General features: G+C 41.7%; 1 protein-coding gene across 2 annotated transcripts; it reads right to left on the bottom strand.

Annotated features, from left to right (window-relative positions):
* Window positions 1-10,443: 10,443 nt before the first annotated feature.
* Window positions 10,444-54,680, bottom strand: LOC139370687 (vesicle-associated membrane protein-associated protein B-like). Of its 2 annotated transcripts, none has more exons than XM_071110312.1 (6): window positions 54,415-54,680; window positions 47,374-47,526; window positions 16,400-16,503; window positions 15,293-15,373; window positions 14,198-14,380; window positions 10,444-13,652 (listed from the first exon to the last, which is right to left on the bottom strand). In XM_071110312.1, exons 1-6 carry the CDS (start codon window positions 54,470-54,472, stop codon window positions 13,497-13,499), a joined length of 735 nt encoding a protein of 244 aa, XP_070966413.1. In that variant the 5' UTR covers window positions 54,473-54,680; the 3' UTR covers window positions 10,444-13,496. The 2 variants fall into 2 exon arrangements, with proteins under 2 accessions (XP_070966413.1, XP_070966412.1); XM_071110311.1 differs by lacking the exon at window positions 54,415-54,680 and adding an exon at window positions 51,011-51,224 and having other exon boundaries at window positions 10,456-13,652.
* Window positions 54,681-72,089: the final 17,409 nt, after the last annotated feature.

Below are 72,089 nucleotides of genomic sequence, written 5' to 3' on the forward strand. Positions count from 1 at the left end.
GTAAATAAACAGGATGCATTTTTTTGAATATTTTTATTCTGTACAGGCTTCCTTCTTTTCACTCAATTAGGTTAGTATTGTTGAGTAACTACAATGTTGTTGATCCATCCTCAGTTTTCTCCTATCACAGCCATTAAACTATTGACATTTCAGCTTTTAATTTTGTATTAATTTGTAGACATTTTGAAAAACATAATTCCACTTTGACATTATGGGGTATTGTGTCTATGCCAGTGACAAAACATCTCAATTTAATACATTTAAAAAAATCAGGCAGTAACTCAACAAAATGGGGAAAAAGTCAAGGGGTGTGAATACTTTCTGAAGGCACTGTATTAATTGGTGGATGCCCATCATCCATTTCGTATGATCTGTTACGAATTTGGAATATATATGATGTGATACCAATTAAATTAGTTGTGGCTAAATGTAGCTTGATGGCTAGGTGGCTAATGATAAAGTTAGCTAGATGGCTAACGTTAGCTAAGCTAGGGGTTAAGGTTAGGGTTAGCTAACATGCTAAGTAGTTGTAAAGTTGCTAATTAGCTAAAATTGTCCATGATGAGATTTGAACATGCAACCTTTGGGTTGCTAGATGTTTGCATTATACACCCACCTCACTAAAATGCTTGCCTCAAGTAACCTTTTGTCTTGTGTAACCTACCAAACGTAATACATCATTCTAATTTGAGTGTCCAGGATTTACGTTTACTATGTTACGTCTAATCTATGAGACCAGGATGCCATCCTTGCAAGTTAAAAGGCCATACAATTTAAATTCTGTAAAAAGGCACGGCATTTCATAAACTTTAATGTGGGAAAGTTTATATGCTTCAGTTTTCTGGCATATGACTGGTTTCACATTTCTCTCCAGCGATTTTAAGGTTAAATAGATATAAAAGTTACATTTAAATGTGCATTATTCAACTGATTACTCATTTATCAAGCTCTAATTAAGTTATAAATTACAGTGCATGGAGAATGTTGTTATCTCAATCAGAAAAAATCTAGTAGATGCTTTTTCCACTTGGAACCAGTAGGTTCGCTAGACCTTATTCATGGTTTCCTCACAGGTAAATGTGGTTGAATTATTAGTTAAGTCAAGGTCAGAATACAGCGTATCTCTAGATACTTCTGCAACACCTTCATTTATTTGATCTCCACCCCAAACGAATAACTGGTGAATAGCAGGCTATTCTCATGCTTAACTTTAAGGTCAGAATACGGGTAGAGAAAAGTGCATAAAAAGGGAAGTACTGTATGTTCCATTTACGCACACTTAACTCGGGTCGGAATTCCACCAATAATGCAGTATATTTTCTAACAAACAAAGCACAAAAAAACAAGACCAATATTGACCAATACCTTCAAAGCACAAGCAACAGACATTCCAATCAACTTCAGGTTGTGCAAATCAGGAACTGGATATCATGGAGGAAACGCAAACTTGCGTCTTGTCAACAGGTGTTGACAAGAAGAAAATTGATTCTCATTGGTCCTGATCTAATGTGTCCATTTTTGATAGGAGGAAAACCAGACATGACCAGTGCACTAATTAGACCCTAGTTCAGAATGCTTTTATACATTTTCCTCACAATGTTGGAGTGCCCACAAGCGTACTGCTGCCCAATATCCTCCAATATAACACTGGTGAACTCATTGTAGAGAGAAGACATACAAACCATATTTATTGTCATTGATTTACTAATTTTGATATTAAAAAGGAAGATATTGCTGTAATTATTGCATACGCGTGTCTGTTTTTATCTTTTATGTACAGTCTGTCCTTGGAGCTTCTTTCTCTTTTTAAATATTTGCACTAGATGTGTTATATTGATTAACCATTGAACTGCATGATAAATCATTTATATCATGATACATTAATGCCAAACTTTCAAAAGAAAAAAATTAAATAAATAATGAAATTAATAATTCGTCATAAATAATGATTTTGAAATGAGTCATAATCATTATTAATCATGTTTAATTTTCATGTCATATTCAATTATTAATCCTTAAGATAAAATAGTCACCTCAGTACTACAGTAAAGGTGGGATTCTTCCATTAAAGAAGCTTTCCAAACAGTGGTCCAAGTTTGACTGCCCAGTTACTGGATAGGAGTGCTGCTATTTGAGAACTAACTGTCATATGGCTCATACATTAGGCATTGCTATGCATCTCCAACTTTTGGAGCATAACTCAGAGTAAAACACAGAGCAATATCTATTTTGATGCATTTGATTAGAATGCTCACAGTTAAGCCGGCCATTAACACAATGTACCCTCCTCAGCAGAAGTGGGAAATTGTGTAACTGCAGAGAGAATGAAGGACCATGTTGAGGATGAATTAAGGCACTTCCTGTTTCCACAGGAAGCTGAACCTCAATACAGGGCATCCCCATAAGGTTGGTTGTTTGCAAGGACGTTTAGCTAGCTCAATCGCAGTCAACAGGTTATGTGAGGGCTGTTGGTAATGCTTGTCTATGAAAGAAAAGCCTTGTTCTCTATGGGACCAAGTTTCCACTGTGAAGAGTCAAATTCACATGTTCAGATATAGGCTTGCGTTCATCGGGAGGGTCTGTTGAACAATCCCATGGGTGAATTTTGTTTCTAGCCTCAACCTTTCTGCGGTTGTCACTCAAAAGCACATAACAGGCTTCAAGTGAGGTCTACCTTTCAGCCATGTAGTGGGGGGAGGGGTACATTCATTAATTGTTCATTGGACTAAGGTTAGAGTTATGGCTAGGGTTGAGGCCCTAATCCTAACTTCATGTCCATATTCCAGCTCAATACTAAACCTAGCCTTAACCCTAACCCTAGCTTCATATCAACTCCAAGCTCAATCCTAACTCTAACCATGACCCTAAACGTAACCTTTGCTTCGCTTCATCTCCATATCTTGGTTCAACCCTTCTGCCGATGTCACTCAAAATAACATTAACTCTAGGTCAGGCTTCAAGTTAGGCCTACCTTTCTGCCATGTAGTGGGGGGAGGGGTACATTAATTTATTATTAATTGGATTAAGGTTAGGGTTGAGGCTAGAGGTCGACCGATTAATCGGAATGGCCGATTTAATTAAGGCCGATTTCAAGTTTTCATAACAATCGGAAATCGGTATTTTTGGGTGCCGATTTTGCAGATTTTTTTTATACCTTTATTTAATCTTTATTTAACTAGGCAAGTCAGTTAAACACACATTCTTATTTTCAATGACGGCCTAGGAACGGTGGGTCAACTGCCTTGTTCAGGGGCAGAATGACAGATTTTCACCTTGTCAGCTCGGGGGATCCACTCTTGCAACCTTACAGTTAACTAGTCCATCTCTCTAACCACCTGCCTCTCATTGCACTCCACGAGGAGCCTGCCTGTTACGCAAATGCAGTAGAAGACAAGGTAAGTTGCTAGCTAGCATTAAATTTATCTTATAAAAAACAATCAATCAATCATAATCACTAGTTATAACTGGTTATAACTCAACACATGGTTGATGATATAACTAGTTTATCTAGTGTGTCCTGCGTTGCATATAATCGATGCAACGCTGGGGGATGATTTAACAAAAGCGCATTTGCGAAAGAAGCACAATCGTTGGACGACTGTACCTAACCATAAACACCAATGCCTTTCTTAAAATCAATACACAGAAGTATATATTTTTAAACCTGTATATTTAGCTAAAATAAATCCAGGTTAGCAGGCAATATTAACCAGTTGAAATTGTGTCACTTCTCTTGCTTTCATTGCACGCAGAGTCAGGGTATATGCAACAGTTTGGGCAGCCTGGCTCATTGCGAACTAATTTGCCAGAATTTTACGTAATTATGTCATAACATTGAAGGTTGTGCAATGTAACAAGAATATTTAGACTTAGGGATGCCACCCGTTAGATAAAATACCGAACGGTTCCGTATTTCACTGAAATAATAAACAACCATATTAATGACCAAAGGCTCGTATTTCTGTGTGCTATGTTATAATTAAGTCTATGATTTGATAGAGCAGTCTGACTGAGCGATGGTAGGCAGCAGCAGGCTCGTAAGCATTCATTCAAACTGCACTTTCGTGCGTTTTGCCAGCAGCTCTTCGCAAGCACAGCGCTGTTTATGACTTCAAGCCTATCAGCCTAATGGCTGGTGTAACCGATGTGAAATGGCTAGCTAGTTAGCGGGATGCGCACTAATATCGTTTCAAACGTCACTCGCTCTTAGACTTGGAGTAGTTATTCCCCTTGCTCTGCAAGGACCGCGGCTTTTGTGGAGCGATGGGTAACGCTGCTTCAAGTGTGGCTGTTGTCGATGTGTTCTTGGATCGAGCCCAGGTAGGGGCGAGGAGAGGGACGGAAGCTATACTGTTACACTGGCAATACTATAGTGCCTATAAGAACATCCAATAGTCAAAGGTATATGAAATACAAATGGTATAGAGAGAAATAGTCCTATAAATACTATATTAACTACAACCTAAAACCTCTTACATTGGAATATTGAAGTCTCGTGTTAAAAGGAATCACCAACTTTCATATGTTCTCATGTTGAGCAAGGAACTCAAACGTTAGCTTTTTTTTACATGGCACATATTGCACTTTTACTTCTCCAACACTTTATTTTTGCATTATTTAAACCAAATTGAACATGTTTCATTATTTATTTGAGGCTAAATTGATTTTCATTGATTTATTAAGTTAAAATAAGTGTTCATTCAGTATTGTTAAAAAATTGTCCGATTAGTCGGTATCTGCTTTTTTTGGTCCTCCAATAATCGGTATCGGAGTTGAAAAATCATAATCAGACGACCTCTAGTTGAGGCCCTAACCCTAACTTCATGTCCACTCCAAGCTCAACTCTAACCTTAACTCTAGCTTCATGTCCCCATCCCAGCACAACCCAAAACCTAGCCTCTAGCCTCAACCCCAACTCTAGCTTCATGTCCACTCCCAGCTCAACCCAAAACCTAGCCCCAACCCTAGTTTCATATCAACTCCTGGCTCAACCCTTACCCTCACTTCATCTCAACATCTTGGCTTAACCCTAACCATAACCCTAACCCTGTCTTTCTGTCTGAGTTCATATGTCTGTCTGTCGAGAGATAGGACAGAGAGAGACAGAAGAGAGAGAGGGAGGGAGGGAGAATAGGGTGTCCTGTCTGTGATTCCTTTCTCTATTGGCTCCCGAGCGGCGCAGCGGTCTAAGGCACTGCAACTCAGTGCTTGAGGCGTTACTACAGACACCCTGGTTTGATTCCAAACTGTATCACAACAGGCCGTGATTGAGAGTGCCATAGGGCGCGGCACACAATTGGCCCAGCATTGTCTGGGTTTGGCCGATATAGATCGCCATTGTAAAAAATAATTTGTTCTTAACTGACTTGCCTACAGTAGTTAAAAAGGTTAAATATATCAAATAAACAATATTTCCATATTGTGATGCTAATCTTCCCCCATTGAATGCAATGTATTCACTTAGGCATCAACCCTGTGACACTTACATTTTCCCATTGACTGCAATGTATTGACAGACACGTCAACCGTGACATCTTTTCCTATTGACATAAGCAACAACACTGTGATACTCATCTTCCACCCATTGAATGCAATGTACTCACTTAGGCATCAACCCTGTGACACTCATCTTTTCTGAAAATGAACATTGACGGTCAGAGGCCGGGTGCTCTACAATCATCCTACTCCAACTATTGACAGGGATAATGTGGCATTTCTTATTTGTCAGTATGAATGAATGGATAAAATTAGTGGGTCCTGCCTTGATGAATATATTAGCTATAGTCTTAAATTATTATTTGGAATGAACTGATAGTTAAAGCACTCATTGTCCGGGAATGACATGCTAGCTAGTATCTGCACCTGCTAGCTAGCAGCATATCTACTTGTTGTAACTAGTTAGCTATCTAGCTACATTACTAAGGTTTCTGTGTTCGAAATTGGGAGTAAATGTACAGCTATCATTGATGGTATCATGTTTCTATAACTAGATAGATTACAACAACAAAAAATATTTACTTGACAGCAGTTTGTTGGACAGAGATCTCTCTCCAGCTGTCTACTAAGTTATCTTAGTTGCGGAGAACGTGATCAGCAGAGATGGATAGTACATAGGTTTTGATTGCTTCACAGTTTACTACTCTGCGATGTTTGCATTTCCAGCTAGCGAACATAAAAGTACGTTTATTATTATTTTTTTTGCCAACAAACGGAAATGTGTTCAGAAGAAATACATATACACAATATGAAAAAAAACAGCTCCTCCCTTAACAGAGATCAATCATCTTGAAAACTAAAGCAGATAGCTTGCTACAGCCCACGCCGCCTATTAGACTGTCTGAATGAGAAAGACTATACACCATAGAGAATGCACTATGTTCCTATTAATTTAACTATGGGTCAGACGAACTCTAAATAATTGTTTGCAAAACGTTCCTCTCTCCGAACTTAATGTTGAAAATCTTCAATTCTTCTCACTATTCGCCTCTATTCATATAATTTATAGATACTGTGACGATTATCATTTTGGTTGGTAGTTGACCTGTCCATTTATATTATTGTTAAGTCAGCATTAGAATAATAAAATAGGACGACTGTAGCTGTTCTGTGAAAGAACGGACAAAAGATGGTAGCTGGCTCCGCTGGTGCAGAAAAAGTCGAAGAGGAGAAAAGAGGCATATAAGGTACTTCCAAAGGCAACATACTGTTCTGATTAACTCCCGTCAGAATAGTGATGGTGGCTGCTAGCCCCATGAGGTAATCTTTCAGGTTTGAGCAAGTGTACTCCAGTCTTGGATTGAGAATCTAACGAAAAACCGAGAGAGGGCGGGATAGAGAAAAGATGACTGATATTTATCAGAACACGAATGTGCAGGATCTGTCATTAAATGGACTCTAAAGCCTCCTAAATCCATGTTCCACCACTGGGCCAATAACAACAAATGGATCCACCCTGGTTGTGTACGGGTTTGGCTGAGTGGAGGGTGGTGATGTTTGAGGAAGGGCAGAAGAGGGGGGGAACGAACGCTTTTTCATCAATCTGTTTGCGGTTTCTGTTGCACGTCATAAAAACAGAGCGGCGGGCAAGGGCAAATTACGGGCCAAACTGTTTGCAATCAAGGCAGTGGCTCGTTAAAGGCATCATTAAACATATATATATTTTTTTTAAACAACATTTTTTAACAGATTCCCATTTGGTGAAACAGCGGCGCCCCGAATGCTTCCAGGTACATGTGTCATTGTGTCCAATGTTGGCTGCAGAGTTTGTTGAGAGGTTGATTTAGGATGAAAGCTTAGCAAAACCAGAACTCCATTGTGATGCCATTGTAACTGTCAAACTGATGCGCAATGTCATCTAAAAATGTGTTCAGACATTCAATTATCTGGAGAGGTTCACCAACTGTGGGAAAGTTTGGATTCTGAAGTGGGGTCTCAGATAAGTCTCATACTTTCTGCATTACTACAGGAAAAGAATGCTCCTTAAAATAAGTGGAAAAAAGACAAGCAAAACAATGCTGAGAAGGTTTTCTTTCAGCAAAACAGGGTTTCCAAACCTCAACCATTTCAGTGGGTTTGTCTTACTAATGCCCTCGTAAGAGAATACTTCATCCCGTCTTTTGATTGTAGACTACTGAGAAAAATGTGCAACAAGGGCCAACAATACTGAAATTGTTTTTGTAGCATCTCACCTCATATTCATTATGGTTGGCAGCCTTTAATCCTCTATATGCAGCAGAGGCCATACATTAACCCTTACAACAAAGCCAAAGTAGTGAAAAGCTTTACGTCACTGTTTGCATCAATGACTTCCTCTCTCACACTTTCAAGCTCAGTTAAAAAATAAAATCCAATTATTTTTGTGCGTATATGAGCTACAGCTTCCCATAAAAATATGTATGTTAGCTTCTCTGGCTCGGAGAATGCATTCCTATTATAAAATGTAAACTCCTTTCCTCGTTGAAACAAATGAAGAAAGTGCAGTGTTCGACCACAGAGCTGCTGCACTAGGCGTACTCTACTCGTCTCATTGGTTGCCAGGAGCAGGGTCTTGTATATCATGACCTAATGTTCATCTGGAAAAATGGAAGAGAAACCCTCAGTAAGTTACTCTCAACAAATCTATTACGTCCCACTAGTCAACAAGCCAGTACTGTTGTCTCTGATTGAGAAACAAGATCAACCTTTGTGGATTGAAGGACCCCTAAAATAGCAATCTATTGTGAGGGCTCTGTTACTGTTAATGTTACTGGAGAAAGCTTCAGCACAAAGAACTTAACATGGTCTTTACTTGACCATATTTACAGGTTGAAATGGGTTGTATGTATGCAATCTGTTTCTTTGTCAAAATATTTCTGCCTTGAGGGCCGTTCAAAATGTTCACGGTTAAGCTTACAGGTCTGCAAGGAAAAACAAATAAAAGCTGAACATATGCTAGTTTATTTGTTGCTCAAGCTGTCGGAAGCAGGATTATCTTCTCCATGAATTTGAGCAAAAGTTAAACAATAGTCCGTTCTTTGCCAACACTAATTATGGTATACAGTTAACACCAAGAAACTTATTTGATGGGGAATAAGTGTGCTTGATGCAGAGTTGAGAGATAGTGAGTCAGTTTAAATGCACATGAATCATTCGATATTATACCAATAGTCCTGTAAACACTACTCTGATTTACTTAATCGGTGAGGTCAAAATCAAAGTAAGAATAACAGCTGGTTTTCTGAGCAATCTTTTGAATTATTAAGACATGTAAATGGCTTAATCGGAATTCCAGAGGTGTATTTAATCTGTGCATGTGCCAGCACCGGTAGTGTAAGCCTTCTTCTTATGTGCGAGCGAAGTGAGTTTTGAAACATTTTAAGTATGCATCTTAGAAATAGTTTTCGCATACAAACTTTATATGTCCAAACTCAGAATCATATAGGCTTCGCAAAAAAAAAAAACGTAAGTAGAATGTTTATTTTAATTGCCGATTTTCAGCTATTATTTCATCAGACGGATTTCAGATGTATCCATATAAACAGGATTATTAGTGAATTGGTTGTTCTTGCAAAGCATGTAAACATTTTAAACAAACTTATCATAAATCTGACTATCCATGTAATCTTGTTGAAGTCACAACCCTCGAGGGGGAGGATAACCATTAAACTGGAGCACAAGTGGATACAGTCCTGATCTGCAACACACCTCATTGTCTCATCCTACAGAGGATACATTTTCTTGGAGGACAGTTACATCTGTATAACCTTAATCTTTCTTGTTTGAATATAAATAAATATAAATTGCATCAGCAAGCTACCTAGAGTTTTGCTTAGGGGTTTCGACATTAGCACAACCTAATTTGGGATTGAGATAATTCAGGCCTAAAAGGCAATTTAGCCATTGACGGGCACTTTCTGGGAACCACTCCGTCAGTCTGCCAGCATTCAAATAGCCATGCTGTACACTGCAACTTACCCAATCAAGGGCCAAAACTCTGAACATCTGTGGTCACGGTGGGTAAAAACCGTCTGTAGTGTTTCATCCACCAGACTAGCATAAGGTCAGAGTCTGTGAGGACAATTATTGGAAACCATCCATTTCCTCCTAAATCTCTATGACAAGTATTCTGGTGTAAATTCCTCCTTTAAGTGTATATAAACATTTCAATGGAAAATTGTCACATCAACCCCGTGGCAATGCTAAGGGGTATTTCTGATTCCCGCTTTCAGGTACATCGCATGCGGTCGATTATCATTATCACAGTTGAGAACATTCCTTTGTGATTTTTCTTAGAAATTACACAATTCCCAAGCTGAATAGAAACACTTAAATTAATAAGGGGTAATTTCAACAACGGTGTCTCCAGATGTACCTAAACCCCACCAACTTAAACTCCACAGTTGCTACAGACTCCAGGTGCACCTCAGAGGACGTCCTGAGAGCACACTTCACTGAACTCATGCTTAACTACCGAAAGCTCAAGTGCTGACAGAAAGTTTGCAGGGTGTTAAAGATACAATATGAATAAAACAACTTCTTATTCAACACCACACTTTAAAGGCCAAGTGGTCATTAATTACCAGAAGGAAACCTTATTTTCAAAGTAAAAAATAAATGAACCGCAGCCAAATAAAGCAAAAATGAACAAGCTCACTAATGTAGCCATAGATATCAGTGGTGATGTATTGGCTGTGAGGGGAATGCTAATTTCAGATGCTGACATTTCCCCCTCTCAAATATTTAAGAAATTATTTGACTGGGAAAGTGGTGTCTTCCAACTGTCCTCCTTCTGACACAGGGATGAGCTTGACACCAAACACCAGAAACATTTGAACTGACTTGTGACAACCTAATGTGTTAGCTAGATGAAACCTGTCAACAGGGCTGAATTGTACTCATCTTCCTCAGTCAGATGGAGTATGGGCCGGATGGCTCGTTGAACAAAGTGGAAATAACTTCACACAATTTGGTAGAGGGTTTATTCATTGAATTTATTAAGATGCTACATAGTCCAACAAGGTTGGTTTTTATACACCATAGACTACTTGACTAGGAATATGCATTTTTCTTAGATATTTATATACATACAAAACAGTTGCCTGACTGTTTACATCGATCACGGTGATGGTCAGATACTCCAGGACAGGTCAATTGTAGTGTTTCCACAACTCCTGGGATGGTAGCCTGGTTAACGCGTGACTCACGTGACTACACAGCGAGCTGTGACTCACGGTCAGGAAGACTTAGCTCAGGCCTGTTCTGCCCTCTCCCTAAGCAGCAAGTTATCCTTCACTCCGCTCACACGTAGATAGATACAGTAGGTTACACTCTCTCGCTTTCCTCAACTCTATACCTCCATCTGCAAGTTATCCATTCTTTAATCCATAATAGGCAACAGTGAGATGAAATAAATTGAGTGTATGACATGAATCCTGTTAAGGACAAAACGTTTAAATAGTAAAGAATGGTCCCTTCAGGATATAGCTTTTGTGTGCTTTCATTTTTTGTGTGAGTTAAACGCAGTGAGTTGGCTAACTAACAAAACAGTTACATTGATAGATACTGGGAAAAAGCATTCTTGAGAATATAGTGCATTCAAATTAACATGACTTCAGTGCAGTGATGGGTATAACAGTTCAATGAGAAACAAATAAACAAGCATCAAAACCTATTGATGATGACTGTAGTGGGGCTGATGAAGACAATGACCATATAGTTGGAGAAGTGTTCTTTAAGAGTTAAGTGGACTGTCACAGCACGGTGAACAGACAGCATAAACCATTCAAATGATGACTCACATACATTTGCCTGACAAGATCAACAAATGTATGGGCTTGGAGTAGGAAAAAACCAGACAAAACAAAAAAGAAGAAACAGACCAATATCCCTGACATACGACTCACAGGCCTAAATCTGACAGCAGTATTGCACATTACTTTTGGTTTAGACCTCACCAAAACTAATTCACTTCTACATGCACCTTTTCTCCCATTTCGTCACTTCCTTCCTGCCATAGAATAACTTACCAATAGCGGTCACAAGGCAAAAGGCTTACATCCAGTAACCCAGTCCCAACCGACCCGGAGTTCATTTAGCTGCATTATTTTTTAAATAATGCCTCAATCCCTACAAAAAACAACAACTTTCAAATCATAAAAACGCTACAAAAAAACAACAATAATAATAATAATAATAATCTGAAGATTGAGTTGTGCAAACCTACAGCTGAAAAGAAACATCACAATGATAAAAGCAATTCAATTAAATAAAAATGTCCCAAAAAAGTAATAATCTTTTATGGACGCATGCAATCAAGAATCTACTTCCAACTTGGGTATTTGCAATCAAAGGGGAGGGGTAATGTTCTCACTTGGACAAACATAAGGGGGAGGCGGGGGGGTTGCTGTATCGATTAAGGGTATTCCCCAATCACCGGTCTATGCAAAGCCTGATTGGAGGAGTCAGTTTGGTTGACAATAGCCCTGTGTGTATTGGTTTTATTGGTTTACAAGGATCCCCATTAGCTTTTGCCAAAGCAGCAGCTATTCCTCTTTGCCAGAAGCCGAAGGCATACTCAGTGTAAAGAATCGATAGTAACCCTCTAGTAAAGTTATGCAAGGTGCGCAGCACTCTTTTTGGCTCACCTCCTGTAGAAAATGATTGACAGAGATGCTTCAGAAATAGGTGGGGTTACCTACTTTCTGAAGCATCTCTGTCAATCATTTTCTACAGGAGGTGAGCCAAAAAGAGTGCTGCGCACCTTGCATCACTTTACTAGAGGGTTACTATCGATTCTTTACACAGAGTATGCCTCTGGCCTCTGGGAAAAATAAACAATATGTGAAAAGGACATTCACACAACGCAAACTGACTCAACTGCACCCACCGGTGTTTAGAAAATCCTTTGCTTTGAATTACTATCAATATCTAGGTTTCCATCCAATTGGCGACAGATAATCATGCGAATATTCTAAAATCGGCATAAAAAAAATTATGCTAATTTTCCCACCAGAGATGTTTCCATCAAATTGACGGATAAAAGGCTGTGCTGATGACATAGGGCACATAAAAATAACTTTTGCAGTTAAATTCCCCATGTACCGAATATACTGTACATATATATATTTTTTAATAGGTTTCCATCGCATTTTCAAATCTACTGATGGTTTTGTCACAAAAACTGTTGCGTTACATAGCCTAGCGAATGTGCCCACTCTGGTCTTGGCACGTGCAGTCTAGCCAAAATCTTGCAGATACAGTGTGGGTAAAGCTTACTACATGATGAGATTATTATGGACAAAAGAGCAAGATTATTTTTGTCATACGGCAGCCAAGCATCGATGATCATGTCACCAGAATAAGACCCCCTCTATTTATTGGAAAGGAGCATCAAGCTCATCACCTTGCACTTTCACCACCCTGTGAAGTTCATCATAACTTATTTCATCTGTAGCCTAATAAACTGAATGCTTTCCCGAGTCATAGTCGGAGGACCACATACTAGATCGAGTGACTCCAAGTTTACTTCGAAATGATGGTTATTATATCAATATTTGTGCATAAAGGCATCTCCACCACCTTCTCACTGACACAAAAAGATCCCACCTTGTCTAGTGTATTTTGGTTTGTCGACATTTGGAAAGTTTACCGACAAATTTGCTGTTTCCATCCGGCTTGTTGTGACACTTATCCAACGTACTTTACTCGCATTAAAAAAGTTGGATGGAAACCTGGTTAATGATCTGCATTTTTCTTCCTCCTACTCGTCATCTTGTATCGGTGGTGCAAGTATTTGGGAGGAAGGCCAGAATGATTATGCTTTTTTAACTCTCTCGTTGGTTTGTTCATAACATGATGGATTTTTTTTTTGTATCTCCTTTTTTTATTAGTACATAAGTGAACGATTTCAAAACTTCCCCATTGATATGGCATTTCTGAATACCAAAAATCCCAAATCCGTCATTTGTTTCAATCCCCCGAAAGCATGCAGTTGGCCGTCTCTCGCTTGCCACTCGCTCTTACAAGACCAACTTGCCGATAATGACTCCGACCACGAAGAAGAGCACGATGAGGGCCACCGTGCGCAGGCTCAGCCCCTCCTCTTTCACCATGGAGTGGGAGGAGTGCTGGGAGGACATCATGCTGCTCTTCCTCATCCGCAGGCCATCGTCTTCCTGGAAAGGGGGGGCAGAGAGAGAGGAAAAGAGCGAGAGGGGGACAGATATGGGGAGGTGGGGGTAGAGGTAGATATGGAGAAAGATAAAAAAATATATAGAAAGAGAGAAAGAGGGGGGGAATGACCATCAGTATTATCCTCATCCTAAATCGTCACCAAAGCCCCTTTGGACTCCGCCAAGCGCCAGCTTTTAACACACTTCATTTCCCAACAGCGGGTGGGGGTCTCTGTTAGTTTAATCTGAGCCCCGGGACGGGAGCTGCCAAGAGCCATTCCGCCTCTGGCACTACTTAAAGGGGGAGGTGGCGGGCGCCGGGAAGTGGGTTGCTTCTGAGTCAGACTCGTCGCCTTTCCTCTTTAAAGAGGCAATCTGGGATTGATTCATACATTTTTAACTCTTAAATTATTGATACATAGCCATTGATGGAGTCATTGCATCCATATCCCGGTCAGTGAATTTGATAGGGGTTACTTATCCAGCCACATCCCAAATGGCAACCTTTTCCCTACAAAGGGGGGCATTTGGGACACAGCATAACTTACCCTGATCTGTTTATTCTCTTCCCGTAGCCGCTGTGCCTCCATCTGCAACCTCTTACACTCCTCCATGATCTTCTTCACCTCGCCATCGTCCAGGGTGGAGCTCATGGACTTCATGGACAGTGTGGATGACTCCGACTTAAGCAGGTTGGACGACATCATCTTGTTGGCGTCCAAGTCATGGTGCTGTGGGTGGAGGGGTAGGAGGGTTTAAGTTTATTTGAACATCTCGGTACATATGCAGAAACATACTTAAGATGTGATGTCATACAATTGGGAATCAATATGGAGAAGGTGAATGTTACAAACTGCATTTGGTAACTTCTTCAGCTGCAGGCCCGGCTGGTAGTGATTACAGTCATGACGTACACACGCACACAGGGAGGCAGGTGCACACAAGCGCACATAGAGGGAGCACGCACGGGCACCCACCCACCCACACACACACACACAATCCCCAAATCCACCCGGGGAGCTTCCAAAAAGAGATACATGGCTGGGAGCAGCAACGTTGTGCCACATAGTTTGGAGTGAAAATGGTAACCAGCTTTTGTATCTCGCTGTTCATAATTCACAAAAAAAAAAACAGCCCAAGCACATTTTCCCCTTCATTTTGTTTATGGGGATTATATTTTCTGCTCATCCCGGGAGGAAATTATCTCCTAAGAGCCGAGTGTGGTTTGCAGAGTAATCAGAACAATAATAAACTGTGTGTGACAAGTGAGTGGCCCAGGGAACTATGGCTATGGCTGGGGCTTGGCAAGGGGAGCTCTGCCTCTTCTCCACGGCACATTGTCCCGATGACAGGCCGACAGGGATTTTCTCCACTCGACCTAATCACCAGTTGTACAGGCGTGTAATGGCTGAGATGGAGAGAAAAATAAGTGTATGTGAGAGGCGGAAGAGGAAAGAGAGGATGACAGAAGGAGATGAGAACAGAGAGGAGCACTGAAAGAGGGAAGGAGAAAAGAGGGAGAAGCAATAAAGAGAAAGACCGAGGGAGGGAGATAGGAAGACAAAGAGAGACAAGTACATATAGAAACAATGCAAGAGAGAAGAAGACGGAGAGGGCGAGGTGAGAGAGACTATGGAACCCACCGTTTTCTCGTTCTCCGCTGGAAGCTCAAAGACACACCTCAGCTTGGAGTCCATCAGCTCCTCTGGCTTTGCCTCCTTCCACTGCAGACAGACATGGTGGAGAGAGACAGAGAGAAAATGGGGGTTAGAGTAGGGAGAGGTACAGCTGGGCCTGAGGTAGTGCCTGAAAAAGCATCTCCCCGTCTGCACCAACTGCCATATCCACAGGCCACAAATAAGAGAAACATGGAGGGAGAGAGAGACCACAGCCAAGACTTGTCAGCAATGGCAAGGGAAACCACACTGGACAGTGGTTTACCGGCAGTGAGATTTGTTTCCCATTGTTCTCCTCCACTTGTGTGAAGTGTTTATCTAACCTTTCTGTTCTGTCACAATCAAGAGGGCTTGACAAAAGCGTCGGCTTGATTTCAGGCTCGGTGGTGTCTAGTTTCTCACCATTCCTGTGTGTGTTTCTTAATCGCAATATGAAACCAAATTCTCAAGAGTCCTGTCACTGCAGAGAAAGCCCACAAGAGATTGATTAGGCCTACTACTGCATGCAAACAAGACTGAAAGACAGACAGATATTGTGTGAGAGAGAACAAGACCACACACAAAGCGGTGACAGTAAATATTGCATGCACTGTTTGTATGGTTTGTTGCTAGGTCTGGCCAAATGAAACTAGTTCAGACAGGACAAATCGTTCGGTTGAGGGTAAAAAATCGTTTGAATGGTAAAAAAATAAAAAATCTCACTTAAAAGGAATGTTTCCAGGCTGTGGGCCTAGGGTCACTGATCCGCTATCAATTCTTTGTCCTTATCTTCTTCAGGGTGTGACCTTAGAACCCAGATATCAGCCTAGCCCTATGGGGTGTGTGTGTGTGTGTGTGTGTGTGTCAGGTATGCACAATATATCAGTCATATTGGTGTCAGCAGATAATTGTCAGGTATGCACAATATATTCGTTATATCGGTAGAAAATGATCAGGTATGGATGATATATCAGCCATAAGAGCGTATGTGGTCAGATCTGTTATTATTATCAGCCCAGATTTTCATATTGGTGCATCTCTTCTCTAGTATGTGTGTGTGTGCGTGTGTGAGGACGGGTGATGGGACACACTCACCACTCCCTCCATGTCCGTCATTTCGGGGGGAGCCAACATGGACTGCACCATGAACTTGTGTTTGCTTTTCTCGTTGGGATCGTAGTCGAAAGGCTGCAGCATCACTGGAATACAGGGCACAGCAGAAAGACACAATTACATTAACACAATTGTGTTCATTAGGTACCAAATGGAAGAAAACAGACAAAAAGGGGGGGACTGCCTGGACCTATCCATTAAACACATATTTTGTTTAGAATTTTAAAACTTTTTCCTATGGTGTGCCCTAATGAAGACAACCTTCTGTAGGTCTATGAGTATTCGGGCAACAGAACGCCACTTTAGCTGAGTAGTGCGCATGTATGGAGCGATTTCAGTGCCAACAGAAATTGTATTTCAATTCCATAATTTTCATTTGTATTAGGATATTGAATTTGTAATGCACAAATTGAATTCATAAATGTTGCATTCAGTTTTAAAATTCAATCGAATATTTAAATTCCATATTTATATATTCAGTTTCAATATTCTATTGTCTGTGTATCAAGTTTACAAACGATCATGTTAAAACACTGACAGTCGGTGCCGTTTAAGATGAGGGATTTTTTTTCTTATTTCTAATACAGCAAATTGGATGACTATCATTCATATTCAATCCACACAGCTCAATGTAACGTCGATAGGTTACATGATACTTGACTCTAATTTGCCCTATACACATCATTAGGTTGCTACAATCTAGCCTACAAATGAAAGTTCATAATAAACAGCTCGAGAGCCAAACATTTGAGTAATCAAGGTGACAATGACACATTCAATACCGCCTTGCACACTATTGCCTGCATCTAGCTGATCTGGGGTGTAATCATTAGGCCAAACAGTTGCAAAAACTAAAACAAGTTTTTATTTAATTTTTTAAAGTTTCTATTCAACAAATTCAGATAGGTTCCTCACCATTTGCTTACAGTGACGAAACGTTTTGCAACAGAATCGGGGGAATGAATACACTCGCACACAGTTCACTTTCATAAGAGCCACATACAACAGCATCATCACTTTTGATCTTTGTATAATTCCTTCCCGCATCTACACAATCTCCTCCTCTCACTTTTTCCCTTCACTTGTGGACTTCAGTGCATGACACAACAGCTGTCTGTGACCAGGAACAAAAACCTCTCCAAGCCAAACTTTCATTCCATAACTACTACACAGCCTACATTATTTTCACCAGGGTTTTTTGTTCCGTTACACTGTTCCGACCAGCAAAATAAAGTTCTGAATCGGTTTGAACCCCGCAAAAATAACGATTTATATCGTTCCTTTGCGTTCCTTTTTAAAACTCTTAAATATACAGTATATATTTTTAATTTAGCGCGACATTAAATTACTTCACCAATCAGTGCAGATTGAGCAGCTTGCTAAGGAGCAGACAAGCTTTTAACATACAGTGGGGCAAAAAAATGATTTAGTCAGCCACCAATTGTGCAAGTTCTCCCACTTAAAAAGATGAGGCCTGTAATTTTCATCATAGGTACACTTCAACTATGACAGACAAAATGAGAGAAAAAAATCCAGAAAATCACATTGTAGGATTTGTAATGAATTTATTTACAAATTATGGTGGAAAATAAGTATTTGGTCAATAACAAAAGTTTCTCAATACTTTGTTATATACCCTTTGTTGGCAATGACGGAGGTCAAACGTTTTCTGTCAGTCTTCACAAGGTTTTCACACACTGTTGCTGGTATTTTGGCCCATTCCTCCATGCAGATCTCCTCTAGAGCAGTGATGTTTTGGGGCTGTTGCTGGGCAACACGGACTTTCAACTCCCTCCAAAGATTTTCTATGGGGTTGAGATCTGGAGACTGGCTAGGCCACTCCAGGACCTTGAAATGCTTCTTATGAAGCCACTCCTTCGTTGCCCGGGCGGTGTGTTTGGGATCATTGTTATGCTGAAAGACCCAGCCACGTTTCATCTTCAATGCCCTTGCCGATGGAAGGAGTTTTTCGCTCAAAATCTCACGATACATGGCCCCATTCATTCTTTCCTTTACACGGATCAGTCGTCCGTGTAATCGATACATGGTCCCTTTGCAGAACAACAGCCCCAAAGCCTGATGTTTCCACCCATACCCCTGATACCTGCTTTGTCCCACCTCCCACACATGCGGTGACCTCACCCATTACAACCAGCATGTCCAGAGATACAACCTCTCTCATCATCACCCGGTGCCTGGGCTTACCTCCGCTGTACCCGCACCCCACCATACCACTGTCGGCGCATTATGCCCTGAATATATTCTACCATGCCCAGAAATCTGGTCCTTTTATTCTCTGTCCCCAACGCTCTAGGCGACCAGTTTTGATAGCCTTTAGCCGCACCCTCATTCTACTCCTCCTCTGTTCCGCGGGTGATGTGGAGGTAAACCCAGGCCCTGCATGTCCCCAGGCACCCACATTTGTTGACTTCTGTGATCGAAAAAGCCTTGGTTTCATGCATGTCAACATCAGAAGCCTCCTCCCTAAGTTTGTTTTACTCACTGCTTTAGCACACTCTGCTAACCCTGATGTCCTCGCCGTGTCTGAATCCTGGCTCAGGAAGGCCACCAAAAATTCTGAGATTTCCATACCCAACTATAACATTTTCCGTCAAGATAGAACTGCCAAAGGGGGAGGAGTTGCAGTTTACTGCAGAGATAGCCTGCAAAGTAATGTCATACTTTCCAGGTCCATACCCAAACAGTTCGAACTACTAATTTTGAAAATTACTCTCTCCAGAAATAAGTCTCTCACTGTTGCCGCCTGCTACCGACCCCCCTCAGCTCCCAGCTGTGCCCTGGACACCATTTGTGAATTGATCGCCCCCCATCTAGCTTCAGAGATTGTTCTGTTAGGTGACCTAAACTGGGATATGCTTAACACCTCGGCAGTCCTACAATCTAAGCTAGATGCCCTCAATCTCACACAAATCATCAAGGAACCCACCAGGTACAACCTTAAATCTGTAAACAAGGGCACCCTCATAGACGTCATCCTGACCAACTGGCCCTCCGCTGTCTTCAACCAGGATCTCAGTGATCACTGCCTCATTGCCTGTATCCGCTACGGAGCCGCGGTCAAACGACCACCCCTCATCACTGTCAAACGCTCCCTAAAACACTTCTGTGAGCAGGCCTTTCTAATCGACCTGGCCCGGGTATCCTGGAAGGACATTGACCTCATCCCGTCAGTTGAGGATGCCTGGTCATTCTTTAAAAGTAACTTCCTCACCATTTTAGATAAGCATGCTCCGTTCAAAAAATGCAGAACTAAGAACAGACACAGCCCTTGGTTCACTCCAGACCTGACTGCCCTCGACCAGCACAAAAATATCCTGTGGCGGACTGCAATAGCATCGAATAGTCCCCGCGATATGCAACTGTTCAGGGAAGTCAGGAACCAATACACGCAGTCAGTCTGGAAAGCTAAGGCCAGCTTCTTCAGGCAGAAGTTTGCATCCTGTAGCTCCAACTCCAAAAAGTTCTGGGACACTGAAGTCCATGGAGAACAAGAGCACCTCCTCCCAGCTGCCCACTGCACTGAGGCTAAGTAACACGGTCACCACCGATAAATCCATGATTATCGAAAACTTCAACAAGCATTTCTCAACAGCTGGCCATGCCTTCCGCCTGGCTACTCCAACCTCAGCTGACAGCTCTGCCTCCCCCGCAGCTACTCCCCCAAGCCTCTCCAGGTTCTCCTTTACCCAAATCCAGATAGCAGATGTTCTGAAAGAGCTGCAAAACCTGGACCCGTACAAATCAGCTGGGCTTGACAATCTGGACCCTCTATTTCTGAAACTATCCGCCGCCATTGTCGCAACCCCTATTACCAGCCTGTTCAACCTCTCTTTCATATCGTCTGAGATCCCCAAGGATTGGAAAGCTGCCGCAGTCATCCCCCTCTTCAAAGGGGGAGACACCCTGGACCCAAACTGTTACAGACCTATATCCATCCTGCCCTGCCTATCTAAGGTCTTCGAAAGCCAAGTCAACAAACAGGTCACTGACCATCTCGAATCCCACCGTACCTTCTCCGCTGTGCAATCTGGTTTCCGAGCCGGTCACGGGTGCACCTCAGCCACGCTCAAGGTACTAAACGATATCATAACCGCCATCGATAAAAGACAGTACTGTGCAGCCGTCTTCATCGACCTTGCCAAGGCTTTCGACTCTGTCAATCGCCATATTCTTATCGGCAGACTCAGTAGCCTCGGTTTTTCGGATGACTGCCTTGCCTGGTTCACCAATTACTTTGCAGACAGAGTTCAGTGTGTCAAATCGGAGGGCATGCTGTCCGGTCCTCTGGCAGTCTCTATGGGGGTACCACAGGGTTCAATCCTCGGGCCGACTCTTTTCTCTGTATATATCAATGATGTTGCTCTTGCTGCGGGCGATTCCCTGATCCACCTCTACGCAGACGACACCATTCTATATACTTCCGGCCCGTCCTTGGACACTGTGCTATCTAACCTCCAAACGAGCTTCAATGCCATACAACACTCCTTCCGTGGCCTCCAACTGCTCTTAAAACGCTAGTAAAACCAAATGCATGCTTTTCAACCGTTCGCTGCCTGCACCCGCACGCCTGACCAGCATCACCACCCTGGATGGTTCCAACCTTGAATATGTGGACATCTATAAGTACCTAGGTGTCTGGCTAGACTGCAAACTCTCCTTCCAGACTCATATCAAACATCTCCAATCGAAAATCAAATCAAGAATCGTCTTTCTATTCCGCAACAAAGCCTCCTTCACTCACGCCGCCAAACTTACCCTAGTAAAACTGACTATCCTACTGATCCTCGACTTCGGCGATGTCATCTACAAAATTGCTTCCAACACTCTACTCAGCAAACTGGATGCAGTTTATCACAGTGCCATCCGTTTTGTCACTAAAGCACCTTATACCACCCACCACTGCAACTTGTATGCTCTAGTCGGCTGGCCCTCGCTACATATTCGTCGCCAGACCCACTGGCTCCAGGTCATCTACAAGTCCATGCTAGGTAAAGCTCCGCCTTATCTCAGTTCACTAGTCACGATGGCAACACCCATCCGTAGCACGCGCTCCAGCAGGTGTATCTCACTGATCATCCCTAAAGCCAACACCTCATTCGGCCGCCTTTCGTTCCAGTTCTCTGCTGCCTGTGACTGGAACGAATTGCAAAAATCGCTGAAGTTGGAGACTTTTATCTCCCTCACCAACTTCAAACATCTGCTATCTGAGCAGTTAACCGATCGCTGCAGCTGTACATAGTCTATCGGTAAATAGCCCACCCATTTTTACCTACCTCATCCCCATACTGTTTTTATTTATTTACTTTTCTGCTCTTTTGCACACCAATATCTCTACCTGTACATGACCATCTGATCATTTATCACTCCAGTGTTATTAACCTGCAAAATTTTAATTATTCGCCTACCTCCTCATGCCTTTTGCACACAATGTATATAGACTCCCCTTTTTTTCCTACTGTGTAATTGACTTGTTAATTGTTTACTTACTCCATGTGTAACTTTGTGTTGTCTGTTCACACTGCTATGCTTTATCTTGGCCAGGTCGCAGTTGCAAATGAGAACTTGTTCTCAACTAGCCTACCTGGTTAAATAAAGGTGAAAAAAAATAAAATAAATCACAGTAGGTATGGTGTTCTTTGGATGCAACTCAGCCTTCTTTGTCCTCCAAACACGACGAGTTGAGTTTTTACCAAAAAGTTATATTTTGGTTTCATCTGACCATATGACATTCTCCCAATCTTCTTCTGGATCATCCAAATGCTCTCTAGCAAACTTCAGACGGGCCTGGACATGTATTGGCTTAAGCAGGGGGACACGTCTGGCACTGCAGGATTTGAGTCCCTGGCAGCGTAGTGTGTTACTGATGGTAGGCTTTGTTACTTTAGTCCCAGCTCTCTGCAGGTCATTCACTAGGTCCCCCCCCCTTGTGGATCTGGGATTTTTGCTCACCGTTCTTGTGATCATTTTGACCCCACGGGGTGAGATCTTGCGTGGAGCCCCAGATCGAGGGAGATTATCAGTGGTCTTGTATGTCTTCCATTTCCTAATAATTGCTCCCACAGTTGATTTCTTCAAACCAAGCTGCTTACCTATTGCAGATTCAGTCTTCCCAGCCTGGTGCAGGTCTACAATTTTGTTTCTGGTGTCCTTTGACAGCTCTTTGGTCTTGGCCATAGTGGAGTTTGGAGTGTGACTGTTTGAGGTTGTGGACAGGTGTATTTTATACTGATAACAAGTTCAAACAGGTGCTATTAATACAGGTAACGAGTGGAGGACAGAGGAGCCTCTTAAAGAAGAAGAAACAGGTCTGTGAGAGCCAGAAATCTTGCTTGTTTGTAGGTGATCAAATACTTATTTTCCACCATAATTTGCAAATAAATTCATTAAAAATCCTACAATGTGATTTTCTGGATTTAGTTGAAGTGTATCTATGATGAAAATTACAGGCCTCATCTTTTTAAGTGGGAGAACTTGCACAATTGGTGGCTGACTAAATACTTTTTTGCCCCACTGTACATTGGACAGACGAGTGTAGGGTGCGACTGAAATTTTGGGGCAAGAGCGAGAGAGGGTGGAGGAGGACACTTGGCTTGAAGTGCAGGGGATGTTGTTATGACAGCATCATCTGAATTAGGCCCACATAATTATACCTACAGAGGAGCGGACAGAGGGCCTTTGCATAGGCACTTTGTTGCATTTTCTTGTGGGACTGGAAAAAACAGTTGAAAAAAAATAATAATAATGGTTCTGATTCTGTTCCTTGAAAATGTTTGTTATTTTCCGTTTTTTTGGTTCTGTTCCCTGAACCGGTTCCAACCCCTGGTTGTCACCATATTAAAACCTGTTGAAGCCAGGAGTTCCTCAAGAGGAACACCACCCCCCCCGTCCAGCTCAACCCGTGGTGCATGGAACGCAAAAATATTCTTAGAAATATTTAACCTCCACACATTAACAAGTCCAATAGCTCAAATGAAAGATAAACACCTTGTTCATCTACCCAGCATGTCAGATTTTTTAAATGTTTTACGGCGAAAACACACCACATATTTATATTAGACCACCACCGAAATCAAGACAAGAGGCAGCCATTTTGTCCCAGAAAATATAAAATTATAAAAGCAGGATTAAAAAATAAATCATTCACTAACCTTTTGAAAATCTTCATCAGACGACAGTAATAGGGCATGTTACACAGTACATTTTTTTTTTTCAATAATATGCCATATATATCCATAAATGTCCATTTACAATGAACTCATGTTCAGAAATTACTCAAAAATGTCTGCAGGAAATCTAGGTAGCGCGGCAAGATAACGTAAATAGACATCATAAACTTTGGCTAAATATACATGTTCTACATATAGTTAGAAAGATACACTGCTTCTTTATGCAAGCGCTCTGTTACATTTATTTTTAACGTTACAGAAATCGCACACTATTCAATATGCTGAGACGGCGCTCAGATATAAGCTACATTTCTCCCGTAATGTTGGAGTCAACAGAAACACAGATTTAAGCATAAATATTCCCTTACCTTCGATGGTCTTCGTTCAGAATGTTCTGGAAGGGTTCATACTTACCCAATACATCGTTTGGTTTCAAGTCTTGCGTCTTTGTATGAGCTACTGCTAATAACATCAGCTGAAATGCACCCAAAATGTCCTCTGGTCCGGAAAAGTTGCGCATCAAAACTTCAAAATTACATATTATATGTCGACTAAACAGGTCAAACTAAGTGCAGAAGCAAGCTTTATGATGTTTTTAACACACAAAACAAATTTCAATTCAACCGGGCATCGTTTGCTCTTTCCAGGAGTGCTGGAACAAAGGAATGGCTGTGACCAATTCGCGCCCTAACGCACAGGTTTTTTCTCGCGGCACTTACTCAAATCACTCCCATAGGGCCAATTCTCGCGCGATTTGAACGATTAGACGCTCTACAGAATGAGGACATCTAGTGGAAGACATAGAAAGTGTCCCCAGATCCATAGCTGGTTGGGAAGGGTGGGGGCGATGACGTCAAAGTTGCTCCAACTTTCATGACCACAAAACTAGTTTGGAAGAATGCATGCCCTGTGAGTTCTGCTATACTTACAGACATAATTCCAACGGTTTTAGAAGCTTTAGAGTGTTTTCTATCCAATAATAATTATTATATGCATATATTAGCAATTTTTTACAATTTTTTTTTCAGTTTTCTAGGGGTACCCAATTTCTCCAAAGGGGGCGTAAATCTGCCATGTCCTCAACAGGTTTTAACATTATAGTCAACAAACTAGAACTAAAGCGTTAGTGCACCCACAAGCCAATCCATGTACAGCAAGCAGTTACACTGGCGGGTCCCGATGGCAATAAATAAATAAAACTGAAAACATTTGCCAGTTAGCTAACATAAATATCATTCTTCTCTGTTTGAGTCAGGTTGTTGAATACTAAATGACCTGCATTAACTAAATGAAAGGTAAAATATGAAGAAAAAAAATCAAACGAAATACAGCTAGCTCTCTCTCTCGCTCTGCTGCTTCTCTTTAATTAGTTAAACTGTTGTCTTTCTCTCTCCGAGTCAACTACTCACCACACTTTATGCAGTGCTAGCTAGCTGTAGCTTATGTTTTCAGTACTAGATTCATTCTCTGATCCTTTGATTGGAAGGACTAGATGTCAGTTCATACTGCAAGAGCTCTGATAGGTTGGATGACGTCCTACAGAAGTCTATGGAAGGGGGTGAGAACTGAGCCTCTTAGGTTTTGTATTGAAGTCAATGTACCCAAAGGAGGACAGAAAATAGCTGTCCTACGGCTATACCATGGTGCTACCCGAGAGAGTGCTGTTGAGCTACTATAGACCATTGCAAAACAGTGTATTTTAGTCAGTTATTTGGTGACATGAATATACAGTTGAAGTCAGAAGTTTACATACACCTTTGCCAAATGCATTTAACCTGTTTTGGAGACTGTTTTTTGTTCGGAATTTCGGATGACTGACGTGCCCAAAGTAAACTGCCTGTTACTCAGTCCCAGAAGCTAGGATATGCATATACTTGGTAGCATTGGATAGAAAACACTCTGAAAAAAATTGTCTGAGTATAACAGAACTAATATGACAGGCGAAAACCAAGGAAAATCCATCCGGAATTTTTTTATTTTATTGAGGTCACAGGCCATTTCAGTGCTAGCCTATGGGAAATACAAATAGATAGGACCAAGACTGCAGTTCCTATGGCTTCCACGAGATAGTCGTTAGAAAGGGTTTCAGGCTTGTTTTTTGAAAAATGAGCAGCAAGTAGTTGGAAGAACTCCAAGGTGTCTCATTAGAAAAGTAGTCTTGTTGGCGCGTGAATGAGGTGCGCACTCTTCGTTATTTATCTTCCCTATTGAACATACTATTCTCCGTCTTAAATATTATTGTTTATTTAGATATTAGAGTACCTGTGGATTACTTAGAAACATTGACTTGTTTGGACGAACTTTACTGGTAACTTTTTGGATTCGTTTGTATGCATGTTGAACGAGTGGATTACTGAGATCATTGGCGCCAACGAAACAGACTTTTTTGGATATAAAGGACTTTATCGAACAAAACGACCATTGATTGTGTAGCTTTTGACCCTTGGGAATGCAAACAGAGGAAGATCTTCAAAGGTAAGTGATTTATTTAATCCCTATTTGTGACGCCTGTGCTGGTTGAATAAGTATTTTGGTGTGGGGCGCAGTCCTCAGATAATCGCATGATATGCTTTTGCCGTAAAGCCTTTTTGAATACTGACAACACTGTTGGATTAACAAGAAGTCAATATTTTTCATGAATGTTTAATATGACGATTTATTATTTTGAATTTCGCGCTCTGCAATTTCACTGGATATTTACGTAGGTGTCCCGTTAGCTGACATAAATAGCATTCTTCTCTGTTTGAGTCAGGTTGTTGAATACTAAACGACCTGCATTAACTACATGAAAGGTAAAATAAGAAATCCTGACATTTTATCCAAGTAAAAATTCCTTGTCTTAGGTCAGTTAGGATCACCACTTTATTTTAAGAATGTCGAATGTCAGAATAATGGTAGAGTCATTTATTTCAGTTTTTATTTCATCACATTCGCAGTGGGTCAGATAGCCCTGTCTCATTCTCATTCCACATTAATTTTCAATTCTAATTCTAAATCTGCTGCTGATTGAGTTCATGAGCTGGGCCTCTCTGAGCTGGATCCGTCTGAGCGGACCTCCTTGTGTATGTGTGTGTGTGTAAATTATGTATTTCGGTTCCTGAGCAGAACCACAAGGGAGTCTGGACATCTACCACCCCACTATCAGATTAGGGGGTGCAATGTATGCCCTTTGTCACCCCACTTTTGATCTGAAATTCCCATTAATCACTAATTATACTGTACAAAATATAAACAAGTAAAGCGTTGATCCATTTTTCAAGATTAAATCAAATAAATGTTCCATACGCACAAAAAGCTTATTTATATGAAAGGTTTTGATTTGTTATCATCCCTGTTAGTGAGCATTTCTCATTTGCTAGGATAATCCATCCACCTGACAGGTGTGGCATATCAAGAAGCTGATTATTACACAGGTTCACCATGTGCTGGGAACAATAAAAGGCCACACTAAAATGTTCAATTTTGTCACACAACACAATGCCAAATATGTCTCAAGTTGAGGGAGCATGCAATTGGCATGCTGACTGCAAGAATGTCCACCAAAGCTGTTTCCAGAGAATTTAATGGTAATTTCTCTACCATAAGCCGCCGCTGCCGTTTTAGAGAATTTGGTCCAACCGGCCTCACAATCGCAGACTACGTGTAACCACGCCAATCCGGGACCTCCACTTTCGGCTTTTTCACCTGCGGGATCATCTGGACAGCTGATGAAAGTGAGGAGTATTTCTGTCTGTAATAAAGCTCTTTTGTGGGGGAAAATTCATTCTGATTGGCTGGGCAAGGCTTCCCTGCCCAGTCATGTGAAATCCATAGATTTGGGCCTAATATATTTATTTCAATTGATTGATTTCCTTATATGAACTGTACAGTATGTAACTCAGTAAAATATTTGAAATTGTTACATGTTGGGTTTATATATTTATTTCTATATTAATTGAAGCATTACTTTTCATTTTTGAAGATTAAAAGCATTTGAGATAGTAATGTATGAATATTTATCTGAAAAAATATTATCTATGCCATAACCAATGAATATATAGCACAACTTTTGACTTCACCCCCTACATTTTTACGGAGTGAGTTTCTCTTCTCCTCCGGCTATGGCCATGCAGTGCGGCTCGCAAAAGTGATTGCTGTCCTCGTTATGAAATTATTAACTTTATCCTGTATATAAAAAAATTACTATATACACTGATTGTTTAAAGCAAAACTACCAAAACAATTGCTGATTGTGAACCTGAACAAAGTAAAATCTAATTTATGCTAAGCTATGATCATCAGGTAGTTTATAGCCAGATAAGAGTTGGGCCTCTCGTAGCTTTTATTCCGGTAAAACACACATTTTCAACAGCGCATTTGATAACAACCGAGCAGAAAAATTGGTTGTCACTCAACTAATAAAGCCTAATATTGCACAAGCCATTTTACACGCATTTGAATGCTGAAGGTGACACGCAGATATTCCTGATCAGGAATACACCTACCTCTCTTCGGTCAGCAAGCAAAGCAGCGCATAGAGCACAGTTTGACTAGGCTACTGATATTGCCTGGGGTTATTCGACATGCAAAATGACTTGTAGATCAATGACTGTCAACGCAGTTACATACTTAGTTCGACACTGAAGGAGGGGACACATCAGTTGTCACAAAGATGACTTATTTTCAGATCAATAAAAATAAAGTATATTAGCAAAATATATTGTGAACCCCGCAATTCGTAACATTAACAGATTTTTCTGACCGATGCATGCTACATTGAGATCGGTTTGAGGTCTTGCAGACCGATGCACTCAACATTTGAACCGGGGACAGATGCGTATTGGTGAATTGTTACATCCCTACTATTTATTCTTGCTCTTGTGACTGAATGGGTTCGAACCATGTCTTCTGCATGTCACAAGACTGTGTTAGCCCACTTAGCTTCCTGAACTCTTCCCTATGGGCTTTAGCTAACACAAGTCTTCCAAGTTTCCAGCAAGGTTACTCATCGAACCACCTCAGTTCCATTTCACGCTCTTTTGTACTGATACTCAGAGATCACAGCACCAATATAACTGACTGGGTTTCGAAATCCGGCCTACTGGACAACAACACTTTCAGTGGCAAAGAGAAGCAGAAGGACCTGTGCACCCAATTTAATGAGAGTGCAACAGAGGTGGTTTGCTGATCCATGCATGTGATGACCAACCTTGCCTTAGACCCGAAGACATGCTAGTTTGATGAGGTTCTAACCCAGGTCTCCTGTGCACCAAATAATGCAACTTTTCATGTCTCAGCAAATTACTCATCACACGAGTGTGGTCACCGAACCACCAGTGTTACACTTCACCCCCCCTTTGACCTCCTCCTTGAAGAACTCCATCCAAGTAACAGGACCAATGCCTAGGCAGCTCAACAGACTAACACAGTCTTAACCCAGTCAGTCACACTACCCTTACAATGAGTACCTTTGCTGGAGACTTGAAACTAACTCGTCAAACTAACACGTCTTCAGGTTGCTCATCACATAATCATGGATCACTAAACCACACTGTTTTGATGAGTAACCTTGCTGGATCTTGAAGACTTGTATTAGTGTAGTAGATGGGAAAGCGGTACTCGCTATGCAGGCAGCGTGACGCCCTTTACAATGGTGCCACTGGACACGGATCTACAGTTGTGCTGAGCTCAACCACTGGGGTGGACTGAGTTTGGGGGGGTGAATGTAGCAGATGGGGATCTGTGCAATTCACTCATCAGCCTGAAGTGTCGTCCCTTGCACAATTGAATAAGGTATTTTTCAATAGCGCGGTGGGTTGGAATGCTTCACAAGGGCAGTCGTGTGTTTGCGAGGCAGAGGTTCTGAGTTCGAGTCTCAGTATGAGCTGAATCTGGTGGAAGCAGTAACCTACCCATTAAGCAAGTAACAGGGTATCCAGATGTTCATATCATCATTACAGGATTTACGTTACTACCAGCTTAGTACATAAGGGGCTACAATAAGGGGCCACAAAAACACCTTGCTTTTTCATTGTACACTCAATTAGCCTCAATTGGCCTGGCTGCCAGCCAAATAGTGTTGCACTTCTGTTGTCATTGGATTAAAATTATGCTATTTTCTGTGAAGGAAAACTATAGTTGCATGTCCCTGATCACTCTACTGAGGCAAAAAAAACTTGACTTTCAATATAAAACATGACCCATCAATACACAAGTTGGACTCACCTGCTCTCGCTTTTTCCAGTTGTGCTATTTAGAAACAAACATGTGACTGACTCAACTGTTCTGGGAAACTACGGTAAGCTTCATAATGTCAAATAATGTGACAGGTGAAATGAAGAATGCAAACTGCTTTATCTTCTAACATATTGCACAAGTTGACTGCAGGTATATACTTAAAAAAGTAGCTACAAATATTAAAATGTAAAAAAAAACTTAAACAGATGCGACGGTTTTGAAAACCATTTGCAAATACCCCGGTATATGGTTTAGCAAGCAGCGTGTCGTCTTTTACATGAACTTCCTGAATATATCCCTATAAGCTTTAGCTAATATTCTTATGGGGGGGGGGGGGGGGGCAAATGGCGTGTTTTGTGACACTCCCTTCTAACGTGTCCTGCGCTGCCTGTGATCATTATAGAGGGGAACAGAAGGCACATGTTCCATGAGTCTTAGCTTTTAGGAATAGCTTATCGGCAAAACGGTTTAAATGCTAGAGCTAAATTCATAGGATAAAAATATATATAACATGCCACATTGGCTTCAGACCTCAAAGAGTGTTTGATTCTATCTGTTCTCCTCTACATTTCCTGGTTGGCAAAGTACCAGGATGTCTCTGGTTTTGAATCTGAATTTAGAGCACTGTATTTTAGAACTGAATCTGAACGCATTAAACGTAAGTTTAATATATGAAACTTATATCAACTTTAAATGATAGTTTGTAAACTTGATACACATACATTGAATGCAATATCTACCATGTTGAAACAGAATATATCAATGAATTTGAATTTTAAAACTGAAATGTAATATTAATTCAATTCAGTTTCAAATCATGAAATACAAGTTAAATGTTTTATTCAATGATTAAATTTGTGCATTACATATTCAAAAATATTACATTCAAATTTAAATAAAAATTATTGGTCACATACACATGATTAGCAGATGCGAGTGTAGCGAAATGCTTTTAAATTCAATAGCCAAATACAAATTCTAAATTAGGGGGAAAAAAAAAATGCTGTTGGCACGGAAATCGCTCCATATGCATGTAGGACTTCATATTACTTTATCTCTTTCCAGACCACAGCAAGGTAGTCTATAACGTTGTTGTCTCTGGCTTTCATTAACCTGTAGTTAAGATAACAGCTATTTTAGTTGACTCATGAATATTTTTTTTTCTGAATCAGGGCAGGCCTGTACACAACTTGATTGGTGGGGGAAAAAAAAAAAAAAAATACCATTCAAAATGTGCATGTTCAAAGTCAATGTACAGTGGGGAGAACAAGTACACTGCTCAAAAAAATAAAGGGAACACTTAAACAACACAATGTAACTCCAAGTCAATCACACTTCTGTGAATTTAAACTGTCCACTTAGGAAGCAACACTGATTGACAATACATTTCACATGCTGTTGTGCAAATGGAATAGACAACAGGTGGAAATTATAGGCAATTAGCAAGACACCCCCAATAAAGGAGTGGTTCTGCAGGTGGTGACCACAGACCACTTCTCAGTTCCTATGCTTCCTGGCTGATGTTTTGGTCACTTTTGAATGCTGGCGGTGCTTTCACTCTAGTGGTAGCATGAGACGGAGTCTACAACCCACACAAGTGGCTCAGGTAGTGCAGCTCATTCAGGATGGCACATCAATGCGAGCTGTGGCAAGAAGGTTTGCTGTGTCTGTCAGTGTAGCGTCCAGAGCATGGAGGCGCTACCAGGAGACAGGCCAGTACATCAGGAGACGTGGAGGAGGCCGTCTGGAGACGCAGTGGAGAACGTTCTGCTGCCTGCAATATCCTCCAGCATGACCGGTTTGGCGGTGGGTCAGTCATGGTGTGGGGTGGCATTTCTTTGGGGGGCCGCACTGCCCTCCATGTGCTCGCCAGAGGTAGCCTGACTGCCATTAGGTACCGAGATGAGATCCTCAGACCACTTGTGAGACCATATGCTGGTGCGGTTGGCCCTGGGTTCCTCCTAATGCAAGACAATGCTAGACCTCATGTGGCTGGAGTGTGTCAGCAGTTCCTGCAAGAGGAAGGCATTGATGCTATGGACAGGCCCGCCCTTCCACCGACCCGAATCCAATTGAGCATATCTGGAACATCATGTCTCGCTCCATCCACCAACGCCACGTTGTACCACAGACTGTCCAGGACTTGGCGGATGCTTTAGTCCAGATCTGGGAGGAGATCCCTCAGGAGACCATCCGCCACCTCATCAGGAGCATGCCCAGGCGTTGTAGGGAGGTCATACAGGCACGTGGAGGCCACACACACTACTGAGCCTCATTTTGACTTGTTTTAAGGACATTACATCAAAGCCTGTAGTGTGGTTTTCCACTTTAATTTTGAGTGTGACTCCAAATCCAGACCTCCATGGGTTGATAAATTTGATTTCCATTGATAATTTTTGTGTGATTTTGTTGTCAGCACATTCAACTATGTAAAGAAAAAAGTATTTAATAAAAAAAATTCATTCATTCAGATCTAGGATGTGTTATTTTAGTGTTCCCTTTATTTTTTTGAGCAGTGTATTTGATACACTGCCGATTTGACAGGTTTTCCTACTTACAAATTATGTAGAGGTCTGTAATTTTTTATCATAAAATCACATTGTATGATTTTTAAGTGATTAATTTGCATTTTATTGCATGACATAAGTATTTGATACATCAGAAAAGCAGAACTTGATATTTTTATTTTACCTTTATTTAACTAGGCAAGTCAGTTAAGAACAAATTCTTATTTTCAATAAAGCAGTTAACAGTGGCTTAACTGCCTGTTCAGGGACAGCACGACAGATTCGTACCTTGTCAGCTCGGGGGTTTGAACGCTTTAACCACTAGGCTACCCTTTTTTTTTTGCAATTACAGAGATCATACGTTTCCTGTAGTTCTTGACCAGGATTGCACACACTGCAGCAGGGATTTTGGCCCACTCCTCCATACAGACCTTCTCCAGATCCTTCAGGTTTCGGGGCTGTCACTGGGCAATACGGACTTTCAGCTCCCTCCGATTATTTTCTATTGGGTTCAGGTCTGGAGACTGGCTAGGCCACTCCAGGACCTTGAGATGCTTCTTACGGAGCCACTCCTTAGTTGCCCTGGCTGTGTGTTTCAGGTCGTTGTCATGCTGGAAGACCCAGCCACGACCCATCTTCAATGCTCTTACTGAGGGAAGGAGGTTGTTGGCCAAGATCTCGCGATACATGGCCCCATCCATCCTCCACTCAATACGGTGCAGTCGTCCTGTCCCCTTTGCAGAAAAGCATCCCCAAAGAATGATGTTTCCACCTCCATGCTTCACGGTTGGGATGGTGTTCTTTGGGTTGTACTCATCCTTCTTCTTCCTCCAAACACGGCGAGTGGAGTTCAGACCAAAAAGCTCTATTTTTGTCTCATCAGACCACATGACCTTTTCCCATTCCTCCTCTGGATCATCCAGATGGTCATTGGCAAACTTCAGACGGGCCTGGACATGCGCTGGCTTGAGTAGGGGACCTTGCGTGCGCTGCAGGATTTTAATCCATGACGACGTAGTGTGTTACTAATGGTTTTCTTTGAGACTGTGGTCCCAGCTCTCTTCAGGTCATTGACCAGGTCCTGCCGTGTAGTTCTGGGCTGATCCTTTACCTTCCGCATGATCATTGATGCCCCACGAGGTGAGATCTTGCATGGAGCCCCAGACTGAGGGTGATTGACCGTCATCTTGAACTTCTTCCATTTTAGAATAATTGCACCAACAGTTGTTGCCTTCTCACCAAGCTGCTTGCCTATTGTCCTGTAGCCCATCCCAGCCTTGTGCAGGTCTACAATTTTATCCCTGATGTCCTTACACCCTCTCTGGTCTTGGCCATTGTGGAGAGGTTGGAGTCTGTTTGATTGAGTGTGTGGACAGGTGTCTTTTATACAGGTAACGAGTTCAAACAGGTGCAGTTAATACAGGTAATGAGTGGAGAACCGGAGGGCTTCTTAAAGAAAAACTAACAGGTCTGTGAGAGCTGGAATTCTTACTGGTTGTTAGGTGATCAAATACTTATGTCATAAAATAAAATGCAAATTAATTACTTTAAAATCATACAATGTGATTTTCTGGATTTTTGTTTTAGATTCCGTCTCTCACAGTTGAAGTGTACCTATGATAAAAATTACAGACCTCTACAATCTTTTTAAGTAGAAAAACCTGCAAAATCGGCAGTGTATCAAATACTTGTTCTCCCCACTGTATGTTAATGAAATGTTGGCAATTCATGAAATCACTCTTCAGCACATTTCCCTAATTCGGTGTTCCAGTTGAAGTGCTCGGATTAGAAGGAGATCTTAAGTATGAAATATTTTAAGTATTAAATGCCCATATATTAGGTACATTATGGCCATGGGTACGTCCCAAATGGCACCCTATTAATTTTATAGTGCACCACTTTTTCCTATAGGGGCTCTGGTCAAAAGTAGTGCAACATAAAAAGGGAATAAGGTGCCATATTGGACACAACATGTTTGTGTTACCATGACTGCAAAACATTGATGGATGTACAGAACACACCCCTGGGAGCAATATTTCTAACAGCTTAGTTGTTTTTCTTTGTAACGTTACATATTGGCCTAACAAAAAACAGGTTTGAGTCTGAATATTCTTTAACCCATCGTCTCGTCACATCCTCCAATGAAGTGTTATTTGATGTCATTCCAATGACCAAAATATATTTTCAAGCTCCTTCAATGATCTCTTCCTTAGGTCGGCGTCTCAACTGCTCTTGCAGAGAATAAAATGGTTATTGATGGGTAAATATTTTTCTCCTATTCATTACTCTTAAGAGAAGCGTGTTCGGATTCAAAGGGCTGCGCATTTAACATCAATGCAGACTGTGTGCGTGATTTCAGGGGGATAACTTTCATTAATAACAAGTTACCTCTTAATTACAAAGTCAGTGCTTGCGCTCTCAGATGTGGCTATTAGGACGGGTCTGATATATATTTGGCACATGCAATTCTTCTCGAAGTATGAAAAACCTCAAGCGAGTTCAATAACGCAAACCAGAAACAGACAGAGCGTCCTGTTGCAGTCAGCCCCAATTTGCGCCGCCATCCAACTTGGGTTCAAAGGTGCATTGAATAACCTAAAATAAGTCCCAACTGTCAAATAAGATTTAAAAAACTCACTCTTTGAACTACAGAATTAAACTGGTCCTGACAGAGCTCCTTTTAATCATGTGCTACAGTGGGGCAAAAAAGTATTTAGTCAGCCACCAATTGTGCAAGTTCTTCCACTTAAAAAGATGAGAGGCCTGTAATTTTCATCATAGGTACACTTCAACTATGACAGACAAAATGAGAGAAAAAAATCCAGAAAATCACATTGTAGGATTTGTAATGAATTTATTTACAAATGATGGTGGAAAATAAGTATTTGGTCACCTACAAACAAGCAAGATTTCTGGCTCTCACAGACCTGTAACTTCGTCTTTAAGAGGCTCCTCTGTCCTCCACTCGTTACCTGTATTAATGGCACCTGTTTGAACTTGTTATCAGTATAAAATACACCTGTCCACAACCTCAAACAGTCACACTCCAAACTTCACTATGGCCAAGACCAAAGAGCTGTCAAAAGGACACCAGAAACAAAATTGTAGACCTGCACCAGGCTGGGAAGACTGAATCTGCAATAGGTAAGCAGCTTGGTTTGAAGAAATCAACTGTGGGAGCAATTATTAGGAAATGGAAGACATACAAGACCACTGATAATCTCCCTCGATCTGGGGCTCCACGCAAGATCTCACCCCGTGGGGTCAAAATGATCACAAGAACGGTGAGCAAAAATCCCAGATCCACACGGGGGGGGGGGGGGGGGGGGGGGGGTGCCTCGTGAATGACCTGCAGAGAGCTGGGACTAAAGTAACAAAGCCTACCATCAGTAACACACTACGCCGCCAGGAACTCAAATCCTGCAGTGCCAGACATGTCCCCCTGCTTAAGCCAGTACATGTCCAGGCCCGTCTGAAGTTTGCTAGAGAGCATTTGGATGATCCAGAAGAAGATTGGGAGAATGTCATATGGTCAGATGAAACCAAAATAGAACTTTTTGGTAAAAACTCAACTCATCGTGTTTGGAGGAAAAAGAATGCTGAGTTGCATCAAAAGAACACCATACCTACTGTGAAGCATGGGGGTGGAAACATCATGCTTTGGGGCTGTTTTTCTGCAAAGGGACCAGGACGACTGATCCGTGTAAAGGAAAGAATGAATGGGGCCATGTATCGTGAGATTTTGAGTGAAAACCTCCTTCCATCAGCAAGGGCATTGAAGATGAAACGTGGCTGGGTCTTTCAGCATGACAATGATCCCAAACACACCGCCCGGGCAACGAAGGAGTGGCTTCGTAAGAAGCATTTCAAGGTCCTGGAGTGGCCTAGGACCTCCAGATATGGCTAGGCGGTATACCGTATTTTACTATATACTGGTATTGAGGCATGGACCGGTTTGGGATTTTACTTTACCTTCTATAACGGTATTTCAGAGTTTGGTTTGTTAAATGTGATAGGCAACTTGCCTAAAAGTGTTCCGTACACATTTTGCATAACCGCGTTATTCAAACTAGGCTGCAATGAAAACCAATGGGACTGTAGCGACTGTGTAGGCATCAAAATCCAGGTTGTAAGCTACGTTTCTATTCAAGCGTTGATTGACATGGTAATGGATCCATATTATTAGAAAAAAATGTGGAAAAAACGGACCCCTCTGACACTGTACGTTACGTCGTGACACGTTATGCAACTGCCGTACAGTGTCTTTCCACCAGGAGTAGCGCTTCTCTCGCAGATTAAAAACATGCTTAACCATATATACACTTGTAAGAAACCTTCATTATTCGTGATTTTCGTTTAAATGAGCATTAATATTATTATGGCTAATATTCAACACATTTTTCATGAGTAGGTTGCTAATAGCAATGTGGTTATCAATAACACAAACACTGAATCAATGATGAATTGCGTAAGACTGATGTGCAGAACCTTAAAAAGAATACCACTACGCCAACCTCTGATATGCATTTATACAAGAAACCCCATCATCTGCTGACAAAGCGCTTTCATTTTTTTGCTCTCACATTTGCCGTGTTAATGTTTTGAAATACATTTGCCAACCTATGCACAAGAGCGGTGTGTTCAATAATTGTGAAATCTCATGTGTGCAATAACGCATGTCCTAAATTCTCACGTGTGCTACCTATTAAAACTAATTTGCAAATTACATGCTCTAACCCAAATTGAGACGAGACATTCCTGCCTCTCTTTTTGCTCTTGATTGTGCACAGGTGTTCATGCAAATAATTTATTACGATAGTGCCAGGGAAATCAGGGAACTCACAAATGTGGATATACTTTCCATGTAATCCAACATAACGTTATTGCATATTTCATGGAAAGAGCAAGTGTTCATGTACATTCAGTGTATATGATGGAGTGAGAGGAGGTGTGTTGGAGTTACTGTGAATTTATTTATCAAGAAATGAATTACTTGTGAGTTCATCAATATTTAATTCAAAAGTTTTGCTATTTTTCTCAACAACATTGATGCCCTGAATTTAGCAGGCGCAATTGACAGATCAGTTGGAAAAAAGTTGTGATGGGCTACTTTCTGCACACACCATGGTCAGTGCGAACCGGAGTGACTTGACACAACGCTGATTGAACAAGACGTAGCTACAAACAAAACGCAGCTAAATGCTTCTAGTCTGCTGTGAAGCATTCATCCATATATACGGGTAAGAGTCTAAGTGGGGATGTCATTCGAAAACATAATGTTAACTTTCACTGCTATGCGGATGACACACAGCTGTACATTTCAATGAAACATGGTGAAGCCCCAAAATTGCCCTCACTAGAAGCATGTGTTTCAGACATAAGGAAGTGGATGGCTGCAAACTTTCTACTTTTAAACTCAGACAAAACAGAGATGCTTGTTCTAGGTCCCAAGAAACAAAGAGATCTTCTGTTGAATCTGACAATTCACCTTAATGGTTGTACAGTCGTCTCAAATAAAACTGAAGGACCTCGGCGTTACTCTGGACCCTGATCTCTCTTTTGAAGAACATATCAAGACCATTTCAAGGACCGCTTTTTTCCATCTAAGTAACATTGCAAAAATCAGAAACTTTCTGTCCAAAAATGATGCAGAAAAATGTATCCATGCTTTTGTCACTTCTAGGTTAGACTACTGCAATGCTCTACTTTCCGGCTACCCGGATAAAGCACTAAATAAACTTCAGTTAGTGCTAAATACGGCTGCTAGAATCCTGACTAGAACCAAAAAATGTGATCATATTACTCCAGTGCTAGCCTCCCTACACTGGCTTCCTGACAAAGCAAGGGCTGATTTCAAGGTTTTACTGCTAACCTACAAAGCATTACATGGGCTTGATCCTACCTATCTCTCTGATTTGGTCCTGCCGTACATACCTATACGTACGCTACGGTCACAAGACGCAGGCCTCCTAATTGTCCCTAGAATTTCTAAGCAAACAGCTGGAGGCAGGGCTTTCTCCTATAGAGCTCCATTTTTATGGAACGGTCTGCCTACCCATGTCAGAGACGCAAACTCGGTCTCAACCTTTAAGTCTTTACTGAAGACTCATCTCTTCAGTGGGTCATATGATTGAGTGTAGTCTGGCCGAGGAGTGGGAAGGTGAACGGAAAGGCTCTGGAGCAACGAACCGCCCTTGCTGTCTCTGCCTGGCCGGTTCCCCTCTTTCCGCTGGGATTCTCTGCCTCTAACCCTATTACAGGGGCTGAGTCACTGGCTTACTGGGGCTCTCTCATACCGTCCCTGGAGGATGTGGTCATCCTGTCTGGGTTGGCGGTCATCCTGTCTGGGTTGGCGCCCCCCCCTTGGGTTGTGCCGTGGCGGAGATCTTTGTGGGCTATACTCAGCCTTGTCTCAGGATGGTAAGTTGGTGGTTGAAGATATCCCTCTAGTGGTGTGGGGGCTGTGCTTTGGCAAAGTGGGTGGGGTTATATCCTTCCTGTTTGGCCCTGTCCGGGGGTGTCCTCGGAATGGGTCCACAGTGTCTCCTGATCCCTCCTGTCTCAGCCTCCAGTATTTATGCTGCAGTAGTTTATGTGTCGGGGGGCTAGGGTCAGTTTGTTATACCTGGAGTACTTCTCCTGTCCTATGTGCATTTAAGAGTGTTCTCTCTAATTCTCTCTTTCTCTCTCTCAGAGGACCTAAGCCCTAGGACCATGCCTCAGGACTACCTGACATGATGACTCCTTGCTGTCCCCAGTCCACCTGGCCGTGCTGCTGCTCCAGTTTCAACTGTTCTGCCTTATTATTATTCGACCATGCTGGTCATTTATGAACATTTGAACATCTTGGCCATGTTCTGTTATAATCTCCACCTGGCACAGCCAGAAGAGGACTGGCCACCCCACATAGCCTGGTTCCTCTCTAGGTTTCTTCCTAGGTTTTGGCCTTTCTAGGGATTTTTTCCTAGCCACCGTGCTTCTACACCTGCATTGCTTGCTGTTTGGGGTTTTAGGCTGGGTTTCTGTACAGCACTTTGAGATATCAGCTGATGTACGAAGGGCTATATAAATACATTTGATTTGATTTAAGTACATTTTTAGATATACGTTTCTAATTTTGTCAAAATGTCATTTGAATTACAAGTACTGTTCGCTAGCTAAAGAACGTTAGCTTGATTGCTCGCTTGTGTATGATTGTATGGTTGTGTATGATCTGTGTAGAAATATTATCAGAATCAAACACCATTTGCCTTGCTGGTTATAGCCTAGTATTAGCTAGCTAACATTGAACCTAGTTGGTTAGCTTTAGCTAAAGAGATGGGTTGGGCTAAGGCTTAAAAGAGTGTGAATGATGCTGAATGGGTGTAGACGAAGAAGAGTTCTCCAGTAGGTGTACCAAAACATTCAAGGGCCATTTCCTCAAAGTGGGGTTACAAGTAGAGGTTGACCGATTAAATCGGCATTTTTGGACGCCGATTATGACCAATTACATTGCACTCCACGAGGAGACTGCGTGGCAGGCTAACCACCTTTTATGCGAGTGCAGCAAGGAGCCAAGGTAAGTTGCTAGCTAGCATTAAACTTATCTTATAAAAACAATCAATCTTAACACAATCACTAGTTAACGACATATGGTTGAGGATATTACTAGTTTAACTAGCTTGTACTGAATTGCAAATAATCAATGCGGTGCCTGTTAATTTATCGAATCACAGCCTTCTTCGCCAAACGGGTGATGATTTAACAAGCGCATTCGAGAAAAAAGCACTGTCGTTGCACCAATGTACCTAACCATAAACATCAATGCCTTTCTTAAAATCAATAGACAAGTATATTTTTTTTAACCTGCATATTTAGTTAAAAGAAATTCATGTTAGCAGGCAATATTAACTAGGGAAATTGTGTCACTTCTCTTGCTTTCTGTGCAAGCAGAGTCAGGGTATATGCAGCAGTTTGGGCCGCCTGGCTCATTGCGAACTGTGTGAAGACCATTTCTTCCTAACAAAGACCGTAATTCATTTGCCAGAATTTTACATAATTATGACATAACATTGAAGGTTGTGCAAAGTAACAGCAATATTTAGACTTATGGATGCCACCCGTTCAATAAAATATGGAACGGTTCCGTATTTCACTGAAAGAATAAACGTTTTGTTTTTGAAATGATAGGTCATTAATATGGTCAAATCCAGAAACTAAGGCACATATTTCTGTGTTTAATATATATAATTAAGTCTATGATTTGATATATCAGTCTGACAGCGGTGGTAGGCAGCAGCAGGCTCGTAAGCATTCATTCAAACAGCACTTTCCTGCGTTTGCCAGCAGCTCTTCGCAATGCTTGAAGCACAGCTCTGTTGCCAGCCTATAGTGCCTATAAGAACATCCAATAGTCAAAGGAATATGAAATACAAATGGTATAGACAGAAATAGTCCTATAATAACTACAACCTAAAACTTCTTAACTGGGAATATTGAAGACTCATGTTAAAAGGAACCACCAGCTTTCATATGTTCTCATGTTCTGAGCAAGAAACTTAAACGTTAGCTGTTTTACATGGCAAATATTGTACTTTTACTTCCAACACTGTGTTTCTGCATTATTTAAACCAAATTGAACATGTTTCATTATTTGAGACTAAATTTAATTTTATTTATGTATTATATTAAAGTTAACTGAATGAGCACTTTTATTTTTTGTTGTAATTGTCATTATTACAAAAATACAAAAATATATAAATTGGTATCAGCATTTTTGGTCCGCCAATAAATCGGTATCAGCATTGAAAAATCATAATCGGTTGACCTCTAGTTACAAGTTAAACAACTTTGAAAGCAGAATTACTTTCCCATTGTTCCTCAAATGCAGTGCATGATAAACAATTTTCTAGAGTCTACTTTTATCTAAAGTTATTTATATTTAAAAAAAAATATATATATATATATATATATATATATATATATATATATATATATATATACAGTGCCTTGCGAAAGTATTCGGCCCCCTTGAACTTTGCGACCTTTTGCCACATTTCAGGCTTCAAACATAAAGATATAAAACTGTATTTTTTTGTGAAGAATCAACAACAAGTGGGACACAATCATGAAGTGGAACGACATTTATTGGATATTTCAAACTTTTTTAACAAATCAAAAACTGAAAAATTGGGCGTGCAAAATTATTCAGCCCCCTTAAGTTAATACTTTGTAGCGCCACCTTTTGCTGCGATTACAGCTGTAAGTCGCTTGGGATATGTCTCTATCAGTTTTGCACATCGAGAAACTGAAATCTTTTCCCATTCCTCCTTGCAAAACAGCTCGAGCTCAGTGAGGTTGGATGGAGAGCATTTGTGAACAGCAGTTTTCAGTTCTTTCCACAGATTCTCGATTGGATTCAGGTCTGGACTTTGACTTGGCCATTCTAACACCTGGATATGTTTATTTTTGAACCATTCCATTGTAGATTTTGCTTTATGTTTTGGATCATTGTCTTGTTGGAAGACAAATCTCCGTCCCAGTCTCAGGTCTTTTGCAGACTCCATCAGGTTTTCTTCCAGAATGGTCCTGTATTTGGCTCCATCCATCTTCCCATCAATTTTAACCATCTTCCCTGTCCCTGCTGAAGAAAAGCAGGCCCAAACCATGATGCTGCCACCACCATGTTTGACAGTGGGGATGGTGTGTTCAGCTGTGTTGCTTTTACGCCAAACATAACATTTTGCATTGTTGCCAAAAAGTTCAATTTTGGTTTCATCTGACCAGAGCACCTTCTTCCACATGTTTGGTGTGTCTCCCAGGTGGCTTGTGGCAAACTTTAAACGACACTTTTTATGGATATCTTTAAGAAATGGCTTTCTTCTTGCCACTCTTCCATAAAGGCCAGATTTGTGCAATACACGACTGATTGTTGTCCTATGGACAGAGTCTCCCACCTCAGCTGTAAGATCTCTGCAGTTCATCCAGAGTGATCATGGGCCTCTTGGCTGCATCTCTGATCAGTCTTCTCCTTGTATGAGCTGAAAGTTTAGAGGGACGGCCAGGTCTTGGTAGATTTGCAGTGGTCTGATACTCCTTCCATTTCAATATTATCACTTGCACAGTGCTCCTTGGGATGTTTAAAGCTTGGGAAATCTTTTTGTATCCAAATCCGGCTTTAAACTTCTTCACAACAGTATCTCGGACCTGCCTGGTGTGTTCCTTGTTCTTCATGATGCTCTCTGCGCTTTTGACGGACCTCTGAGACTATCACAGTGCAGGTGCATTTATACGGAGACTTGATTACACACAGGTGGATTGTATTTATCATCATTAGTCATTTAGGTCAACATTGGATCATTCAGAGATCCTCACTGAACTTCTGGAGAGAGTTTGCTGCACTGAAAGTAAAGGGGCTGAATAATTTTGCACACCCAATTTTTCAGTTTTTGATTTGTTAAAAAAGTTTGAAATATCCAATAAATGTCGTTCCACTTCATGATTGTGTCCCACTTGTTGTTGATTCTTCACAAAAAATACAGTTTTATATCTTTATGTTTGAAGCCTGAAATGTGGCAAAAGGTCGCAAAGTTCAAGGGGGCCGAATACTTTCGCAAGGCACTGTATATATAGCTAGCGCTCTCTCCCACTTCTCCTTAACTTTTAAATAAAAACATTTGTTAAAACTGTTCAACTACTGTCTTTCTCTCTCCGAGTCAACTACTCACCACATTTTATGCACTCCTAGCTGAGGCTTATGCTGACAACATGTCAATTTATGCTGTAAGAGCTCTGATACGTTGGAGGACGTCCTCCAGAAGTTGTCATAATTACTGTGTAAGTCTATGGAAGGGGGTGAGAACCATGACCTTCCTAGGTTTTGAATTTAAGTCAATGTACACAGAGGAGGACAGAAACGACATGGTGCTACCCTACAGAGTGCGGTTGAAGCTACTGTAGACCTTCATTGCAAACTGTGTTTTTGAATCAATTATTTGGTATAATATTATCTAAAAATAATAGCTTTTTTAATGTTTCACTATTTTTATGAAATTCAATGAAGAGGATGGACCTCCCCTTCGTCCTCTAAGGAGCCTCCACTGATCTAAAGACCTGCATCACTATACTGAGAGTGTTGTAGTTTCTAAAAGGCCTTATTTGGAGCCTTTGTTCATATTTTTCAGGACCCACATACTGCACAAGGATGAGGGGGAAGTGATTCACTGTTTGGGGTAAGTTTATCAAAAACAACAGAAATCACAAGAAAGGTACATGGACCCTTCTATAACATTCAATTTACATCAAGCATTTAGATTTGGTTGTAAATATAAAATAAAAAGAACTTCTCCTTTAAATACAGTGGGGCAAAAAAAGTATTTAGTCAGCCACCAATTGTGCAAGTTCTCCCACTTAAAAAGATGAGAGGCCTGTAATTTTCATCATAGGTACACTTCAACTATGACAGACGAAATTAGGAAAAAAAAATCCAGAAAATCACATTGTAGGTTTTTTTTATGAATTTATTTGCAAATAATGGTGGAAAATAAGTATTTGGTCAATAACAAAAGTTTCTCAATACTTTGTTTTAATATCCTTTGTTGGCAATGACAGAGGTCAAACGTTTTCTGTAAGTCTTCACAAGGTTTTCACACACTGTTGCTGGTATTTTGGCCCATTCCTCCATGCAGATCTCCTCTAGAGCAGTGATGTTTTGGGGCTGTTGATGGGCAACACGGACTTTCAACTCCCTCCAAAGATTTTCTATGGAGTTGAGATCTGGAGACTAGCTTGGCCACTCCAAGACCTTGAAATGCTTTTTATGAAGCCACTCCTTCGTTGCCCGGGCAGTGTGTTTGGGATCATTGTCATGCTGAAAGACCCAGCCACGTTTCATCTTCAATGCCCTTGCTGATGGAAGGAGGTTTTCACTCAAAATCTCACGATACATGGCCCCATTCAATCTTTCCTTTACACGGATCAGTCGTCCTGGTCCCTTTGCAGAAAAACAGCCTCAAAGCATGATGTTTCCACCCCCATGCTTCACAGTAGGTATGGTGTTCTTTGGATGCAACTCAGCATTCTTTGTCCTCCAAACACAATGAGTTGAGTTTTTACCAAAAAGTTATATTTTGGTTTCATCTGACCATATGACATTCTCCCAATCTTCTTCTGGATCATCCAAATGCTCTCTAGCAAACTTCAGACGGGCCTGGACATGTACTGGCTTAAGCAGGGGGACACGTCTGGCACTGCAGGATTTGAGTCCCTGGCGGCGTAGTGTGTTACTGATGGTAGGCTTTGTTACTTAGTCCCAGCTCTCATTCACTAGGCCCCCCCCCCCGTGTGGTTCTGGGATTTTTGCTCACCGTTCTTGTGATCATTTTGACCCCACGGGGTGAGATCTTGCGTGGAGCCCCTATCGAGGGAGATTATCAGTGGTCTTGTATGCCTTCCATTTCCTAATAATTGCTCCCACAGTTGATTTCTTCAAACCAAGCTGCTTACCTATTGCAGATTCAGTCTTCCCAGCCTGGTGCAGGTCTACAATTTTGTTTCTGGTGTCCTTTGACAGCTCTTTGGTCTTGGCCATAGTGGAGTTTGGAGTGTGACTGTTTGAGGTTGTGGACAGGTGTCTTTTATACTGATAACAAGTTCAAACAGGTGCCATTAATACAGGTAACGAGTGGAGGACAGAGGAGCCTCTTAAAGAAGAAGTTACAGGTCTGTGAGAGCCAGAAATCTTGCTTGTTTGTAGGTGACCAAATACTTATTTTCCACCATATTTTGCAAATAAATGAATTAAAAATCCTACAATGTGATTTTCTGGATTTTTTTTCTCATTTTGTCTGTCATAGTTGAAGTGTACCTATGATGACAATTACAGGCCTCATCTTTTTAAGTGGGAGAACTTGCACAATTGGTGGCTGACTAAATACTTTTTTGCCCCACTGTAATTCAGTAATTCCTCAAAAAAATTGCACTGTTTTTATCAACAGCAGAAGACTGATAGATAACTGAGAACCGCAGCGAACATAAGGAGATTTTTATTTTTTATTTGCGCCAACAAAGAAAAAGGGAAATAATATAATAATAATATAATAATATAATATAATAATAATCCAAAGTAATGGATTACTTAAATTGAAAAACTCAGGGATGCAAACTGGTGAGGGCTCAAAAAGGTGACACTTTTTATTTGCACTGAAACATGCAAAAACATCCCTGTTAGGGGGAAATGCAGGTTAACTAATTAAACAACAAAGAATATGATCTACATGATCAGTCTCTGTGTGTAAAATAAAAAGTGGTTACTGTGAACCTAACTAAAAATGTAAGTATTGAGAAAAAAACAATACACTCATATTGCAGTTAGCCATGACAGCCTTTATAATAGAACACGTGTTCTATTATAAAAGGCTGTCTTAATTAAAGTAGAAAGTCGATCAAGTGCACAAGGCTACCTGTGTGCGAAAATAACGTTCACCGAGTAAAAAATGGTATATTCCCCCCTCACTCTCTCACACACACACACACACACACACACACGTTACTGTCAAGTTCAACACAACAAAAGCAATATCTTTGGGCTACACTGCACATTATTACATTGAACACTTTCTGCCTGTGGACATCTGTTCTACAATGTGCCAGCAGAGCCGGATACCCTTTGTTGGCATAATTGATCTCTTTCAGGCAGAGAGTACACCTGGCATACCCCTTTTTATCCACTGTTTTGAAAAGTGAGAAAGATGGAAAGTGGTGGTGTTCCTTTCACCTCAATAGTGGCATCCAGCTTAAGCCAGGCCCAGCTCCAGCTACACTTGATCCCTGAATCCACTTGTTTAATAAGCAACACCTCCTTTTCCCCTAATTCTCTCATTCTGAAAATGAACCACATACTGTAGAGGGAAACCATAAGTTCACAGATAGTAGTTAGTTTGTTAGCTAATTAACATTAACGTTAACATTAACGTTAACGTTAGCTCATTGATGTTGTAGCTAACGTTAGCTGTCTGCCTTTATTAGCCAGCTTACTTTCACACCATAAACTCAATTATTTTATCAGTTAAGTTGGCTAATATTGCTCAACATTTCTCTGGCTAGCTAATGGAGAATTCGATCCAGCTTGCAAGATACTTAATGCTTACAATACTTGTTCCACCACACTTTCTCCCTCACATCAAACTTTCCAAATGCCAGTTGTTTTTCGGTTACAGCTCATGAAGTACGCTTCATCACCTTCTCACCCCCGTCTCCGTGGCCAGGCTTCTCACCTACCTCTTCATTATCGTTCAGGGGACGCGCTGCTGCAACTGGGAAACTGCCTTTCCACTCTCTGCGGTCTTTCCAGAGCACACACTGATACTGTAACTAGAAAATTGGTTCCCTCTTCAGTTGCGTGCTGCATTCTGTTATGTAAACGATTGGCTGAGCCTTGGATACAGCCATTAGTGATCCAAAGCGCGATCCAAATACACACCCTGCACAGTCTCTTCATTCACAAGACAATTGATAATATTGTCACATTTGACTACTGTCAATTTAATATTCTCTTCAGCCTTCATCTTTTAGTATAGGCCTATGTGTGAAATTATTTTTTATATAGTTTAGGTGTAGTTTTAATGGGCCATTGTCAGATGGCAGCCAACTGTCGGGTGAAAGGAGGGCAGGGAGAAAAAAATGTAATGTCCTCCTAAAACTCTGATATCAAGATTCTAACAACGATAGTGTGTTGAATAGACTTATTTAGGATAAGTCAAGGACAGGGGGGACATGACTTTAAAAATGGCAGAGTAATTAAAAAAGTAATTCTAGTGTTAGACGCCTCACTCAAACACAAGGTAGGTTAGGAAGGACCTGACATATAGTACCTGCTAGTAACATCTAAATAGGGAATATATGGACAATGGTTGTAAACCATAGCACTCATTCAGGCCTACAAACTCCCTGGCTTGGTAGGGTTGCACAATTCCTTCAACCAGGATTTATGAAAAACCTGGGAACTTTGGTTAAGTTTACGTAATTTTGCTACCGTACGTCCTGGTGAAATCAACATATACGTACGTACCTGAGATGTTGATTGAGGTGCCGGCGTCGATGACACCGCTATTTGGCCGGACGCAGTACCGGCGCGGGGCTGTCGTCTTGACTTTGAAGCACACATTCCTGTCTGTGGGGTTGGAGAGCTTTAAGGTTGTGTTGACCACATCCGAGAAGGGACCTGTGGTGGGAGAAGAAGGTTTTATCAAATATAAATAAAAACTTTACAGAGGTAGGCTTATACACTGACAGAGAAAATATTGGAGACTATCTTAAAAGGTAGATTCAGTAATAGCATTTTACAATTTTAAAACAACACAATAGAAATCTGACAAGACTGCCACTAGCGGATTTTACCAATATGGGCATGCCTCATTCTTTGCTTTGAGACAGTGAGGGGCAATGAGGGGCACAAGGCTATCGCATTCTATAACATCTGGATTCATGGGTGGTAACGATGACAGAAAAAGAAGAGTATGAAATTGCCACAAGCAGACAGACTACTGCATGTGAAAGATGCAAACTGTAGAGAAAACATGATGGGCTAATCAAATGAATAGGGTTACTGAATCAACACATCAAAGGCATAAAAATGTGCTGGATCGCCATTGAGGAAGGGGGGAGTTTGAAGAGAGAAAGGGAAGTAACAATACAAAAATCATGATTAAAGCGATTCACATTACGCAATGGTAGAGGAACACATCTTAAGGACAACAAGTCTGAATACTAGTCTTTCAAAACAAAAGAATAGCAGGCCTACTTTTGAGCTATAATGGCCTATGCTTTTCACTGGGGACATCAATGAACTGTGTTAATGACCCACATCCCGACAATGACGGCTTCACTGAAATGGCAGTAGTCCTAATCATCATCAAATTATTATCTGGGGCTAGGCTTCTTCTAATTCTCACTCTCTTGGAGGACCTGAGCCCTAGGACCATGCCTCAGGACTACCTGGCCTGAGGACTCCTTGCTGTCCCCAGTCCACCTGGCCGTGCTGCTACTCCAGTTTCAACTGTTCTGCCTGCGGCTATGGAACCCTGACCTGTTCACCAGACATGTTACCTGTCCCAGACCTGCTGTTTTCAACTCTCTAGAGACAGTAGGAGCGGTAGAGATACTCTGAATGATCGGCTATGAAAAGCCAACTGACATTTTCTCCTGAGGTGCTGACCTGTTGCACCCTCGACAACCACTGTGATTATTATTATTTGACCCTGTTCGTCATTTATGAACATTTGGACATCTTGGCCATGTTCTGTTATAATCTCCACCCAGCACAGCCAGAAGAGGACTGGCCACCCCCCATAGCCTGGTTCTTCTCTAGGTTTTTTCCTAAGGTCTGGCCTTTCTAGGGGGGTTTTCCTAGCCACCGTGCTTCGACACCTGCATTGCTTGTTGGCTGTTTGGGGTTTTAGGCTGGGTTTCTGTACAGCACTTTGTGACATCAGCTGATGTAAGGGCTTTATAAATAAATTTGATTGATTCACACGTTTGAGGTGTATGGATCTTGACACATTAGGCCAGAAGCGCACACCAAATTGCAACCCCAGCCTTTTGTCATTGCCTGAATAATAATACAGTAACCTCACTATACTAACCTCACCCTTGATTTTAATAAGTAGAGCAGCTGATGCTATTAAGGCCATGACTAGCCTAATTAGAAAGCAGTTTTCATGCCAACCACATCCTTGGGTCCTTTGTCTAGAGTTCCATTATTTCCTCGGCGGTAGCGAACAATGAACAATCAATATCCAAGTCCTCTTAAAAAATAAAAATAAATAAACAAGAGTAATACAAGAGCAGCTTTTTAACTTCAAGAAAGGATTAGCTATCAGTGGTATTATGACTAATAGCTCTCGTGCTACAGAACAATAAAACATGGACCTAGGCATACTAGTTTCAGTGGTATCTAAGATAATGCCTAGGATCTTGTAGAGAAATAACATCAGTGGCATCTTGAACGAAGACACTGGTGCCACAGCGACAGAAATGTGGCCTTTTTAATTTATTAGGCCCATCAAAAATAAAAAGTTGCTTAAACCGTATAGTCTAAAACATGTAGCCTGGGCCCCTATCTTAAGAAAAGTTGGCTATGGAGGAGAATTAGGAAGGACGTAGCTAGTTGTAACGGTAACCCAGCCAGATGCAGTGAAAATAGACCAAATGAATTTGGTATATTGTAACAGCTTTATTTCATTTGGTCAAAACTATGTGGAATACTTTTAATCGCTGAGGAATCCAACTACCTTCAATTTGTTTCTAATAGTCTACAAATAGCCTGGACAAGGTAGGCTAATGGCTGTCCTTGAAGAACAAGAGGATATTTGAGGCACCAGGGGCGTAGGAAGGAACACTACTAGCCTCAAGCCACTACATCCAACCAGATCCTTTCTTTACTTAGCCATCTCTGTCAAATCCCTCTGCACAGACAGACTTCAAGTTCACACCCAGCTTGATCAAGTACCTCACAGAGAACGCTAGCCTACAGGAATGCCAACACGAAGTCAAATCTGATTTCAAAATGATATTGCACCACCCGAGTTGTTTCACTGAAGAGTGACCTTCCATTGTAATTCCACGTGCCTGTTGTGGAATTGCTCAATATCAAACCACTTTTGTTTTACAACTCTGCATCATGATGGTTGCATTAAGTGGGTGAACTCACAAGCCAGACCACAAAATGATATCCTCAACAGAATGACTCAGGTCAGCTACACTTTTGTTTCTGTGAAACCAGTTTGATAGGAAGCAAAAGCCTTCGGAAAGCACTTGGCCATATGACATTGAGCAACATACAGCTGTACAGGATTTAACTCCTCAACTGGATTTACAAACTAGCCTTAAGACATTCCACAGGACCTCAGAGTACACTTTGCACTAAAAGGAAGAACATGAGAGATTCGAGGGATGATAAATTATCCGAGTCTGGAAGACTCCATTTCAGGCTACCAAAATAAAACACACCTGCCTTCTAGCTGGTATAGAGGAGGAAGGCCTTGCATTTGAGGGAAAGATGGATGTATTGTGAATGGAAATGTGGAAGTGAGCTGCCTCAGTCGGAATTAGCACATACACTAAGATTCTAGATAAAGTTCCACACCACAAATGTCCACAGCAACTGACACTTCCCTTTGCACACTGAGTCAAGACAGAGGTGAAATTCAGAACCTCACAATTGGTGAAACATTGCTTTCAATTAAACAACTCACTCAGCTAACTCCTGTGTAGTTGATCTACAACTTCCTGAAAGTGCCTTGGGATACTTTCCAACTGGCAGAAAAACTGGCAGCGACAAAAATAGAGTTCTGAAGGATATATATTTGATGCTGCCATGTTGTCTGAAGGGTGTGTTTTAAGACAGAGCAAGACTGTTTGGTACCTTGAATGTGCAGTTCCAAATTTACATTTTTACAGATTAAGTTGATTTACACTACCGGGCAAATAATTTAGAACACCTACTCATTCAAGGGTTTTTCTTTATTTTTTACTATTTTAGAATAATAGTGAAGACATAAAAACTATGAAATAACACATATGGAATCATGCAGCAACCAAAAAGTGTGAAATCAAAATATATTTTATATTTGACATTTTTCAAATAGCCACCCTTTGCGTTGATGGCAGCTTTGCAACACTCTTGGCATTCTCTCAACCAACTTCACCTGGAATGCTTTTCCAACAGTCTTGAAAGTGTTCCCACATATGCTGAGCACTTGTTGGCTGCTTTTCCTTCACTCTGCGGTCTGACTCATCCCAAACCATCTGAATTTGGTTGAGGTCTGGGTATTGTGGAGACCAGGCCATCTGGTGAAGCACTCCATCACTCTCCTTCTTGGTCAAATAGCCCTTACACAGCCTGGAGGTGTGTTGGGTCACTGTCCTGTTGAAAAACAAATGATAGTCCCACTAAGCGCAAACCAGATGGGATGTCGTATCGCTGCAGAATGCTGTGGTAGCCATGCTGGTTAAGTGTGCCTTGAATTCTAAATAAATCACAGACATTGTCACCAGAAGAGTACCCCCACACCATAACAAATCCATGCTTTACGGTGGGAAATACACATGCAGAGATCATCCGTACACCCACACCGCGTCTCACAAAGACATGGCGGCCGGAACCAAAAATCTCAAATTTGGACTCCAGACCAAAGGACACATTTCCACTGGTCTAATGTCCATCGCTCGTGATTTTGGCCCAAGCAAGTCTCTTCTTATTATTGGTGTCCTTTAGTGGTTTCTTTGCAGCAATTCGACCATGAAAGCCTTACTCACACAGTCTCCTCTGAACAGTTGATGTTGAGATGTGTCTGTAACTTGAACTTCGTGGAGCATTAATTTGAGCTGCAATTTCTGAGGCTGGTAACTCTAATGAACTCTGGTAACTCTAATGAATACCCTCTGCAGCAGAGGTAACTCTGGGTCTTCCATTCCTGTGGCAGTCCTCATGAGAGCCAGTTTCATCATAGCGCTTCATGGTTTTTGCGACTGCACTTGAAGAAACTTCTTGACATTTTCCGTATTGACTGACCTTCATGTCTTAAAGTAATGATGGACTGTTGTTTATCTTTGCTTATTTGAACTGTTCTTGAAATAATATGGACTTGGTCTTTTACCCAACAGAGATATTGTCTGTATACCAACCTACCTTGTCACAACACAACTGATTGGCTCAAACACATTAAGAAGGAAAGAAATTCCACAAATAAACTTAAGGCACACCTGTTAATTGAAATGCATTCCAGGTGACTACCTCATGAAGCTGGTTGAGAGAATGCCAAGAGTGTGCAAAGCTATCATCAAGGCAAAGAGTGGCTATTTGAAGAATCTCAAATATAAAATATATTTTGATTTGCTTAACACTTGTTTGGTTACTACATGATTCCATATGTGTTATATCATAGTTTTGATGTCTTCACTATTATTCTACAATGTAGAAAATAGTAAAAATAAAGAAAAACCCTTGAATGAGTAGGTGTTCTAAAACTTTTGACCGGTAGTGTTTAAAGATGCTCTAGCTCATTGGTGAACACTTGAGCCCAAAAGGACCACAGCAGAATTTGTTGTCACCAAAGGCCTACCTTTCAATGGGCAATTTTAGCCTAAGATGCTAGGTGATTTGATTCTCTGTCCAGTCAGACTTTAATGAATCACAATCAATTAAGTGTTACAGCGCAATGGAAACTGACATGCTTATAAATATGCCATTTGTGGAGCATTTCATAAAAATAAACTGTGTGTAGGCCTAATATAGTTTACCTTAATACAGATCTATCACAAATAAATTGTAAATTCCCCCCTTCCATCTGCTCACTCTAATGTCCCGCTCCAGTTACAGCCATGGCCACTGCGCTGTCACTACTTTACCAATGTACTGTACGTCAGTGAATTATGAAGTCTTCAAAACTGGAATTGAGCTCATCCGACTCTGGGTAAGTAGAACGGCTGCCTTCACTGCCAAAATCTTGTAATGTGGTTGTTATCAGCTGTGTGTGCAGGGCAGGAAACTGTCTTGTGAGTGCTGAGCAGCAGCCAAACAGAGCAGTTTCTATGGGTAACATTACTCACATGCAGAGCAGGGGACAGACAGACGAGCAGGGGACAGACAGACGAGCAGCTAATGGAGGAAGTTATTTCTGATTTCTGCATGTAAAAATGAGCAAGGGACGGGAGTGATTTTTATCAGGATGGGACAGGAAAGTTCCTGGATTATAGAACTGTTGCGGGATCAGGATAGTACGGGAAAATTTGACAAGACGGGAATGGATTTTCACTCCCATGTCAACCTCCATCTCAGACTACTCACCCCACTAGGCTATACATAGAAAATCACTACTAGTAGGCCTAATCAAAAATGCATAAATGAAAAGCTTAGTTCAGGTGTGTTGTAATGTTCTCGAAATATGGCCATAATTTAAAGGAAATATATTGGAAATAATTTCTTAGGCCCTGGGTTCCCAAACTTTTTCATGTAGAGGACCCCTAAATAACAAAAATAATAACAGGCTTATAGGAGAGGCCTATGATTGTGAATTGCCTGACAGAAGTCTTGAATTTCTTGTGATTTAAATATTGGTATGAGTAAAACAAAAATTATGTCACTTGCAATGAGCCAAGACAAATAAAGAGCCTACCCACACAACAAGCAGGGCAGTTATAGCAATGGATTATATTGGCTTGACATGTCTACCAAGGCCGGGGGGGGCATCTCAAAATGTCTGTAGAAAGGCACTAATACAACAGGTACAGATGAAAGGCTACTTATTATTTTGGATCTCAAAAATGACCTAAAATTAATTAGTGATAATGCTTCAGGAAACATACAGAAGCTCTTACTTAGTGGGTCAATAAATTCATATGTACCTGGACACATTGTAATTCTTAGGATGCTCAGTACAAACTGTCCATATGGCACCCTGAGCCATATTGTGCTCCTTACCACACCTGGTCACCGATGAGAAAAACCTCCAGATATAAATGGTATTTCATGCCTAGTTCCACCTGAAAGCTGGCAAGCCATTAGAATGACAGCTAGCGAATGAACAAGTTAGCTACTCGCTAGCTAGGACACAAACTATTGTTAGCGTGCTATCATTATGCTTGAAAGTAGGGGCAATCAGCTGGCATTCATTGCTAGCTTGCTAGCTCAAAGGGCTACCTACACTGACATAATGTTGTCAGTCAAGCACGATAATAAAACGACTGACTGGCCTACTGGAACGCTATTGCACAATGCACGTGAAACATAATGCACCAACGTTAGCTAAGTAGTTAAAATACTAGGTCAACTAGACATTATTAATAGCGCCAAAGACCTGTCAGGGCGCTGCAGTTACAACGTTAGTTAGCTTTTTTTTCCAGCAGGCCTGTCTGGTCAAGGTAACGTAAACTGGCTAAAACGTTGGCTAGCTAGGGAACGCAAGTCAATGTTAATTCGAAATGATTATCCTCCTTAATTCACTATTAAGATTTTACAAATGAAGGGAATGATGTGCCCCCCCTCATTACGCTGGGCCTGTTACTACCTCCCCCCTCCCTTCAGAGTTGGGCCCTCCCCTCAGTCTCTTACCTCGGAATTTCAGTTCGTGCTGTGGCTCCAAGAGCAGGACCTGATCTTGCCTGGCCATGTCCCAGCGGTTCCAAGGGGGTAGCTCAATGTAAATGGTTTCCGTAGATTACTCTGTTATGGTGATGTTAACTAGTGTTATGTTTAGAGTGAGTATTATGCTAATTAGTTATGACTATCCAGTCCCCCGGTCACCGCAATTAGACAGGGTGCTACTAGCGGCTGTTGTGATGATGATGATGATGATGATGATGCAGCAGGAAGGGAGTGAGAGTGGCTTCGTGCGACGTCACTGACCCTGCATAGCCACTCAATTGTAATGGCGTCTTTTTGTAGGCACTAACTCCTTCATGGTACGTTTGTCAAAGCCTATGGGAAAATGAATGGGTTATTTGGAGGGGTTTTGGTATAAACGCCAAAAATGATGGTCTGTGGTAAACACAAGCTTAAGAGATCTAATACGTTTTGTTCTATGAGATAAACTTCATCAACTAATGTCACTTTTTGTGAATTTTGAAGCATTTGTGTAATCAAAATTCTATATAGCTCGCAAGCTTGTAGTCTCAAAAACGGAAATGAGGTAAGGCTACCTCTGGTTCGTTCAGCTGTTCCTATGGGGAAAATGAATAATGAATGGGGAAAGAATAGGGTTTAGGACGCCGAAAAGAAGGTCTGAGGTTAACACAGGCTTAGGAGATCTTATATGTTTTGTTCTACGAGATAATATCAGTCAGTTAACATGACCTTTATGAATTATGAAGCCTTTATTGTGCTTCTTTTGATTACATTAATGCCTAAAAATTCACAAAAAGTGACATTAGCTGATGAAGATAATCTCATAGAACAAAACCTATAAGATTTCCTAAGCCTGTGTTTACCACAGACCTTATTTTCTTAGTTTATCCAAAAACTCCATTAATTTCCACATAGGCTTCGTCCAAAGAACCATGGCAGAGTTAGTGCTAACAAAAATACACCATTACTATTGCTCTCTATGAGGAGTGAAGCGGGGATGCGAGGAGTACAGGCAGAGACAGTACTGTAGGTAAGTACAGGCAGTACAAGTTTAGAAACTCTGTGGTACAAGCGAGAGGGAGTATTCTTCTCCTTTAAATTTATTGGCGGATCGCATCCAACTAAGGTGTATACACCGCCACCTACTGTATTTATACAAAAAGGGGAGGGGAATAGGATAGGGATAAGGGAAGAAAAATATTCCTATCGAATAACCCTACACCCATTAAAACCTCACCACTTTTCCACTACTTGGCCCTATCTGATCCTACACCAGGCCGGCAGCCTGGGAGGATGGGATACTATCGTTCAACACACTCTTCTGCAGTACAATCTCGTACACCCAAGAACTTCTCTGCAGCTGCCACCACAAAATCTATTTTCTGTGATTCCATTCCATTTCTGCGGTACAGTTGATAATCATGGCTATGAACGCTAAGAACACAGTCTTACTGAAACACGTTATTCCTATCCCCCTCTATTGGCCTCGGCCTACTCACAGGGAGCCTCTAAAGATCCCTCGCCCTGGACCCATCTTCCTCTACTACTCTCTTCACTGCCTCAGCATACGACACCTTCTGTACTACTCTGATCCTGGCAACCGGCTCGAACTGCCTTTCTCTCACTGGACACTCCAGCACATGGGTAATCCTACAGTTAACACATACAGCTTTTTCTTCTCACATATAGGAATCTCCAATCTACACACTGATGCTTGTCACATATGGATAGGTGCACTGACAATGTGTTGTTTTTACAGGGTCAGCCATAGTAGTACGGCGCCCCTGGAGCAAATTAAGGTTACGTGCCTTACTCAAGGGCATGTCAACATTTTTCACCTTGTCGGCTGGGTATTCAAACCAGCAACCTTTCAGTTACTGGCCTAACATTCTAACCGCTACCTGCCACGTTATGGCTTCATAAAATTAATCCCATAAATCATGCACTTCTAGTTGTACAATGTTATACATTTTGTTAATCCTGTACAGTTTATCAGACAAGTGTAAATTGGTAACACTTCAATAATTAAATCACTTTGATAAAGGATTTACTCATGAAAGGACAGATATATAATTTACATATATCCAGACTCATATCAAACATCTCCAATCTAAAATCAAATCTAGAGTCGGCTTTCTATTCCGCAACAAAGCCTCCTTCACTCACGCCGCCAAACTTACCCTAGTAAAACTGACTATCCTAACGATCCTCGACTTCGGCGATGTCATCTACAAAATAGCTTCCAATACTCTACTCAAATCAAATCAAATTTTATTTGTCACATACACACATGGTTAGCAGATGTTAATGCGAGTGTAGCGAAATGCTTGTGCTTCTAGTTCCGACAATGCAGTAATAACCAACAAGTAATCTAACTAACAATTCCAAAACTACTGTCTTATACACAGTGTAAGGGGATAAAGAATATGTACATAAAGATATATGGATGAGTGATGGTACAGAGCAGCATAGGCAAGATACAGTAGATGGTATCGAGTACAGTATATACATATGAGATGAGTATGCAAACAAAGTGGCATAGTTAAAGTGGCTAGTGATATATGTATTACATAAGGATGCAGTAGATGATATAGAGTACAGTATATACGTATACATATGAGATGAATAATGTAGGGTATGTAAACATTATATTAGGTAGCATTGTTTAAAGTGGCTAGTGATATATTTTACATAATTTTCCATCAATTCCCATTATTAAAGTGGCTGGAGTTGAGTCAGTGTGTTGGCAGCAGCCACTCATTGTTAGTGATGGCTGTTTAACAGTCTGATGGCCTTGAGATAGAAGCTGTTTTTCAGTCTCTCGGTCCCAGCTTTGATGCACCTGTACTGACCTCGCCTTCTGGATGATAGCGGGGTGAACAGGCAGTGGCTCGGGTGGTTGTTGTCCTTGATGATCTTTATGGCCTTCCTGTAACATCGGGTGGTGTAGGTGTCCTGGAGGGCAGGTAGTTTGCCCCCGGTGATGCGTTGTGCAGACCTCACTACCCTCTGGAGAGCCTTACGGTTGTGGGCGGAGCAGTTGCCGTACCAGGCGGTGATACAGCCCGCCAGGATGCTCTCGATTGTGCATCTGTAGAAGTTTGTGAGTGCTTTTGGTGACAAGCCGAATTTCTTCAGCCTCCTGAGGTTGAAGAGGCGCTGCTGCGCCTTCTTCACGATGCTGTCTGTGTGAGTGGACCAATTCAGTTTGTCTGTGATGTGTATGCCGAGGAACTTAAAACTTACTACCCTCTCCACTACTGTTCCATCGATGTGGATAGGGGGGTGTTCCCTCTGCTGTTTCCTGAAGTCCACAATCATCTCCTTAGTTTTGTTGACGTTGAGTGTGAGGTTATTTTCCTGACACCACACTCCGAGGGCCCTCACCACCTCCCTGTAGGCCGTCTCGTCGTTGTTGGTAATCAAGCCTACCACTGTTGTGTCGTCCGCAAACTTGATGATTGAGTTGGAGGCGTGCGTGGCCACGCAGTCGTGGGTGAACAGGGAGTACAGGAGAGGGCTCAGAACGCACCCTTGTGGGGCCCCAGTGTTGAGGATCAGTGGGGTGGAGATGTTGTTGCCTACCCTCACCACCTGGGGGCGGCCCGTCAGGAAGTCCAGTACCCAGTTGCACAGGGCGGGGTCGAGACCCAGGGTCTCGAGCTTGATGACGAGCTTGGAGGGTACTATGGTGTTGAATGCCGAGCTGTAGTCGATGAATAGCATTCTCACATAGGTATTCCTCTTGTCCAGATGGGTTAGGGCAGTGTGCAGTGTGGTTGAGATTGCATCGTCTGTGGACCTATTTGGGCGGTAAGCAAATTGGAGTGGGTCTAGGGTGTCAGGTAGGGTGGAGGTGATATGGTCCTTGACTAGTCTCTCAAAGCACTTCACGATGACGGAAGTGAGTGCTACGGGGCGGTAGTCATTTAGCTAAGTTACCTTAGCTTTCTTGGGAACAGGAACAATGGTGGCCCTCTTGAAGCATGTGGGAACAGCAGACAGGTATAGGGATTGATTGAATATGTCCGTAAACACACCGGCCAGCTGGTCTGCGCATGCTCTGAGGGCGCTGCTGGGGATGCCGTCTGGGCCTGCAGCCTTGCGAGGGTTAACACGTTTAAATGTTTTACTCACCTCGGCTGCAGTGAAGGAGAGTCCGCATGTTTTCGTTGCAGGCCGTGTCAGTGGCACTGTATTGTCCTCAAAGCGGGCAAAAAAGTTATTTAGTATGCCTGGGAGCAAGACATCCTGGTCCGTGACTGGGCTGGTTTTCTTCTTGTAGTCCGTGATTGACTGTAGACCCTGCCACATACCTCTTGTGTCTGAGCCGTTGAATTGAGATTCTACTTTGTCTCTATACTGACGCTTAGCTTGTTTGATAGCCTTGCGGAGGGAATAGCTGCACTGTTTGTATTCGGTCATGTTACCAGTCACCTTGCCCTGATTAAAAGCAGTGGTTCGCTCTTTCAGTTTCACGCGAATGCTGCCATCAATCCACGGTTTCTGGTTAGGGAATGTTTTAATCGTTGCTATGGGAACGACATCTTCATCGCACGTTCTAATGAACTCGCACACCGAATCAGCGTATTCGTCAATGTTGTTATCTGACGCAATACGAAACATATCCCAGTCCACGTGATGGAAGCAGTCTTGGGGTGTGGAATCAGCTTGGTCGGACCAGCGTTGGACAGACCTCAGCGTGGGAGCTTCTTGTTTTAGTTTCTGTCTGTAGGCAGGGATCAGCAAAATGGAGTCATGGTCAGCTTTTCCAAAAGGAGGGCAAGGCAGGGCCTTATATGCGTCGCGGAAGTTAGAATAACAATGATCCAAGGTTTTTCCAGCCCTGGTTGCGCAATCGATATGCTGATACAATTTAGGGAGTCTTGTTTTCAGACTAGCCTTGTTAAAATGTAATTATAATGAATGCAGCCTCAGGATGTATGGATTCCAGTTTGCAAAGAGTCAAATAAAGTTTGTTCAGAGCCATCGATGTGTCTGCTTGGGGGGGAATATATACGGCTGTGATTATAATCGAAGAGAATTCTCTTGGTAGATAATGCGGTCGACATTTGATTGTGAGGAATTCTAAATCAGGTGAACAGAAGGATTTGAGTTCCTGTATGTTTCTGTGATCACACCACGTCTCGTTAGCCATAAGGCATACGCCCCCGCCCCTCTTCTTACCAGAAAGATGTTTGTTTCTGTCGGCGCGATGCGTGGAGAAACCCGCTGGCTGCACCGCCTCCGATAGTGTCTCTCCAGTGAGCCATGTTTCCGTGAAGCAAAGAACGTTACAGTCTCTGATGTCCCTCTGGAATGCTACCCTTGCTCGGATTTCATCAACCTTGTTGTCAAGAGACTGGACATTGGCGAGAAGAATGCTAGGGAGTGGTGCACGATGTGCCCATCTCCGGAGTCTGACCAGAAGACCGCCTCGTTTCCCTCTTTTACGGAGTCGTTTTTTTGGGTCGCCGGCTGGGATCCATTCCGTTGTCCTGGTTGAAAGGCAGAACACAGAATCCGCTTCGCGAAAATCATATTCTTGGTTGTACTGATGGTGAGTTGACGCTGATCTTATATTCAGTAGTTCTTCTCGACTGCATGTAATGAAACCTAAGATGACCTGCTCAGCAAACTGGATGCAGTTTATCACAGTGCCATCTGTTTTGTTACTAAAGCACCTTATACCACCCACCACTGCGACCTGTATGCTCTAGTCGGCTGGCCCTCGCTACATATTCGTCGCCAGACCCACTGGCTCCAGGTCATCTACAAGTCCATGCTAGGTAAAGCTCCGCCTTATCTCAGTTCACTGGTCACGATGGCAACACCCACCCGTAGCACGCGCTCCACCAGGTGTATCTCACTGATCATCCCTAAAGCCAACACCTCATTTGGCCAGCTTTCGTTCCAGTTCTCTGCTGCCTGTGACTGGAACGAATTGCAAAAATCGCTGAAGTTGGAGACTTTTATCTCCCTCACCAACTTCAAACATCTGCTATCTGAGCAGCTAACCGATCGCTGCAGCTGTACATAGTCAATCGGTAAATAGCCCACCCAATTTACCTACCTCATCCCCATACTGTTTATATTTATTTACTTTTCTGCTCTTTTGCACACCAGTATCTCTACCTGTACATGACCATCTGATCATTTATCACTCCAGTGTTAATCTGCAAAATTTTAATTATTCGCCTACCTCCTCATGCCTTTTGCACACAATGTATATAGACTCTCTTTTTTTTCTCTACTGTGTTGTAGTGAATTCATAACATGCATGTAACACAGGATTACTTGAAATAACAAAAATGACTAGCCCTCAGCACTATTCAAACTGCAGTGTGGAACCATCTCCCAGTGATACACATACCTGAAGTGTATATATATAGCCAGAGGGATGGCTGTCACTGGAGCAAGAGGACCTATTACTTAACACGGTCACTATCTCCCTGAAGCACATAGGCACACACACCCTCCAAGGTATACTACATGACCTAAAGTATGTGGACACCTGCTTGTCGAACATCTCATTCTCAAATTGGTCCCCCCTTTGGTGCTATAATAGCCTCCACTCTTCTGGGAAGGCTTTCCATTAGTGATGTCGGGCACTGATGTTGGGCGATTAGGCCTGGATCGCAGTAGGCATTCCAATTCATCCCAAAGGTTTTGGATGGATTTGAGGTCAGAAATCTGTGCAGGCCAATCAAGTAATTCCACACCGATCTCGACAAACCATTTCTGTATGGACCTCACTTTGGGCACAGGGGCATTGTCATGCTGAAACAGGAAAGGGCCTTCCCCAAACTGTTGCCACAAAGTTGGAAGCACAGAATCATCTAAAATGTCATTGTATGCTGTAGCGTGAAGATTTCCTTTCACTGGAACTAAGGGGCCGAGCCCAAACCATTCCCAGACCATTATTCCTCCTCCACCAAACTTTAAAATTGGCATAATGCATTTGGGCAGGTAGCATTCTCCTGGCATCCGACAAACCCAGATTAGTCTGTCGGACTGCCAGATGGTGAAACGTGATTCATCACACCATAGAACCCGTTTCCACTGCTCCAGAGTCCAATGGCGGCGAGGGCTAGTAATTTTAGTTATTTCAAGTAAACCTGTGTTACATGCATGTTATGAATTCACTACATGAAGTGACAATTGTTTACCCCACTCCAACCATGCTTGGCATTGCGCATGGTGATTTTAGGCTTGTGTGCGGCTGCTTGGCCATGGAAACCCATTTCATAAAGCTTCAGACGAACAGATCTTGTCCTGACATTGCTTCCAGAGGCAGTTTGAAACTCGGTAGAGTGTTGCAACTGAGGACAGACGATTTTTATGCTCTTCAGCACTCGGCGGTCCCGTTTTGTGAGCTTGTGTGGCCTATCACTTTGCTAGCTGCTGTTGATCCCAGACGTTTCCACTTCACAATAACAGCACTTATAGTTGACCGGGGCAGCTCTAGCAGGGCAGAAATTTGACGAACTGACTTGTTGGAAAGATGGCATCCTATGATGGTGCAACATTGAAAGTCACTGAGCTCTTCAGTAAGGCCATTCTACTGTCAATGTTTGTCTATGGAGATTGCATGACTGTGTGCTCGATTTTATACACCTGTCAGCAACAGGTATGGTTGACATAGCTGAATCCACTGATTTGAAGGGGTGTCCTCATACTTTTGTATATATAGTGTAGCTCTGGTCCAGGGAGGTAGTGTGTTCCTCTACTGTCTTAGAAGAGGAGTGTGCTCCTACGCCCTTGACCAGAGCTACCACCAAGGTATTTCCAGCCCAGCCCATTAGACTGTATTCGCACACACCTTCCTTTAATATCTTTTTTATTATTAGTAAACCCTTTTAGACATTTAGCAACACACTGCTAACACATGTTTTCAGGCTTTTATTTATATTTACAATCATTATGAGAAGTATGAAAGCTAAATATGGCAAAATACTAGTGGAATTATTTATACTGAACAAAAATATAATTGCAACAGGCAAACATTTCAAAGACTTTACTGAGTTACAATTCATATAAGGAAATCAATAATTGAGACAAATTAATACAACAGGTACAGTGAAATGCTTACTTACAAGCCCTTAACCAACAATGCAGTTTTAAGAAGTGTTAAGAAAGTATTTACTAAAATAAACAAATAAAAATAATAATAATCAGTCAGTTTTCTCTGCGGTAGCTGTCAAGAAGCCATTTGAACCTAGACTTGAAACTCCGGTACCTCTTGCTGTGCGGTAGCAGAGGGAACAGTCTCAGACTAGGGTTGCTGGAGTTTTTGCCTATTTTTAAGGCCTTCCTCTGACACTGCCTGGTATAGAGGTGCTGGATGGCAGGAAGCTTGGCCCCAGTGATGTACTGGCCCATGCAGCTGTAGAACTTAAGGATCTGAGGACCCATGCCAAATCGTTTCAGTCTCCTGAGGGGGAATAGGCGTTGTCGTGCCCTCTTCATGACTGCCTTGGTGTGTTTGGACCATAATAGTTTTTTGGTGATGTGGACACCAAGGAACTTGAAACTCTCAACCTGCTCCACTACAGCCCTGTCGATGAGAACGGGGTGTGCTCGATGGAGAGGTTGTTATCCTGGCACCACACTGCCAGGTCTCTGACCTCCTCCCTATAGGATGTCTCATCGTTGTCGGTGATCAGGCCTACCATTGTTGTGTCATCCACAAACTTAATGATGGTGTTGGAATCGTGCTTGGCCATGCAATCATGGGTGAACAGGGAGTACAGGAGGGGACTGAGCACGCACCCCTGAGGGGCCCCGTGTTGAGGATCAGCATGGTAGATGTGTTGTTACCTATCCTTACCACCTGGGGGTGGCCCATCAGGAAGTCCATGATCCAGTTGCGGAGGGAAATGTTTAGTTCCAATGCTGAGCTGTAGTCATTGAATAGCATTCTCAGGTAGGTGTTCCTTTTGTCCAGGTGGGAAAGAGCAGTGTGTGGAGTGCAATAGATTGCATCATCTGTGGATCTGTTTGGGCGGTATGCAAATTGGAGTGGGTTTAATGTTTCTGGGATAATGGTGTTAATGTGAGCCAAGACCAGCCTTTCAAAGCACTTCATGGCTACAGATGTGTGTGCTATGGGTCGGTAGTCATTTAGGCAGGTTACCTTGGTGTTCTTGGGCACAGGGACTATGGTGGTCTGCTTGAAACATGTTGGTATTACAGACTCGGTCTTGGACAGGTTGAAAATGTCAGTGAAGTAATTTGTCTGGCCCTGCGGCCATGTGAATGTTGACCTGTTTAAAGCTCTTACTCACATCGGGCTACAGAGAAGCATGCTCTCATGCATGCTTCAGTGTTGCTTGCCTCGAAACGAGCAGAAGTAATTTAGCTCATCTGGTAGGCTTATGTCACTGGGCAGCTCGCGGCTGTGCTTCCTTTTGTAGTCTGTAATAGTTTACATGCCCTGCCACATCCGACGAGCATCGGAGCCAGCGTAGTACGATTCAATCTTAGTCCTGTATTGACGCTTTTTCTGTTTGATGGTTCGTCGGAGGGCATAGCGTCATTTCTTATAAGTGTCCGGGTTAGAGTCCCACTCCTTGAAAGCGGCAGCTCTACCCTTTAGCTCAGTGTGGATGTTGTCTGTAATCCATGGCTTCTGGTTAGGGTATGTACGTACGGTTACTGTGGGGACGACATCACACATGCACTTATTGATGAAGCCAGTGACTGATGGGGTGTACTCCTCAATGTCAAAGGAAGAATCCCAGAACATATTCCAGTCTATGCTAGAAAAACTGTCCTGCAGCTTAGCATCTGTGTCATCTGACCACTTCCTTATTGCTTTAACATTTGCTTGTAAGCAGGAATCAGGAGGATAGAGTTATGGTCAGATTTGCAAAATAGACGGTGAGGGAGAGCTTTGTACATGTCTCTGTGTGTGGAGTAAAGCTGGTCTAGAGTTTTTTTCCCCTCTGGTTGCACATGTAACATGCTGGTAGAAATGAGGTAAAACAGATTTAAGTTTTCCTGCATTAAAGTCCCCGGCCACAAGGAACACCGCCTCTGGATGAGCATTTTCTTGTTTGCTTAGGGCCTTATAAAGCTTGTTGAGTGCCGTCTTAGTGTCAGCATCGGTTTGTGGTGGAAATAGACAGCTACGGAAAATATAGATGAAAACTCTCTTGGTAAATAGTGTGGTCTACAGCTTATCATGAGATACTCTCCCTCAGCAGATACTCTACCTCAGGCGAAACCTAGCGACTTCCTTAATATTAGATTTCGTGCACCAGCTGTTATTTACAAATATACACAGACCGCCACCCCTTGTCTTACCGGAGGCAGTTGTTCTATCTTGCCGATGGACCGAAAACCCAGCCAGCTGTATGTTATCCATGTCGTCAATCAGCCACGACTCGGTGAAACACAAGATATTAGTTTTTAATGTTCCGTTGTTAGGATAGTCTTGATCGGAGCTCATCCATTTTATTATCCAATGATTGCATGTTGGTTATAGGATTGATGGTAAAGGCGGATTACTCACTCGCCGTCGGATACTTACAAGGCACCCCGACCTAAGTCCTCGATTTCTCTGTCTCTTCTTCATACGAAAGACAGGGATTTGGGCCTTGTCAGGTGTCTGAAGTAAATACTTTGTGTCCGACTCATTAAATAAAAAATCTTCATCCAGTATGAGGTGAGTAATCGCTGTCCTGATATCCAGAAACATTATGTACAAAATAAGTTACTAATAACGTGAAAAAACACACACGGTAGCACAATTGGTTAGGAGCCTGTAAAACGGCAGACATCTCCTCCGGCGCCATTCAAATGTCCCAAATCCCTAATTAGGCCCTAATGTATGGATTTCACATGACTGGGAATACAGATATGCCTCTGCAGGTCACAGATACCTTAAAAGAAAATGGGCCTCACAATGGGCTTCAGGATCTCATCACAGTATCTCCGTGCATTCAAAATGCCATCGATAAAATGCAATTGTGTTCGTTGTCTGTAGGTTATGCCTGTCTGTGGTTGTGAGGCCGTTGGAAGTGGCTTATAGTAGAGAAATTAACATTAAATTCTCTGGCAACAGCTCTGGTGGACATTTCTGCAGTCAGCATGCCAATTTCATGCTCTCTCAAAAGTTGAGACAGCTGTTGCATTGTGTTGTGTGACAAAACTGCACATTTTAGAGTGTTTTTTTATTGTCCCCAGCACAAGATGTACCTGTGTAATGATCATGCTGTTTAATTAGCTTCTTGTTATGCCATACCTGTCAGGTGGATGGATTATCTTGGCAAAGGAGAAATACTCACTAACAGGGATGTAAAGAAATTGTGAACAAAATTTGAGAGAAATAAGCTTTTTGTGTGTATGGAACATTTCTGGGATATTTTATTTCAGCTCACAAAAAAACACTTTACATGTTGCGTTTATATATTGGTTCAGTGTACATGCGTTTGTCTATCTATGCCAGGTCTAGCATCTCAGACAATGTACAATTAATTATATTCAATCTTACAGGCTAAATAGTAATTGCTTTTTGTGCAATGTCCTGTCCATGTTTTGTGGTATCTACATTGAAAAGCAGACAATTTAAACATAGATTTGTCAGCAACACAAGACTTTGTATTTATCCAAAACATAATTCATGTGAGACTGGGGGTCTTTCTATGATACCCCCTAAACACTATAATGCCTCATATAACATGCCAAATGCAGTAACTTTATCTTATCACATACCCGACATAATCAATACAATTTAGACATTGCATTGTTATTTATGTATTACAAATACCCACTTTGTGAGCAATGAAATAGTGATATGATGTGCTATTAAAATGACTTTTTAAATGGCACCGAGCAGCTGCACCACCATCTACAACAGAGTGCAAAATAAAAAGCTATACTGTAAAATAATTACTGCTGGAATGCAAAGGCAGCATGTGATGCAATGGCGTTACAAAAACAATTAATTAAGTTTGATTCACTCAAACAGTGCAAGATGTATTGGGACTTGTCTGGTTAGTATTTTTCAGATATGTTTTCTTCAGAAAAATTGCAATTAGTCCACTTTTATATATAATTTGTTTTTTTTAACTAAGCAAGTCAGTTAAGAACAAATTCTTATTTACAATGACGGCCTAGGAACAGTGGGTTAACTGCCTTGTTAAGGGGCAGAACAGATTTTTACCTTGTTAGCTCGGGGATTCAATCTAGCAAACTTTTGGTTTCTGGCCCAACGCTCTAACCACTAGGCTACCAGGAACAATATACCTGAAAGGGGATAGGGTTCGGTGTACAAATCAATACAAATACTTGATCTGAAAGTGCAGTTGTAGAAGTACCAGAGCTATAATAAATTTCCCTTTAAAAAAATGCCTTGTCCTTGCGAAATACGATATCATTTCAAGTGGAAATCATTGAGGAACACTTTAAAATGCCACAAAATCATTAACATTGAAGTTTTAAAGGCCTTTTGAAGAATCGATGATCAGAAATCAACACATCACACCTAAATGTAACATCTCCTTGATCCCTAGGAATTATTGTTTGTCACATTTGAGTAACCCTTGCAATAAAGACTAACTTGCACTGACATGGTTGTAAAAAACAAATTCCTGAAGAATGTACAGTCTACCCTGCTATTTACACAACTCACTATCAACACTTATTAAAATGCAAAATGGTCAATAAAAAAATAACATGTTGAGTAAAAAGGAAAGGATACAAGCCACTAAGACAACTTAACCTAAAGAGACCCACCTTGCATTCCAATTATCGGTCCACTTATTATTATCGGTGTGCACTTGTATACTCCTCCACACTCATTTAAAATAATTGAATTAGATTGGTGTACAATGCATACAAAGAGAGTTTCCAACACATTTCTCAGACCAGTCATTAAATCCATGATGGGAAGTGAACAAATACACACATTAGGAGAAAGGACAGACAACTGGGAGGCATTGTGGTCAGTTTACAACTGGAGTTAAAAATGTGGCCCATTTCTGTTTTTTTGGCAAGAGGGAAAGCCACTAAGAGGAAATCAAAAGGAAAGGGGAACAATTCCATTGACAACTCTGTGCTAAGTGTTATCCCTAAGTTGCCAGTCAAATGGCAATGGCTCATGAACTACTGTAACATTCTAGACTTAAAATTAATGTGCTACACAGGGGAGCAATTTAAGACATCATAGTGAACATGTTGCTCATAGTGTTCTTTCAATGATTGCTTGCATCACAGTGGACGGAAGGAAAGGCAGCCGGCGCCGGAAAGAAGGGGCGAGGGGAATGAATGTGACCGGTCTACAGAGTACAGCATAGAATTCAGAGAGGAAAAGAGAGCACTGTTTGTTAGCGGGTCAGCATGTCAACGGAACGCAGTGCCTGGTTTTCTTCGTGTAACCTTTTCTTTAGAAAGATCTAAGCTCGAAGAGTGTAGTCAAGTTCTTCCCAGAACAAGTTTCTAGATATGGCCCTTTTTTAAATTTGTTATCTCAGGCCAGGTAGTAAAACTACATTGGATGTGTGAGCCAGTGCTTATTCTGTAAAAGAATGAGAAAATAAAGTAGAAAAATGTTTATGGGACAATTAAAGAATTGGTAGGACCTCACAAAATCAATCTCTCCTGTAAAACGGTCGTAAAAGAAAAACAGCAAGAGATCAAGGACGGACGTAGTTGCCAACTCACACAAACAGTTAAAATGCCATTTCAGAAACATTGAAACACAATGAATACTGTAAAAAGGCTGGCAGTATTCTCCAAGCACTCCAGGGCCATGCATTTACAGAATTCCAGTGAGTGGCTAATTTGCTCTAATATTAAAGTCTAAATGTGAGCAGTTTGAGAAGTTATATCGCACACTTAGGGACTGCCAGTCTTGTTAGCACTCAAACAGGCTGGCCCTTTAAGAGACGACCACAGGGCCCGAATCATGAAAGTCTTCCAATCAGTGGTGTATTGGAGGGTAAACGCAAGTAAACACAGTTTACCCACTTTTTGTGGAAAAAATTCATTAAAAGTATAGAGTGTTACTTTTTTCACAGAGACTGGCGATAAGAGTTTACATAAAAAACTTTTTACCACTACATCACTGCTCTCAATGTAGAGGTCAGCCATAAAAGGACTGTCCTCTCATTTTCAGTGGCAACAATCAACCAGCCACGTTACCATCACAAAACCAATTTCCCCTCCAAAGTGTTGAGGCTAAAACAGATGGAAAGAAAGTGACAACGATATTGATGAATACAAAATTGTAACAGAGGAACAAAACACAAAATAAATGTAAAAAAAACATTACTCCCATTGGGGATTTTCATTACTCTAGTATCAAACGGTTTGGTAAACACCTGCCTTAGTTGGCCCTATGCTGCAAAGCACTGTGTGAGGGCCATTATAGGTCAGACTACACAAATACATTTCCTATCATGCACTTCTGACTCATCAATCTGGATCACAATGATTAGATAGATCCGTACAGGTGTTAATATTTTCAGACTGAAGTGGCACTCTGTAAAAAAACTAATTGGTACGCTCCAGATTAATGAAACTGTTGTTACTTAGACCAGCAGCATACCACCCTGCATCCCACTGCTGGCTTGCTTCTGAAGCTAAGCAGGGTTGGTCCTGGTCAGTCCCTGGATGGGAGACCAGATGCTGCTGGAAGTGGTGTTGGAGGGCCAGTAAGAGGTACCCTTTCCTCTGGTCTAAAAATGTGCCAAGGCAGTGTTTGGGGACATTGCCCTGTGTAGGGTTCTGTCTTTTGGACATTAAGCAGGTGTCCTGACTCTGTGATCACTAAAGATCCCATGGCACTTATTGTAAGAGTAGAGGTGTTAACCCTGGTGTCCTGGCTAAATTCCCAATCTCGCCCTCATACCATCACGGTTACCTAATCATCTCCAGTTTACAATTGGCTCATTCATCCCCCCTCCTCTACCCTGTAACTATTCCCCAGGTTGTTGCTGTAAATGAGAATGTGTTCAGTCAACTTACCTGGTAAAATAAGTGTAAAAAAAGAAAAAATACTTAGTGTGACTTACTAGACGATGCAATCTCAACCACACTGCACACTGCCCTAACCCATCTGGACAAGAGGAATACCTATGTGAGAATGCTGTTCATCGACTACAGCTCAGCATATAACACCATAGTACCCTCCAAGCTCGTCATCAAGCTCGAGACCCTGGGTCTCGACCCCGCCCTGTGCAACTGGGTACTGGACTTCCTGACGGGCCGCCCCCAGGTGGTGAGGGTAGGTAACAACATCTCCACCCCGCTGATCCTCAACACTGGGGCCCCACAAGGGTGCGTTCTGAGCCCTCTCCTGTACTCCCTGTTCACCCACGACTGCGTGGCCACGCACGCCTCCAACTCAATCATCAAGTTTGCGGACGACACAACAGTGGTAGGCTTGATTACCAACAATGACGAGACGGCCTACAGGGAGGAGGTGAGGGCCCTCGGAGTGTGGTGTCAGGAAAATAACCTCACACTCAACGTCAACAAAACTAAGGAGATGATTGTGGACTTCAGGAAACAGCAGAAGGAACACCCCCCTATCCACATCGATGGAACAGTAGTGGAGAGGGTAGTAAGTTTTAAGTTCCTCGGCGTACACATCACAGACAAACTGAATTGGTCCACCCACACAGACAGCATCGTGAAGAAGGCGCAGCAGCGCCTCTTCAACCTCAGGAGGCTGAAGAAATTCGGCTTGTCACCAAAAGCACTCACAAACTTCTACAGATGCACAATCGAGAGCATCCTGTCGTGCTGTATCACTGCCTGGTACGGCAACCGCTCCGCCCACAACCGTAAGGCTCTTCAGAGGGTAGTGAGGTCTGCACAACGCATCACCGGGGGCAAACTACCTGCCCTCCAGGACACCTACACCACCCGATGTCACAGGAAGGCCATAAAGATCATCAAGGACAACAACCACCCGAGCCACTGCCTGTTCACCCCGCTATCATCCAGAAGGCGAGGTCAGTACAGGTGCATCAAAGCTGGGACCGAGAGACTGAAAAACAGCTTCTATCTCAAGGCCATCAGACTGTTAAACAGCCACCACTAACATTGAGTGGCTGCTGCCCACACACTGACTCAACTCCAGCCACTTTAATAATGGGAATTGATGGGAAATGATGTAAATATATCACTAGCCACTTTAAACAATGCTACCTTATATAATGTTACTTACCCTACATTATTCATATGCATATTCATATTCATATGCATATACTGTACTCTATATCATCGACTGTATCCTTATGTAATACATGCTAGCCACTTTAACTATGCCACTTTGTTTACATACTCATCTCATATGTATATACTGTACTCGATACCATCTACTGTATCTTGCCTATGCTGCTCTGTACCATCACTCATTCATATATCCTTATGTACATATTATTTATCCCCTTACACTGTGTATAAGACAGTAGTTTTGGAATTGTTAGTTAGATTACTTGTTGGTTATTACTGCATTGTCGGAACTAGAAGCACAAGCATTTCGCTACACTCGCATTAACATCTGCTAACCATGTGTATGTGACAAATAAAATTTGATTTGATTTGATTTTATTTAGAATGGACTAACTACATGTGTAATTATCCTACTGTTTTCACCAAACAAATGTGAATGGGCATTTGTGCGGTTGAGTCCATTTCTGCGGTAACATGTGATGAAACTTAGCTTATATATATATAACTGTAAGGTAAAGAGTGACCATTTTAGAAAATCATGGCACATATAGTCTGGTTGCATTCTATTTTATGTCAATCATATTGCTGCTTGTTGACTATAACTGATTTTTCATAGACTTATGCTGCCATCTATTGGACATACCCAGTTCAAAAAATAAAACATACAGTGTGGTTTGTTTATAAAGTGGTCTGCCTTGCAATAATAAATATCATAAAATAACTAATAAAACAAACTGCAAAAATGCATACATAGGTTGATTTAAAAAATGCTATTTAGAACTTAAATGGTATGTACTAACAATATTATCACTAAAACAGTTTCTAAAAGTGATCAAGGCTACCCTACCTTAAGGCTAAAATAGGTTATGGGTTTATAGCGCTCTTGTTCCTCCCTGTGGCATTCTGTGGGTACTACATACCTCTTTCGCCACACTTGCTAGGCTCATAATCTGAGGTAACAACTGTGTCCGATCTATAAATCAATGAGCTAGACCTATCCCTTTGGTTTGCAAATCAGTGAACCTGCGCAGCATTTGCTCAATATGATGCATACGAATTAACAGATTGACGCATATAATGTTATTTCTTAATTTAAAAAAAATATTCTTAATTTAAAAAAAATATTCTGACTGTATAAATCATCCACAACTTAAAAAAGAGAACAGGGACATGCATTTGTTTAGGTTTTACACATTTCTCTGAAAAAATAGATGGTTAACCATGGGCAGAAAATATTTAACATTTGATTGCTATGTGCCAGCCAACTCTAGCACTGTGTGTCAACACAACGTGTACCAAGGCGAACAGTGAGATGCTCACCAAGTAGCCATAAACAAATAAATTACCCGAGGTAAGCCTACAAGGTTAACAAGGGCAGTTCTCAGTGCCAACAATAGCGAACTGGCATTTTGAGGCAGAACAATGGGCTGGGAATAAAACGTTCATTAGGTGAGTTGGTGCCACGGTGCTCAGTA

Source organism: Oncorhynchus clarkii, chromosome 17, assembly GCF_045791955.1.
Source record: "Oncorhynchus clarkii lewisi isolate Uvic-CL-2024 chromosome 17, UVic_Ocla_1.0, whole genome shotgun sequence".
NCBI classification, from domain to species: domain Eukaryota; kingdom Metazoa; phylum Chordata; class Actinopteri; order Salmoniformes; family Salmonidae; genus Oncorhynchus; species Oncorhynchus clarkii.

What these genes read in the sequence shown, in the direction of transcription:
- LOC139370687 (XM_071110311.1), bottom strand. Translation starts at nt 51,152, where the DNA reads ATGGCCTGGTCTCCACAATACCCAGACCTCAACCAAATTCAGATGGTT. An exon ending in CACCTCAATCAACATCTCAG is followed by an intron (nt 16,504 to 47,373) that starts GTACGTACGTAT and finishes CCTGTATTCCAG; the next exon opens with TGATGCTGCAGCCTTTCGAC. An exon ending in TGACGGACATGGAGGGAGTG is followed by an intron (nt 15,374 to 16,399) that starts GTGAGTGTGTCC and finishes GTCTGTCTGCAG; the next exon opens with TGGAAGGAGGCAAAGCCAGA.